We start from the raw sequence: 60,948 nt of genomic DNA, 5'->3' as shown, positions 1-60,948 counted from the left end.
CGATGCAGTCATTCCAGTAGAGATTGGGGAGCCAAGCCCGAGGTTGCTCCTCGGCGCTAAAGAAGAAGCAGTCGAGAAAAACTTGATCAATAAGACGAGGGAGATGAAACTTTTGTTGGAAATTGCACTGAAGCAGAGAATGGCACTCAGATACAATGGGAAAGTACTTAGCAGGAGTTTCGAGGAAGGCAACTTGGTCCTACGGCGTAACAATATCGGGACACCGACCCCAGGAGAAGGCAAGCTGACGACTAATTGGACGCCTACAAGTTGGAGAGGTTGGATGGAAGCGACATCCCGAGGACATGAAACATAGCGAACCTGAGGAGGTTCTACTCTTGAGAAATAACACCCCAACTTAACAGTCCTCTCTTCCCATACTTTGTTTTTTTTATTGTTCTTATTCAGAATATACTGTCCTCTTTACCTTTTCTTTTTAACTATCATCTTGTTAAAGTATCTGAGCATGTGTATACTCTTACATATTTACCGAAAGGTTTTTCTCAAGTTTTCAATTTAAAAGGTGTCATTCTACCTACCTCTGACGTGAAGACACGACAAGAGGCTTTAGTAGGCCGGCCCTACTGTTAACTTACGCCATGGCTAGTACAGTTACCACCATTCTAATGGCAACCCAGGACTGTTCACCCCGGAAGCCAAAGCAACTACGACCAACAAGTGGCCGGCGCTATGCGGCTCACGATTTAATAAGCCAATCAAGGAAACGAGTAAAATAACCATTCCATGAATGAAAACGGCTTAAAGCAAAAAGGCACCACATCGGCCCGACACACAATCATCTATACAATCAGGCATTACCAAACAAGTCGCGAAAATATGTTCAAGGTATCCAAAATACAAAACGAAATGCCACACCGGCCCGATTAAAATATATGTACAAGGTAACATTAAAAATAGGATACAAAGAAAAAGCAAAAACAAGGAAAGGACTTCATGGCTTTAGGATGTCCACGATCTTTCCATCTTGGACCATCTTGAAAGCCCCAACCTGGGAAGTATAAAGATCAGGAGCTAGGATAGCAACTTGGGCCTTAATCCCATCCTCAGTGGTTTTGACGACCTTCTGGGCATCTCTCACAAGATCTTTGTTCTTCTTCTTCAGGATGGTAGCCTCTTGCCGGGCAGCCTTGGCTGACCTCGCGGCCTCGGCAAGCTTCCCCTTCAGTTCTTTAACCTCAGACTCAGCAGAGGCAGCTTGCCCTCACGCAGTGTTCAAGTCCTTAGAAAGGGAGAGAACGCGCTCCACCAACCTGTTAATCTCCGTAGCATCCTCCTTCGCCTTCTTCTCTTTCTCATCAAGCTGGGTCTTCAGGGACTCTTCCTGAGCCTTCTAGTCGGTAATATCCTTCTGAGAGGCCCGAAGTTTCCCCTCCAAAACTTGATATTGGGCCAGGACGGGCTCCACCTTCCTGGTGATATCTGCGGCAGGAGACTGTGGTAACTCCACCTCACCTGGGCGTCAAGGTCCTCCTCTCGGAAGGACTCCTCTGTACTCGGAAGAAGCTAGGAGTTGATGAAGTTCCTGACATCGAAGTTCTTTTCCATAACAGTCAGAGTCTTACCGGCAGGTCCCTTTCGCTTTTTGTGGTTGGTCATGAAGATCAGGTCACGGTTGTCCTCGAGCCCCCCTTCCTCTTCATGAACCGTGTCATCGGCGGCATGGTCCATCGGTGGGTTCTCAGAAGGGGCGTTGGCGGAAGGCTGTGACTCTCTCTGGTCCCCGACTATGGCCTAACCATTTTCCTCTCCGACAACAGCACTAGGACCCCCTGAGTGGGTCGCCGAGGAGTCGTTATCACTGTCACCAGCAGAAAGGAAGTGGGACATCAACTCCGCCATATTAGTCCTTCCATCAGCCATGGAAATTGCAGGGGATAAAACACAAGTAAAGAAGTTAGGAAATCAGAAATTCAAAACGAAGGCAAGATTAACCAAGGAAGTGGAAGAAAAATAGCTTACCGACGTGGGCCCAACTAATATCCCGATCCCCCATCACCATATGAGGGTTAATATTTCTAGTGCTAAAAATTGCCAACAAGATGTCAGCTATTCAACGGTCATCTTCACTCAACCCTTTATAAGTCACCTTTATCATATAATCAGAGCCATCCCCAAAGCTCCAATAGGTCGGGATTCGTCTTTCCACTTCCAGGGTCAGCCAGAAAGGATGATGGCCCTGAACGGCTCGAAAAGACATATATCCCTTCTTCGTCTTTCCCTCCTGAGAGGGGTTCGTTAGTAAGAAAAGATAGAAGAACACGTTGACGGAGGCCGAGAGTTCCAAATACTCGCTCACCATCTCAAGACAGCGAATGGCGGCCCAACTGTTCGGGTGAAGCTGAGACGAAGCAACATCGCAGCGGTTTAACAAAGACATGACGAACGGAAAAAAGGGAAGTCGAACGCCCAGCGATGTGAACATAGGCTTGTACACCTACAGTCAGTCGGCCACTCGGGGGTCGCCATGTTCTTATGACTGACACGCTCCTGTTCGCTTGGGATATAAACTTGATAATTCGCTTCTTTCGGCCCCCTCCGCACAAGGACCCAGAATCACGAAGCGCCTGTAGCTCCTCTGGGGTTATCCGGGAAGCCGTGTCCTTGATATCCGAGGTGACCCAGATGTAGCGATCAATAACGTTTTGTGCCAGCGGTGGCTGAGCTATAACTACATTGGGGGCACCACTTACGTTAACTCGAGAGATCGGAAATAAGGTGGAAGATGAAAAAACAAAAACTGCATCCTACTACTCCACTATTCTACGTCATTTGCACTAATCTAAAGACTAATCCAAAAAGCAAACTCCTAATGGTACCCCCTACGAACTATCTAATCGATGCTATGTCAATCTATCTAGCATAAATCAAAACAAGGAACGTCATGCATTGATAAAAAAAACAAGAATGACAGACATAAGAAACAAGGACAAATGCTTACCAGGAGAAATGCTGCAGAATTGGCAAAAGAAAAGCAAATAGAAGGTGCAAATGGGAGGAGTGCAGCGAATCTTACACCAAATCGTGAACAGAAACGGAGATAAGGAGAGGGTACAGAGTGGCAAAAAGAAATTAGTAAGGGAGGAATGTAGGAGATAAAAGTAAAGGGATAAAGAATGATAACCGTCAGGAGGAGCACGAAAAGGCAGAGGCACAATGGCCAAACTCCTGGCTTTCAAATCCGTCATAAAGAGCATTAAATGCTCTCAGCACAGAAACCCAAGCGACATCTCAAGACACGAGGTGTCCCACTTACGCGTGTAGAAGATGCGGACCCAGCCAGTGGGCTCCCAATCTCGAAAAGATTCGACCAAGGCGAGCGCGAGTAGCTCGAATGCGCCAACCACGAGTTTTTGGTCTCATGGTCGACACGTTGGGGGCACTGTTTCAGCCCAGCCCATTTGGTGTCTGGGTCCAACCATGGATCACCGACCTGTCGGCTCAGCCTGCTCTACATGCGGGGCGACCCACATGACGCCTTTCATTCCCTAGGGAACCTAGACAGCTAGCAGAAGCTTTTAGAAGGATAGTCGTGACCACAAAGGGCCCACCCGGGTACATGGTATAAAAGGTGAGGGACCTACCCCTTCCCCTAGGTACATCACCCTTTCTGACCCTAATTAACCGCCTCCTGGAACAGACACTGACTTTTACATCGGAGTGTCCTTGCTGGTGGTCCCACCTACCGTCCAACCAACGTTGCAGCCAAGCTCCACCCTCCAGCTCGTGCTTAGGTCCCGATTCCCCTTCGCACCTGCTTAGACACCACTTCAACCCAATCCGTGAAGAACCCGAGCTAACGAACATTTTTCAAAAATTATATTTTATATTTATAAATACACATATCTCGTTTATAGTGTAAATGAAATAAATCAATGTGATATACATTGATAAATACACTACAAATTATTTATTTTGATAATTAAAATAATTAAATTATTTATTAAAAAATCCTGTTTTGATAAAAGAGTATTGTTAGGATTCAACTAATATTAGACTACTTAATTAGTTGGTTAACACATTAAAGTTTGTTAGGAATATATAAATAGGAATATTGAGTCACATTGTATTGAGTACAAGAAATTAATAAATTAATATTAAACTTGGTTCAATTTTGAATTTTTTCTTCCCAACTCAAAGAGGGGACTAACATAATAGTACAATTTATTTTATCATCTTAATTAAATATTTGAACTTTAAATAGAACATTGTGGTCACCAAACAAAATAGAACATTGTTAATTCTAACTTTACGTTGTTTAGTACTGCTAATAAAATTTAACATCTTTGAACATTCAATTTATGCACCCAAATCTTACATGGTTTAGACACCAAAAAAATGTTACATGGTTTTGAAGATTGGTGTTCGATAAAACTCTTCAATAAAATATGAATTTGCTTCTACAATCAAAATAATACAATTTATTTGTTATTTTATTTAATCAGAACATAGTTCCCATGAAGCATTTGATATGAGCAATTCAACAATTCTGATTACTTTTTCTGGTATACAAGAACACCGAAAATAAATTGAAAATGGTTCTCTTCAAATCTTCATTCTTCAACTAGTTCGCTTCTTGCTGCTTCCTCTTGATTCATCATCTTACTCCGCGCTTCAACTATATGGTCTCTTCAACTATATGGTCTATTCATCATCTTGGTCTATATATTGTTTTCAATAATAGTACACTTTAAGATATTACTATTATGCTCTTCTGCATCTTTTTCTAATAACAATTATCTATTCAACAAAATAATAGCCCTAGAGAATTGTGGAATGCAGCCCAATCTATTAGCTTGTTCCCCCTAACAAACCCGATCTCACTTCATTCTTTTTTGTTGTTGTGCAGCTCCTGGTAGAACACCGCTAAGTTGGCGAACTAGAATCCAAATTGCGATTGACGTAGCTAATGCATTGGTACATATGATTGATTAGTTTAATATCAAGCTTTAATATCTTCTTGTTTGGTATTTTTATTTGCATCGTCACATGCAGGAGTACCTTCATTTATATTGTGATCCTCCTTTGCGCCATAGAGACATTAAGTCTAGCAACACTTTGCTGGATGAAAATTTTGTTGCTAAGGTGGGATAACTATTCATCCTCTTTTTTCAGAAATGAATAGTTCAAAAACAGCACAAATTTTATGATGCAGTAATATTTAGATAGTCATAGACACCTTTTAAGCGTTAATTGATTCTTCTGAAACACTGAAATCCGAGGAACTCCAGGTATAAAATTCTTCTGACCTTTCTTCCTCATCTTTCATTTACATGCTTTAGAAGATGGCTGTATGTCCCTGAAATTCAATAGATGTCATGCATTCCAGGTTATATGGATCCAGAATATGTTGTTACTCTCGAGCTCACCGAGAAAAGCGATATCTACAGTTTTGGGGTGTTACTACTAGAAATCGTGACAGGAAGCAAGCTATTCAGGATAATAAGAACTTGGTGGAATGGGCGCAACCGAAACCAGATTATTGGAGCTAGTAGATCCCAACGTGAGGGAGTCTTTTGATGAGGAATATAGTACTTTCAAGGTTACCATAAATATATGATGCTTGTTAATTCTTTCTTTGATGACCAGTTGTGAATCTTATAATTTATGATAGAATTCAATCTACAACTTGAAAAATGCTTCAAATTCTAAGTTGATAATGAGAATGATAGGAAAAGGGAAGTACAGAAGATACTCCAAGTAGCTGGTAGGTTGCAGAGGCAAGAACTAAAGACAAGGAAACTTTAATACAGATTCAAAATACATGCGGGACAGTGACAATAAAAAATACACACATGTTCCCAGCGTATCATCTTTACTATATAGAAGGAAAATAAATAAATAAAACTAGAATAAGGATGGGATTGCTAGAAAGAACAAGAAACACAAGGCAACAATTTGCTTTAGCATTCTAACCCCCCACTGGATCAAGGAACTTCCTCTTGCTTCCTGCTTCCTCAACCAATACTACAATATCATTGACTTTCTCAAACAAATCCTCCAACTTGTTCACTCCAAGTTTCTCATATTCCAATTGTCTCTTGTACCTTTGTTGGTATATATCCTCAAAACAACCTAGGAATATTCGACACGAGTAGCTGACTAGAATCTCTTGAAGCTCGAACTTGAACTGCTCAAGAGCACGGTCATTGATAGCTGCTCTCCTTTGACTGCTCTCATCATGTTCTTCCATGACTAGTCTTTCTTCATCTGAGAACTCATCTGAAGAGCCACCACCGGCGACAGTATTCGTATTCTCCTCTGGAAGCCCCTTTCCTTTCTTGTCTTTCTTGAAGTTTCTGAGATACACAAATTTACGTTGACCTTTCCCTTCCACTGCCATTGTATCACCCATCTTCTTGAAAAGATTGACTAACTTAATTGCTCCATAATCAGATACATAAAGAGTTCTTCCATAAGCTTTCTGATACTCTGTTGGAACTCGAGCCAGAGGCAGGCACCCTCCAGAAAGTTCAAGCAACTTTACCAACTGGCCTTTGAGAACATTTAAATCGCTAGACATAGGGCCCCAAAGCTGGCCTTCATTATTGTCACTAGAAGGCATAGATATTCCTGAAACATCAATCATCCCAGGTGGAAGAAGGCTGTGTGATCTCATAGTTGTCAGTAAGCCAGCCATGTTCGATGCGGTATAATTGTATTCAGATAGAGATTGTGAAACCATAGAGAAATCCCTTGAGTTATATAATCTCTGTGACATCCCTCTATAAACTATTGCTTCTTCCTCATTTTGTCCCTCCAAGTTGTCATTAATATGGCACCCCATCAAATATCCAGCAACCTCAACTGAACCTCCACGAGGGGGAACAAATCCTTCTCCACGAGCAACGTTAGGCCAATCCCAGACAAACATTCCGGCATTGCATAAAGCAGATGAAACACCCATCCGAGAAGGGATGACAAGAATTATAGTGTATCCCCGTTGTCCAAGAATGTGAAGTGCTCGGGCAAAGTCAACGTCTCCAGATATTAGCATAATAGATGATGGGGGAGGGTTGTCAAGAGCAAATAAAAGCATGTCAACCAAGATTGCTTTATCAGCAGCATCTTTTCTCCCATTAGGAACATCAATGAGATTAACACCAGTTCTTAGACATCCCTCTCTAAGTCGCTTAGGGAAAGCGTTGAAGTCACCATAAGCAGAAAATACCATAACAGTTCCTTCAATTAGTGGATGCACTTGCAACGCCATCCTTATATTTCCTGCTACGTCTTCAGGGCGGACATCACTTGGAACAGGACAGTTTTCGATGTCCCAAAGAATAGCTACTGAACCATCAGAGGAGCTATGGGGCTGTTGACTTATAGGGGATTGAAGTATGTTACCATTTAATTCAGTGATATCCTTTCCCTTGTGTTCCAAAGATTCAGACAACATTACGGCCATTGGTTTAGTTGGAGTAGCCATCATTTTCAAAGAAAAAGCAATCAGAAGTTCCTGCACAAAATGGAGACAGTGAGATATCATTAAACAGAACAAGTCACCACAAACATCTCATAACATAGTGATATAAAAGGCGATTGCATAAGCCCCCAAAACAAACGCCCCCATTGCATAAAAGGTTAACAAGGAAATAAAACATGTTTTTTTTTTTTTGAAATGGTAAAACAAAATAGGGGAGGTAGTCCAACTGTCCAAGAAACAGTTAACAATCCGAAAATTGTAGAAACTAGTAAGCACTAATATATCATCAAAGACTACCTCCCTGTAACCAAAACCACTAAAGTGAAAAAGTAGAGTTGCGACAGTGCCAAAGCAAGCTGAGGCTGATTGATACATCATAAGTAACACAAAGCGAATCAATCGCTGTTAAGGAAGTAAGATCACTAACAAGTTTCTACAATGATTTCCCACCAACACAGCAACACTCATATCTATGCCATTAGTTCAGTTCAAGCATATATATATATAATCACGGAATATCAATTAGAACATTATGACGAAACCAACTCCACATTGAATATCCCAACCCTCACAATGAACAACATTATACATGTAAAGACAAAGATAAAAATGGATCGGACCTTCGGGCTGAGGAGGATGCAGATTATTTGACTGCAACAATGGGAGGTGGTACCTGGAAAACACTCCAACACTCAAGTTAGAATGGATCAAAGAGTTCTCTATTTATATTACTATAAAGATAAAGATAAAGATAAAAGTGTTGGGATATTCATTAATAAATATTATTTTAACATTAATTAACAATCCCAATGAGTTTGTATTATTTATAATAAATATTATTTTAATATTAATATTTTTTAATAATTAAATACATATTTTTTATTAATTAAAAAATAATTTAAATATAAAATTAATTAATAACAACCATTTTTTTACAAATATTAAGAATATTTAACGTATAAATAATATTTTTCATGCCTTAAAATATTGCATCATGAAAACATTTCTATTTCAGCTCTTGCTTGCTTTCACAATTTATTTGCTTACAGTAGTAGCAATATTTAATTATTACAAAACTTAATGTTTCTTATTCTTTTTCTAAATCATGTTTCTTATTCTTTTTCTAAATCATGTTTACTTCAAATTGTTTTACTCGAACCAATGATAGTTGGCACCGTATTCGATCGATCGTCCTAAAACGTTTGGATTATTAAATGGTCTCGTAATAAAACATGTTTTTTAAGTTTTTTAATAACTGCTAAATAGTTTTTATTTAATTTTAATTACAAATTAATTTTTTATATATTATTTAATTATAAAATTAACTTTTTTATTTTATAAATTATTATTTTATTATTCATCTATCTGTTTATTAATAATAAAAAATTAAAATAATAACAAATTAGATCTTCTATTAATCGTAATAAATATTTTACAATCTTAATCGATCATAATTTTATCATTGATCCGTTACATACGTATTGGATTGGAAAAATCGTGTTTGTTAGAAATTCAATCGATTGACTGCACAAATCAATCGATCGAAATTCAGGTTTTTCAAATTTCAATCGATTGGAATTGATACACAATGGATTAAATTTTGCAAGGTATGTGGGATTTTTCTTACTGAATCGATTGGTCATATTACCTAATCGATTTAAGTCTTCAAAGCAATATAGATTTTCATAATTCAATCGATTGGTTGTGCCAAAATTGTCACGGCCTTGGACACACTCCAACGCTACCGTGCCGGCACTCGGACTTACTCAACCTCTTGAGCTAAGACCAAGTCAGCCTAACCCTCAATACTTAGCAAGAAAGCTAAGAACACAAGAGAACACGAGAGGAATGAAGTTTTGGTGGAAAGAACACTTTATTACCCAATCGATTGAATTGTGCAATGCGTTATATGTTACGCTTCTCTAAATTTTTCTGCTCGTGATTATAAATTATTATTTTATTATTCATCTATCTTATCTTTAAAATTATATCTTCAATTTTTAAGTTTTTATTTTGATTTAGATACTCTAATCTTATCTTTTCTTTAATATTAAGATGATAAATTGGTGAATAATCTATCAACAATTACTCAATCCTACCATTAGAATCGTTTATCAATCTGATTGGTTATCAATCTTTTCATTATTTTTGTTCATTGTTTATCCATCTACTTAATATCCAATTTTTCTTTATTGTTTATCCATCTCTTCAATATCTAATATTTATTCATCATTAATTGATATTCACGGTTGGCGATAGAGATCCAATCAATTTTTTCACTGTAGTGTTTAGAAAACAATTCTTTGTTTCAATTCTTTATTCATTCAATTGATTGTGTAATAAAAAAAATTATCTTTTAGTAATGAATTTTTTTTCTGAAATAAAATAAAAAAATTATTATTTTCCAAAACTCAATTTTTTAACTTTAATTTCTCAAATACAAATTTTTTTTTTATGCAGAGCAAGGCAAATTTAACTTCAAATTTTAAAAAAAATGGCTAACTTAAATTATTAATCTTCACAATAGACAATAGCAACCATTATAGAAATACACAAGAGTACACATGAATAAGTCTTATTTTTATTGAAAAAATAATGGTTGTTTTTAATTTATAATGAAAAAATTCTTGTTAAATACAGTTTATTCCCGTGTATCTATGTATTCCTCAAATTGCTTTGAGATTTCAATTAATTGGGTAATACGAGCAATGGATTGAATAAAGAAATCCCACATGCCGTGGAAAATTCAATCGATTGTGTATCAATTCCAATCGATTGAAGTTTAGTAAACATGATAGATGAATAATAAAATAGTAATTTATAAAATAAAAAATTAATTTTATAATTAAATAATATAAGATTAATTTGTAATTAAAATTAAATAAGGACTATTTAGTATTAAAAAACTTAAAAAACATATTTTGTTATGAGACCATTTAATGGTCCAAACGTTCTAGGACCACCGAATTCGGTGCCATGATAGTTTTAACAAAGTCGTTTTCTAGCTTTTGGACAAATCTCAAACACATCCTCCTTATGGACAAATCTCAAACACATCCTCCTTATCTCTCGAAATGATAATATGTCAATGAATAATTGAAATAAAATCTTTGATGATTAATTTCTGTTGATTATTTTGGTCATAATTTTCTCTTAAAGGAAAACAAAATTAGATTTTTTTTTTTTTTGCAAATTACAATTTATATATATATATATATATATATATATATATATATAAATAAGACTACAATAATTATAGAATTTGTTTTATTCATTTAAAATATATATGCTTTTTGGAAACATTATTGGACATCCAAAGCCACACTTGCTAAGTAGTTTATGACTATTTTTTTTAGTTTGTTACTTAGATTATTTTTTATTAGTAATAATATAAGTTTAATTATAATTAATTTTATAATAAAAATACATAAGATGTAACTATCTAATAATAAAAAACTTTTTTAAAAAATGTTATGAAACTAAAACCTAAAAAATGTTTATTAGGTAGTTAGACGTTATGTACTTCTACTACAAAATTAATTACAATTGAACTTAATTGTTGCAGCTGTATATTCACTCAATATTTTCGATAGTTAGTGGCAGTTCTAAAACCAGATAGCTATAGTTGAAATAACCGTCGCTAAACATATTGCGGCGGCTAAGTAACCATTTTAAAATAAGCCATAGGCAAATAGTTAGCAACGGTTTCTGTTAACCACTACAAAATCAGCATTTAGTTTTACGGTGTTTATATCTGCCTGCTATAGTTAAAAACCATAAAGCCTTTCATTTTAGCAGCGGTTAATATCACATAATTAAAAAAGATTTCGTTCGTTTTGCGGCGACTAACATTCAGAACATTGAGAGCCCAGGATAACTATTTAGGCCTCTCGTCGGTAGTACAGAGATCAAAGAATGCCATTTTCAGTATGATCAAAGAGAAAGTTAAATAAAAATATAGGGTTAGAAACACAGACTACTAACACCAGCAGACAGGAAGATTTTAATCAAAGCAGTGGGTGAGGCTATCCCCACATACTCTTTATCTTGTTTTCGACTTACAGGCACTCTCTTAAAAGAGATCCATGGAGTTCTTCAACAATTTTGGTGGGGTCAAAAGGGGCACAGAAGAAGATGGTGTGAATAAGTTGGGAGACGATGACACGACCGAAAAGAGAAGGGGGTTTGGGCTTTAAAGTTCTTAGAGCTCAAAACCTAGCGTTACTTGCTATGCAGTGTTGGAAAGTCACAAGTCAACCAAATACTTTACTGTCTAAAATACTAAAAGGCAAGTATTTTAGGTACGGTAATATAATAAGTGCTGAGGTAGGAACGTTATCGTCATGGGGTTGGTGGGGCATCTTGGTGGAACGCACTGTGCTAGAGAAAGGCTTGGTATAGAGCATTGAAACTTGTTTAGTGGCCAGAGTTTTTCATGATCCATGGTTGCCTTCACTATACCCGTTTGGACCTCCTCCTCCCCACGAGTTGGAAACTGACCATCAGAGCCCAAAATCGTATAGGTGAAGGACCTCATCCTGCCAAATGGGACATGGAATAGTAAATTGATAAATCAGAAATTCTCAACAGATATTAGCCAAAGGATCCAAGCCATTGCAATCTCAGATGAAGCGAATAAACATAAGTGGCTCCACACTAAGAGCGGTAATTTCGAAGTGAGCTCAGGTTACATAATAGCATACCAGTTTCAACACCCCCCCAATTGATCTCTATCCAAGTCTGCTACAACATCATAAAACTTGGTGCACACTCTAGAAGTTGTCCCTGCTACCAAAAGTCAAGATATTTGTCTGGAAATGCCTCCATGAAAAGCTCCCCGTCTTGGACATTGTTCACCGCCGCATACCGAGTGTCAATCCAACCTACAAAAGATGTGGTGGAGAAATAGAATCAATCAACAAGGGCCTCTTTCTCTGTGACAAAGTGCAACAAGTTTGGAGGAAAAGTCTCTTATCGTTGATCCCCTCTGTCTTTGGACCTTCGACCTTCTGGCACCTATGGAAGGAGAAAATGAACGACTACATGAGACAGCAAAATGGCTTATGGAAGCTAGTTATGTTGGTGATCTTAAGCTGAAATATGTGAAAGGCTAGGAATTAGTTTGTCTTCGATCAAAAAAAAAAAAAACAATAATAGAGCTCACGGCGAACACCTCTCTGAAGTTGATAGAAGAATTAAAGGCTAATCCCTACTTAAGTATTACCTTTTTCTTTCAGATTTTTTTCTCTTTCTTCTATTTTCAGTATATTATTTTGTCTTTACCCATTGAGTGAGATAGTGTGGGAGATCTCTATTTATTGGTTTTTTTGTCCTAGACAAGGATAAAATTGTATTTTTTTTATTTTTGAATAAATTACCTTTATCTTTAAAAGATAAAAAAGATTGACTATTTTTAATGTATTCGTTCAACTAAAACTTCATTCCATTGTTAAGACGAGATTAACATAAACAATTATAATGTTAAAAAGGTTTAAACAGAGATTGCAAGAAATAATCAATCAAGAATGGACATTTATAAAGATGATAATAAGAAAAAAGTTGCTACTATGAAATGTTTCATATTAGATCATATGTGGTAGGATGATATCCATTGTATAATCAATTTCACAAGTCCAATATATGAGATTCTTTGAATTTATGACACAAACTCTCCGATTATTTACTTAGTATATGATATGTGTGATACTATGATTAAGAAATTGAAAAAAGTTATCAATAGACATGAAAATAAGGGCAATTTACATTTTTAAATTGTTTGAACCCCAATTTTACGTAAATACATTGTTTCAAAAACGGATACGTAAATACATTGTTTCACTATTTTATATAAATTACAATTGCACAAAAATCGCTAGTAACAGCCACGGATTATGTGTATTTTTCGTTGGTCATAAATCGCTGCTGCCAGCAGCGGTTTATGTAGGTTGGTGTGCGTGCGTAAACCGCTGGTGCCTATAGCGGTTTACGTTTAGTATGTGTCAATGGGCTCCCTATATAAATCATAGAGGGGCCAAATGTAGAGAGGTAGAGTTTTATTCACAAATGGATGGGGAGGATAGTATTAAAAAAATACAATACTCAAAGTATTAAATTATATAAATCAAGACTATTTTTTTTATTCTCATCTCTTTTACAATTTATAAATAATAAAATAATTTATTTTTAGCCAAAAGTTCACTAAATTATATATTTTTCTCTTTAACAATCACTTCATTCTCTTTTATTTATATCAACCATACAAGAGATACTAGGAGAGTTTGAAACATGGGTTGTGTTCTTTGCTACTGATTTGCATTTGAGGTTCTAGCTAAACGAATTTTTTTTATTTGTGCAACTTTATTGTTTTATGCCAAAAAATAAAAATTATTTGTATTTTATAGTTGATTGATTGGATAAATAATAGTGATAACATCATAATTTTGATGAATAAAATAAAAAATATAAATATGCATATAATAATTTTTTATTTGTATTTCTTATTAAAATGAGACTAAATAGCAAATCAAAGAGTGAGTATTGACAGAGTACTAAAATATATAAATTAAGACTAATTTTTTTTTATATTCATCCCTTCTAAAACTTATGAATGATAAAATAATTTATTTTTAGTAAAAAATAGTGAATTTTTTTTATTTGATTTGCTATTTTTAGTAAAAAAATTCACTATTTTTTACTAAAAATAAATTATTTTATCATTCATAAGTTTTAGAAGGGATGAATATAAAAAAAAATTAGTCTTAGTTTATATATTTTAGTACTCTGTCAATACTCACTCTTTGATTTGCTATTTAGTCTCATTTTAATAAGAAATACAAATAAAAAATTATTATATGCATATTTATATTTTTTATTTTATTCATCAAAATTATGATGTTATCACTATTATTTATCCAATCAATCAACTATAAAATACAAATAATTTTTATTTTTTGGCATAAAACAATAAAGTTGCACAAATAAAAAAATTTCGTTTAGCTAGAACCTCAAATGCAAATCAGCAACAAAGAACACAACCCATGTTTCAAACTCTCCTAGTATCTCTTGTATGGTTGATATAAATAAAAGAGAATGAAGTGATTGTTAAAGAGAAAAATATATAATTTAGTGAACTTTTGGCTAAAAATAAATTATTTTATTATTTATAAATTGTAAAAGAGATGAGAATAAAAAAAATAGTCTTGATTTATATAATTTAATACTTTGAGTATTGTATTTTTTTAATACTATCCTCCCCATCCATTTGTGAATAAAACTCTACCTCTTTACATTTGGCCCCTCCATGGTTTATATATGGAGCCCATTGACACATACTAAACGTAAACCGCTATAGGCACCAGCGGTTTACGCACGCACACCAACCTACATAAACCGCTGCTGGCAGCAGCGGTTTATGACCAACTAAAAATACACATAATCTGCGGCTGGTACTAGCGATTTCTGTGCAATTGTAAACCGCTACTGGCAGTAACGATTTATATAAAATAGTGAAACAATGTATTTACGTATTCATTTTTGAAACAATGTATTTACGTAAAATTGGGATTCAAACAATTTAAAAACGTAAATTGCCCTGAAAATAATGGGAAAGATAAACATTCAGGTAATTCACTTAAACAAATAGAATGGAATGTAATATTAATTGTGAATGTCCTAAAATCAAACAGTTTATATGCATATTCAATTTTTATCTTTACTCAATGTAAATCGAGGCTATTAAGCTCGATTTAAGGATACTCCATGTAAATCGAATGAAATATATTCGATTTACATAAAGCAGTAGTAAACTAAATGAAATAGATTTGATTTAGGACAACAATAATAAATTAGAGTGAATAGATTTGATTTATTGGCGGAGTAGCATTGGTGAGATTCAACCCATGATAAATTGAATGATGTTTTGATTTAGTAGATTTGATGTCCATGGTAAATCAAATGCATCAACTTCAACTTAAACAATGTGTGACCCAAAGTGAGTTTATATTGATTAAAATAGCTATTTAAATTTGATATTATCTAATTATAAATTTATAATTATTATGTTAGTATACAATATGTATGTGTTTTATTTTATTTAGGTATTATAGTCCATAGTGACCTCAAAGAGCTCCAAATAAAGTTGTCATCATCAAGATAAAGAGACTTTTATAAACAAAAACAAGTATTTAAGAATATCTACTTAATATATTAAAATTGGCTTTTTCTCCAACTAATGAAAGTGATGTGTCATTTTTTCGTGAACCCATTTTTCCTTTAAAATGAATGCATTTAATAAATAATACATAATTATACTAATTTAAGAAAATATCTTTATTTTAATTATATAAAATCAAGATTTAATACATTATTAAACTATTTATCAATTATTAATCAAAAATATTTTTAATTATTTTAATGAATAATGCATAATTATACTAATTTAGCAAAATATCTTTATTATAATTATATAAAATCAATATTTAATGCATCATTAAACTAATTATCAATCAAAAATATTTTTAAATATTTTAATTATATTATTTTAATTATATTCATATCCTTCTAGTTCTTATTTATTATCCAATGATTTTATTAGTGGCAAGTTGTTAACCCATTTATATTGATAATAATAATAATTTTGTTAGGATAAATATCGAATTCTATTCCTAATATAAAAATATAAAATTTAATTCCTTCCATTTTTATTTTACCACTATAAAAGACCATGTATGCTAGAAGAAAATATCATTCGTTTACCAATTACTCTTTCATTTGATAGCTTTTACAACAATTCTTTTTCTTCCTATGGGGCGTCGTTGCAAGAAGACAACTATCGTGGACACAAACTACCACACTCTCCAACTTTCGTGCTCATCATTCGGAGCTATATAAGATATGTTATCTATGAAGTATTTATAGACCATGTTGTTATCATGTATGCATAAATAAAAAATGTTTCGTATTTAAATTTAAGTCATTTACCTATTTGTGGTATATTGTAGTGTGAAATTACTTTCAATATGTGTTGTGTAATGATATTATGTTTTAATTTAAACTTTTACTTTAGAACTGTATTATGATTTTATATCATCATTTTTTCTTAGATATCAAGTTGAGGTATTTTATTTATTATTATTATTATTGAAACGGATGTGATATGAAATGTATCAAAAAAAAAAAAAACTCTCACATTCAATTTATTTTATTGTAGTCTTCTATCTATTCTATTTATTTTTATTTTTTTCTTATTCATTTAATTTTCTTTTTAAATGTTATATAATTATTATAATTTATACCAATCTACTTCTATTTTTTAATATACTAAAACTGGGTTTCCCCCAACTAATGAAAGTGAGGTGTCACTTTTTCGTGAACTCATTTTCCTTCCAAAATGATTGCACTATTTCTCTCTTTTAAATTTATTTTTAAAAATTATCTTTAATTGATATAATTATATTATAATTAGTATGTAATAAATGATACATAATTATACTAATTTAAGATAATCTCTTTATTATAATTGTACTAATCTCTTTTAAATTTATTTCAGAAAATTATCTTAATTATAATTATATAACAATATTATACTTAGCATTTAATGAATAATTCATAATTATACTAATTTAGAAAAATATCTCTATTATAATTATATAAAATTAATAATTAATGCATTATTAACCTAATTATCAATCAAAAATATTTTTAACTATTTTAATTATATTAATTTTAATTATATTGATATAATTCTATTTTTTATTAATTATCCTATAATTTTATTAGTGACAAGTTATTATCTTAATGGTGACCTATATAATAATAATAATAATAATAATAATAATAATAATAATAATAATAATAATAATAATAATAATAATAAGAAGCAGAAGAAGATAGAAAATTATATTTTAGAGAAATATAAATTGATTATTAATAATTGGTTATTAATAATGATAATTATATGATTAATTTTTAGTAATCATTAAATATATCTAATATAAATAACTAAGTTTAATTAGTTAACAAATAAAAGAAAATATTATTGCACGATTGTAGAAGCAACAATATATATATATATATTAATAACTAATTTAATATTAATAACGATAATTATCGTTATTATTCAATAATAATAATAATAATAATAATAATAATAATAATAATAATAATAATTTTTTTATTAAAACACTCATCTAATTACATTAATATAAATATTTAATGAAAATAAAGGATGGATTTTTTGGCTTAAAGGATAATACAATCGAATATTCTTGAAGATTTTAAAGCTGTGAGTATATATTCTTCCTATATTAATATACGCATGCATGTTACCTCATTTTTTCATAAATAGAATATAATATTTATCCGTTAAATTTGTTAGTTGCTCAACCGATTCATCTTATTTATTGTGATTGAGATTGATATATAATCATAAAGATTTTTTTTCCTCCATTAATTTTAGTAAAGAAATTCATGACGTAAAATAAAATAAAATAAAGTCAGTATCTGGGCAATTTACGCAAATAAAATGATTGAGGAAAACGTTTACGCAAATACAACATTGGCAATTTCCAGACGCAAATGCAACAAATACAACTATATATAATCCGCTACACCCTACAACGGAATTTAATTGCACGTAATCCGCTACAGGGTCTCGCGGATTACGTGGAGAGCGTGGTTACTCATAAACCGCTACACCCTGTAGCGGTTTATGACCAAATTGCGTTTATGCATAATCCGCTACACCCTGTAGCGGATTATGTGTATAATGGTGTTTTTTATGTTAGGGTTTTAAATCCATGATGCATTTAGCACGAATTGATACAAAATACAATCGTCATTTGCAGTAACTCGTACAAAAATACTACAGGTATAATTATACATAACTAATACAGATATAACTGTCAGAAGTCGTTAACCCTAACAGAAAATAAATAAGTCATAATTCATACATGGACAACTGTGAGAAATTAAGAGAGTCGGACGCTACTGCTGGTCACCGTCAACATCATGGTCGCCTCCCCGAATGGACCAAGTAGGTGCGAGCCTGTGCCACATCGAGTCGGACGCCTAACCCTAGCCGCTCGTTGATCTCCCGGCGGAGCCTCCTGTGCCGCAACTCCAAATGCAGATGGTGGCGTCCCCCCATCTCGAACCAAGTATCGTACGGGCTGCCTGCGAGCTCATTCAAGTCGACCGGGAGCTACGTCTCAGGAACTTGGGTCTCAGGCATATCCGCTGGCTGTGGCCTATACTCCGTATGGTCTGAAGGACCGCCTGGGATTGGGTTCTAGTACTGATGAACGTTGTCACCCCGTATGATCTCGGCAAAATCCGCATAGAACTGGGGTCCACCCAACTGATTGTCCAGATCCATGGTGAAAGAAGTGGTAGCAAGATCAGCTAACAGCTGTGTGCTACACCCATGTAGTACCTGAGAGCTAGAGACGTGGGTAAAAGGTGTACCACCCGTACTAGCTTCCGCGGTGCCACCAACATGAGTGTCTGTAGGGTGCTGACGGGACGATCCTGCCTCGTCATCATGGTGGACGGGAGGTGCTCCTCCACCACGAGCATCTCATCGTCTAGCAGAAGATTGACGAAGGCGATGATCTGCCTGGCCTCCGTCATCACCACCAACGTGCTCTTCCTGCATCATGTCGTCTAGCCAGCGCCAATCGCGATCAGTGGCACGTGTGCCGATGCGTCGTATCCGCTCCAATCATCTATTATCCGGCATATCGGACACTGAAACTCTAGTCGGCGCCTGGGAAGATCCTCTGAGTATAGCATCGTCCGGAACCTAGGTCGGCCTGGGGTCGGCGAAAGCAACTCCTGGTGAAAGAATCCTATGTGCAACACGGTGCCACCAGTCCAGGTACTCAGGGGATGGACCAGGATCAGGAACTCTATGGACACTCAACACAGAACGGACTCGCTCGTCCCAATGCTGATGCCATGTCCTATAGTAAGTGGGGAACCATCTATCTTCACCCCTGCCGTTCTTACTATGAAGATACTCTATGTTGAGCGCTGGTTCAGGCAAATGCTGTATGTCCCCTAGCTGTGGGAAGACCCTGTCTACCTGATGCCACTCAATAACTGCAAAGTAGATCAGGCTGGTGACAGCCCGCTATAACCGGCTGTGCTCCTCCGTCAGTATCTCCGGATGGATGACTGCTAGTACGTCCAGCGAACCGTAAGGCTCCCAGACAATCTGATAGATATGAGGCAAGTTCAGAATTATACCAATGTATACATATAAGTGTAAAAAAAATTAAAATAACAACAAAGAAAAATAGAATACTTACATCTCAATGAGTTAGTCGATCCAATGCCAGATGATACTGTATAATACGCCGTTCCTTTCCATCAGAAGAGGGTAAATATGTGGCCCATCTAAGTAGCAGAAATAACACGTAAGTATGTAAATTCAAATATAGAATGTAATGAACTTGAAAGAAAGAATGAATTAAAGTATACCTGGATACCAACGGAAAAGAGAAAGCATCAAAATCCGGCGGCCTCAGCGTGGGGAACCGCCAAAAGATCCATGACTGTAGCAACTGTAGGGGTCCAGCCAAGTTGGTGACATTTCTGTTCGCCACCCTGCACATGCATCGGTACAGCCACGTCAATACAGCGGCGCCCCAACTATAGCTGCCCATATCGTCAAGTCTCGCCACAAAAGGCAACCAGCGAAGGTGAACTCGGTTAGCACTCTTATCCATAAACAGCTGTGTCGACAAAAGCATCATAATATACGCGCGTGCATATATGCGCACAGTCTCCTCCGAAGCATCTGCTGGTAACACCCTGAACCGATCATGAAACTATGTGAAGTGGACTGTGTATAACTTTCTCTTATCAGGTGGCGGAAGCTCACCAAATAACTCCTCAAACCACTCCCATTCCGGTCTGACCCCCTCGATGTAGATGTGGAAGTCTGTCATGCACCCGAAAACAGCCTGGCCATCCACGGGCAGCCCGAGCTGGTATGCCACGTCCTGGAGCATGATAGTACACTCTCCAAATGGCATATGAAAAGTGTAGGTCTCAGGCCGCCACCTCTCAATAAATGTGCTGACCAGAGGTTCATCCAACCAGAACCAATGCGTGTTCAGCCTAGCCAGGTGGTACAACCCAACCCTCTCTAGGTAAGGTATGATCCTATCATGTAACGACATATTCTGTTGCCTACGGACGCTATACACACATCGGGTTGGCTGCATTTTCAGAAATAAAGAACACCTTAAATAATTTCTAACAATAACATCAACAACCAAACTATACCTTGTATCTCTAGTCTTAACCTACTTGGGTTTTGAAATTACCTATTTTACCTCTCTACCTTGACTATTAATTGTTACATGTCAAAGTTTATATTTCAAATTTTCATTTACATACCAAAACCTAAACTAAGTCTCTATCTATCTAATTAATGAATTACTTCCTTAAGATTGAATAAAATATACATTTATTAAAATAGTCTTTGGAAATACAGACACTTACCTCTGCATCGATGGTTCCGACTACGTGAGCAATGCCGTCGAGCCGGTACAACCGACGTTCATCCTCCATTCTTCCAAACCACTCAAATATTTTAAAATTTCTCTCCCTTCGCTCTACTTTCTCTCTCTAACTTTTTTCCAAAAAAACTCAAATGATTTCCGCTACAGCCTCACGCGGTATATATAGACACACCACTATACACATAATCCGCTACAGGATGTAGCGGATTATGCATAAACAGAATTTGGTCATAAATCGCTACAGGGTGTAGCGGTTTATGAGTAACCTCGCTCTCCACGTAATCCGTGAGACCCTGTAGCGGATTACGTGCAATTAAATTCCACTGCAGGGTGTAGCGGATTATATATAGTTGCGTTTGTTGCATTTGCGTCTGGAAATTGCCAATGTTGTATTTGCATAAACGTTTTCCTCAATCATTTTATTTGCGTAATTTGCCTCAGTATCTACTTTTTTTTCAATATTTTTTATATTTACGGTAAATATTAAATATAAAAAAATAATATTAATTATTATCACTTTTATTTATTTACATTCATAATTAAATTTAATATAATTATAGTAAGTCTCTATAATTATAATAATTTATATATGTTACATATATAACAATTATATTATATATAATTATATATCTCCTCTTTTATATATACTTAGCAAGTATTTCTATTTATATAATCTACTTAATATACTAAAATTGAGTTTTTTCTCAACTAATGAGAGAGGTGTGAATTTCTCATAAATTCATTTTTCTTCCAAAATGAATGTATTTAATGAATAATGCATAATTATACTAATTTAGGAAAATATCTTTATTATAATTATATAAAATTCATATTTAATACATTATTAAACTACTTATCAATTATTAATAAAAAATATTTTTAATAATAATAATAATAATAATAATAATAATAATAATAATAAGGGCAATTTACGTTAGTAAATTGTTTGATCCCCAATATTACGCAAATGCATTGTTTCCAAATTCAATACGCAAATGCGTTGTTTCACTAATTTATGTAAACCGCTACTGGCAGTAGCGGTTTATAGGTGTGCATAAACCGCTACAACCAGCCGCGGTTTATGTGTGGAAGTGTGTGAGTGTAAACCGCTGCTGCCAGTAGCGGTTTACGTGCGTGTGTGTGTGAGTGTAAACCGCTACTGGCAGTAGCGATTTACGTGCATGTGTGTGTGAGTGTAAACCGCTACTGGCAGTAGCGGTTTACGTGTGTGTGTGTGTGTAAACCGCTACTGCCAGTAGCGGTTTACGTGTGTTGCATTGCCTATATAAACCGTGGTTGTAGCCGCGGATTATGCATTTAGATGGTTTGTGAAGTTTTTTAGATAGAGGAAATTCTAGAGAGAGGTCAGAGCAAGTTGTGAGCGAGTCCGAGGTATCTCAGCGGCGACATCTGGCCAGTTATCATGGCAGGCAGGACTCTGTACCGACTGAACAGTGTTGCGCATATTGCCGGTTCTATTGGTGACGAGGTTAGTTAACATTTATTTTTTTTCTAGGCTTTGCGTATGTTAGTCAGAAAAATGGTAGGTTAGGTAGACGAACTAGAATTTATAGATTATTCCCTCTAGTTTGAAATTAGGCTTCGCATGCTAGGATGTTACTTCACTGGTTAGGGAAAGGGATAGCTGACGTTAGTGAATTATTTTAGTTTGGTTAGGGTATTTGTATGACATGAAGTTTTAAATTTTAAAGCTTTATAGTATTTTAACATTTCTGGCTGTTATTTATTAAAGTATGGATGTTATTTTTCCTATCGTGACTAGGGAATTTTTTTTTTTTTTATTTAGGAGAATCTGTTGATGGTTTAATATATTTGTATCCGGTTAGTTATGGCAAATTTTTTTAGGATAGGAGAATTTAATTGGACTCTGTATATCTTTCTTGTTCTGTGCAGCCCACTAGGTGTATATACAGTGTGAGACGGCAACAGAATATGCCCTTGCATGATAGGATCATCCCGTATTTAGAGAGGGCTGGATTGTACCATTTGGCCAGGCTAAACAGCGAATGGTTCTGGTTGGATGAGCCACTGGTTAGTGCGTTCGTTGAGAGGTGGCGTCCTGAGACGCATACGTTCCACCTGCCTTTCGGAGAATGCACAGTGACATTGCAGGACGTGGCATTCCAGCTAGGGCTGCCTGTGGATGGTGAGGCTGTGAGTGGTTGCCTTGGTGAGTTTGAGACATACATGGAGGGTGGCCGACCAGCTTGGGAGTGGTTTGAGGACCTATTTGGTGAGTGCCCTCCACCGAATAAGGTCAAGCAGATGACAGTACACTTTACATGGTTTCGCGATAGGTTTAGGGTGCTACCAGCAGATGCGAGCGAGGAGACTGTCCGCATCTACGCATGGGCCTACATCATGATGCTGTTATCGACTCAGTTATTTGGGGACAAGAGTGCGAACCGGGTACATATACGGTGGTTGCCATTTGTGGCAAACCTTGATGACATGGGGAGGTATAGCTGGGGGTCGGCCGCTCTGGCATGGCTGTACCGATGCATGTGTCGGTTAGCAAACAGAAATGTGACTAATCTTGCGGGCCCGCTCCAGTTGCTACAGAGTTGGATATTCTGGCGGTTTCCGTCTTTGAGGCCGGAAGGGTTTGAGGCTTTCTCTTTCCCGCTGGCATCCAGGTATGTGTTATGTTTTTTTACTGTTAACAAATTTCTTTGGCGTTTTTATGGTAGTTTGTGTCTCATATGACTTAAATTTAGGTGGTCTGCCTACTTACCTCCTAACGATGGAAAGGAGCAGAGAGTCATAAGGTATCGGCTTGCATTGGATCGATTGACCGCTCGTGATGTAAGTTTTATAGCAGTTAGAGTTTTTATTTTTGCTTCGCTATCTAAATGTGACTAGATATATACTTGTTCTTGTAATGTATGATGAGTTTTGAAATTTCAGATTGTATGGAGCCCTACTCCGCACTTGATGTACTTGCCGTTGTCCATCCAGAGATACTTACAGAGGAGCATAGTCGCCTATGGCGAGCGGTGACCAGTTTGATATACTTTGCGGTCATCGAGTGGCATTAGGTTGACAGGGTTGTTCCACAGCTGGGTGGAGTACAGCATATCCCCGAGGACGCTTTGAACGTAGACTGGCTGCATGCTAAGGACGGGAGGGGAGGGGATAGGTGGTTCCCCCGTTACTATCAGGTCTGGCATTTGCACTGGGGGAACCGAGTTGATGCAGTCATTTCTATTGATCGAGTGGCAGATCCTGGCCCATCTGCTGATTACCTAGATTGGTGGTTCCACGAGGCTCAGCGGTTCCTTAGTCCGGGGGCTGCATTCGCGGATCCCAGAGGCACCCAGATACCTCTAGAGGCGTTTCAGAGAGGATCCTCCTAGGTCCCATGCAGATCACAGCTACCTGATATGCCGGATAACCGTCGTGTGGAGAGACGCCGTCGTGTTGGTACTAGGGACACCGGGAGAGAGTGGCGATGGTTACATGATGCGATGCAGGAGGATGATGCAGGCGGAAAGGCTAGGGCTGAGGTCGATCACCGTGTTCGTAGGTCTAGTGCCAGACGCGGGAGAACACTGGATCCTACACAGTTTGGTGGTGGAGTTAGTGGGACCGCAGCGACTCAGGCTGGAGGGGGGACATTCACCAGCAGATCTTACTCTCCGATGCCAGAGCCCAGCTCTCACATGTATGCGCAGCCTGAGACGCCGACGATGACTATGGATTTAGATGATCAGCTGGTGAGTCCACGGTTTTACGCAGATTTTGCTGATTTGATTAGGGATGATGCTAGCACGTCCAACGTGCAGTTTGGTGGCCAGTCTTACCAGCCGCAGATGCCCGAGGTGCATTTGGAGACCGCAGCTTACCAGCCACACATGACGGATATGCATTCCCAGCCAGCTGATTATCAGGGTGAGTATGTGGTAGATTTGAACGTGCCTGCAGGTAGCCCGTTGGATACGTGGTTCACCATGGGGGGAACCCCCCAGTCAGCGGTTGGTCTAGACCATCCAGGTGATGACATTGGACAGCAGGCGGCCCGACCAACTCGAGTCAGGCGTCCCGCCCGATGTGGGACAGGATCTCATCTCCTTGGTGACTTTCATGATGCAGCTAGGGATGATCGCAATGATTAGCACCATGTGTTGTTGTTTTTCATTTCTCGTTATGTTGTTTATGTTCCGGTTATAGACTTTATGTGTATGCTCTTCGGATGACAGTTAGTTTGGCTAGTTATTACTTTATGTTTATGTCGATGCACTTTATGTTTATTCTCGTTGGATGACTTTTATTTTGGTTACTTTCTACTTTACTTTAACGTTGATGGACTTTATTTTGATTGTCGTTGGATGAATTTTATTTTGGTTAGTTTTTACTTTATATTTAACGAAAGTACAACTATAACGGAAATAAAATACGATATATCTAGTAAACTGATAAATAACTACTTTTAATAACATTAACATTTAGTCGAAGAATACTTAAAACTCATAACTGATACAAATAGACACACTTTTTATCACGAAGACTAATACAAACGAACTAATTCATGATAGATCTAGATGCCACTAGTAGAACCTCGCTGAGGGCAAACCCTTCGAGTATGACCGGGCTGCCTGCACAGACCACACCTCTTAGGTCGGCTGGTGTCAGCTTCATCCATGTTGTTGCGGATGCGGGTGGAACGTGGTCGTCCTTCTCTTGCCCTTCTCATGCCCGGGTCGGGGATCACTGTCGGCCCGTCATATGGTGGCCAAAGCCCCTCTGGAATACAAGGTGAAAAGGACATTTGATACACCTTAAAGACCTCAGACATGGTGTAAACCTCATCGACATAAGTGGCCCAATCTAGCCGTGACTGCGCACAGCATGCGAGGGCATGGCAACAGGGATAATGCAGCGCCTGGAAGTATCCACAATCGCAGGTGCGATCCCTAAGAGAAACCCGATAGCTACCCAAAGAGAATTTGCCGGTGGGCGTCGTCTCAGCCACTGTATAGTCAAGGTGATGTCTATCAAACACAGTCACAGTGAAGCACCTCGATTCCTTCAGGTTACGCTCAATGGCCTTAACTACTGCCTGTGAAAACCGGTGCCCGGACCCTAACTGTGCCTCTGCCGTCTGACCCCTGACAACAAACAACTCCGCCAATCGGAGATATGTCGACTTAACCAGAGACGTCACTGGTAGGTTTCTTGTGCCCTTCAAGACAGAGTTCACACACTCAGAAATGTTGGTGGTCATGTGACCATATCTTCTCCCCCCATCCTTGTGCTGTGTCCACCTCTCATACTCCATTCTGTTTGCCCAATCGCACATGACCGGGTTCTCCGTCCTCATTATATCAAACCAATAGTCGAATTCTGCTTCTGTCTTCGCATACGCGGCATTCACCAGCCACCTCCTCGCATCCTGTCCCTTGAAAGTGAGGGCAAAATTTGCAGCAACATGCCGAATGCAAAATGCCCGATAAGCATGTGGAGGTTGCCAACCACTATCGGGAGACTCTAGTGCAGCCTTGATGCCGTTGTGTCTATCAGATATCACGAGAATACCTTCTTGTGGAGTGACATGCCTTCTAAGGTTCGAAAGAAAGTACGACCAAGACTCTGCATTCTCCCCCTCCACGAGTGCAAACGCAACAGGCAAAATATTCGAGTTACCATCCTGAGCGATCGCCAACAACAATGTCCCGCCATACTTGCCATAGAGGTGTGTTCCATCGATGCTAACGAGCGGCTTACAGTGGCGGAATGCCTCAATACACGGAGGGAATGTCCAAAACATCCGATGAAAGTAGACTCTATCTTCATCAACTTGGCCACCCACCCTAACCGGGGACGTCTTGAGTAGAGCAACGGAACCTTCCATCGTGCATGAGACCCCAAGGATCCACCGAGACAGATCAGCATATGACTCCTCCCAATCGCCATATATTTGCGCTACTGCCTTCTGTTTCGCCAACCACACCTTCCGATAACTAGGCCGGAATCCATAAGTCGCCTCCGTTGCCTCTTGCAACACCTTGATCGACACCGACGCATCAGCTCGAACCAACGGATAGATTCTCGCACAAATGACATGATAATCAAGCTGCTTGTGGTCGCTTGATATCGATGTGGCCATACACGTGTGCAGACCGTTGTACCTCCTAACTTCCCATGTGCTCTTCCTTTTCCGCATGACTATCCGAATCAACCACGTGCACCCGTTACCAAACTCTTTACATCTCCCTTGGTATTTCAGATTGTCAGACTCCATAACCTTGTACTCAACTCCACGCCGAATACTGTAATCTTTTACACTCAACACGGCTTCCTCTTTACTCTGGAAAGATTGGCCAATCTGAAATTCAGTCATAGGTGTCCCATCATGCATGCCCTGCCCATCGAATGTTGCATCTACATTCTGCTATTGGCCGACGACTTCCAAGTTCAAAGAAGAGAGGTGGGGAGGGTACTCTTGTGTTGCAGAACCGGAACCTCCATGGGCTGAACGTCCACCTCTTGGAATATCATCATCACTATCCCCACCAATATCGACAGGCTCCTCATCTAAATCATCGTCAAACAGTGCATTCTCAACTCGATTCGGTCCGGCATCGCATTCAAAATCAGGAACAACATGACCAATATATGCATGAACAGCCCCAGCACGTTCGGGCTCCGCATTCGGAATGGCCACTGCTACCACAGGCATCGATGTTGATGCACCACCAGCTGGGGTCGACTGAGGATTAGGTGCCGATGCTCCAGAGCTATCCACACCATCTTCCAACTTCGCAAACAGCTCAGTTATCCTCACCTCCGGAAAACTGCGCCTGCAGTGAAACAAGACCTGCAAGTCTTCATCCGACCCGATCACGAAAGTCTCATATCTCACACCAGTTGAGACAACGTCAATGGAAATCTTGTAAAATAATTTTTTTACCCACTTCGTCCCACACGTACCAAGCTTTCGTAATATGCGTTGCTTAATCTCGGCCAACGTATTCGACGATCGGATAAAAACACTAAGCGGTTCTCTATCTGTGAATTTTACACCGTGCCTTTTGCTCTTTTGAATTTTTCCAGAGCAGTGAACCAGAGCCACAAAACTATCCTCCCCCTCCATTTGTGAATAACACTCTACCTCTCCACATTTGGCCCCTCTATGGTTTATATAGGCAGCCCCATTCAGCCCATCACACGTAAACCGCTACTGGCAGTAGCGGTTCACACACACACACACACGTAAACCGCTACTGCCAGTAGCGGTTTACACACACACACACACACGTAAACCGCTACTGCCAGTAGCGGTTTACACTCACACACACACGCACGTAAACCGCTGCTGGCAGCAGCGGTTTACACTCACACACCCACACACGTAAACCGCTACTGCCAGCAGCGGTTTACACTCACACACCCACACACGTAAACCGCTACTGCCAGTAGCGGTTTACATAAAATAGTGAAACAATGCATTTGCGTATTGAATTTGAAAATAATGTATTTGCGTAATATTGGGGGTCAAACAATTTAGATGCGTAAATTGCCCTAATAATAATAATAATAATAATAATAATAATAATAATAATAATAATAATAATAATAATAATAATATACTTCTACTTAATATACTAAAATTATATTTTTTCTTAATTAATTGAAGTGAAGTGTCAATTTTTCATAAATTCTTTTTTCTTCTAAAATGAAAGTACTATTCTCTCTTCTAAATTTATTTTAGAAAAATATTTTTATTATATTTATATTACAATTAACATTTAATGAATAATGTGTGATTATACTAATTTAGGAAAATATATTTATTATAATTATATAAAATTAATATTTAATGCATTATCAACTCATGAAAGTGAGATGTCAATTCTTCATGAATTTATTTTTTCTCCAAAATAAAAGTACTATTCTCTCTTCTAAATTTATTTTAGAAAAATTAAAATTTCATGCTGAATATAGGTGGCAAGTTAAAAAAAATAAGCAAGTTCATGGAATCAAATCATATTTCTATAACATATATAAGAATGTATTTTTTTATTATATAAAAATTGAATTTCTCCACTTTATGATGGGCGTAACATACTTCTTAACGTATTTCTTAATTTATTTTTTATAACTCATTGAATACAATTTATTACAGTAAATTAATTATATCAACTAATTGGTTTGATTAGGTATTTAAATATCACATGATTTATTATAATTTATATCAATCAAATAATTATAATTTATTATATCAATTATTTTAATTCATTAATTTATAAGATACATAATAACATAGATGATTTGTTACTTATACTGATTAAATACAATAAATACATATTAATTTAGTTAAAAAAAATCATTGTCTCCTATGTTTTTCTATTTATTTTTTTAATTCATTAAATCTAATCAATTATAATAAATTAATTATATCAACTAATTAATTCAATCAATTATTTTTTAATTTATTTTTTGAATTCAATAAATCAAATAAAATTAATTATAGTAATTATTTGTATTGATTAATTGATTTGATTAATTCTTAAAAATATTTTTATTTAATTTATTTTATTTATTTAAATATAACTAATTAGTGATTTAATTTTATTAAGATAAATATCAAATTCTATTTCTAATATAAAAATACAAAATTTTATTCATTTCATTTTTACTTTACCACTATAAAAGACCATATATGCTAGAAAAAAATATCATTCATTTACCAATTACTCTTTCATTGAGTATTTACAACAATTTTTTTTCTTCTTATGAGGCATCGTCACAAGAAGGCAACTATTATGGACACAAATCAGCACACACTCTTCAACTCTCGTGCTCATCATTCAGAGCAATATATGATATGTTATCCATTAAGCATTTATAGACCATGGTGTTATCATGTTTGCATAAATAAAAAAAATTTCGTAATTAAGCTTAAGTCATTTACCTATTTGTGTGGTATATTGTAGTGTGAAATTACTTTTAATTTGTGTTGTGCAATGATATTATGGTTTAATTTAAACTTTTATTTTAGAATTGTGTTATGATTTTATCTCATTATTTTCTCTTAGATATTAAGTTGATGTATTTTTATTTATTATTATTAAAGCAGATGTGATATAAAATTTGTAAAAAGAAAAAAAAAACTTACATTCAATTTATTTTATTGTAGTCTTCTATTCTTCTATTTCTTTTTATTTTTTTATTCATTTTATTTTTTTTAAATATCATATAATTTATTATAATTAATACCAATTAATTAATTATAATTCATTACATCAGTTAGTTTAATTCATTAATTTATAATATACATGATAAAATAGATCATTTGTTACTTATACGTTTATTTTTCTAAAATCTAAATCTGAATAATTATATTTTCAGTTTTTGTTATGAACAAAATATTATTAATAATGAATAATAATTAACCACTCATACTTTTAATCAAAGTGTTTGGATAATTTTTATATTTATTAATATTAATTATTGATTATTTTTCATAAATAAATTATATTATAATTTTATGTTAGTTCATAATTGATTAATGATTAATGTTTATGAAGCTATGTTACTCTAAATTTTATATTTTATAAATATTTTATTTAAATATAATTTTTTTAACATAAAAATATATTTTTTTAATAATATCAAAATTTTATATTTTTTAATTATTCTAAATGAATATTTTATCAAATATTAATTAAAGCCATTCTTCCATTTGCTTTTACTAATCTATTTTCTAACTATTATATAAAATTAAAATCGTATTAATGAATTTAATATTAAAGTTAATTTGAATTTTTTATTATTTAGAGTATTTTTTAATCAATAATTTTATACTCTTTACTCAATAATTTGGATTTTAAACCCAGAAACAAAGAAAAGAAAACAGTGGATATATAATTAGAGAAAAATGTATAATAATGACAAAATATACTAAAACTGAATTCTTTCTCCAACTAATAAAAGTGAGGTGTTAATTCCTCATGAATTCATTTTTTCTCTAAAATAAAATCACTATTTTCTTTTCTAAATTTATTTTAGAAAAATATATTTATTATAATTATATAAAATCAATATTTAATACATTATCAACTAATAAAAGTGAGGTGTCAATTCCTCATAAATTTATTTTCCCTCCAAAATGAAAGTACTATTCTCTCTTCTAAATTTATTTTAGAAAAATATCTTTATTATAATTATATTACAATATTACAATTAGCATTTAATGAATAATGCATAATTATAATAATTTAGAAAAATAAAATAAAGTCCAGTAATTTATCTTCCGACTGCACACGTGTATAGAATAACTTTTAAGAAGGAGTCATGTATAGTAAATATGGTCGATGATTGTAAAACTGTATACTAACATTGATATAATATTATTTCATGTATATGTTTTGCAGGCATCAAAGAAAAGTGTTGAGTTGTTTTTTAGTAGATTTAAATTATTATTGTTTATTAGAGAATTTTGTGCATTAGAATTCTCTAATAATTTATTATTTATTTTGAGTTAATTTTGATATGTTCTTACTTGATAGTAAAACAACATATAAAAATTTGTTGATGAGTCTAAGTATTATTAAGTTATTTATGATCACATTGAGTATATATGTTTAATTTATTGAAAAAAAATAGATTACTAAAACCAATTAATAACTATTTTAGAGTTAATATATTTAACACTAGTTTAAGAAAAAACAAATAATACATAACATGTTATATTTTTATTAATCAAATTATTATAATTTAAATTAATCTTAACAAAATAATTTAAAATTACAATTTCAATCTTATCACGTGCATGACACGAGTTAATACACTTGTATTTTCCTAATTCTCGGTATAGGAAGAAGGTTTTTTCAGTACTCTTAAGTTTTTTATGTTTAGAAAAATATTTTTTAATTTTGACTCAATTGCAGTTAAATGTGAATTGGACTCCCAATTTTAGTGGTTGAATCATGAATCTTTTATCCTATTTTTTCAAATGGTCACATTTAAACTTTTATTCAACTTGGCTTTTCATTATACTCCTAAAGAAATTGGAGCGTATATTCGTTTATCTATTTCAAAAGGTGAAACAAATTGAATCATTCAAGAATTGAAGATTTAGTATATTTATCTATTATAATTATAAGAGTAAACTATTATTTCTACCAATGAAAGTTGAAAACGCTGATATATCTACCCATAGAAAAAGGAAATTACCATTTGTATCAATGAAATATAGATTTCGCACAACAAAATTATCCAAACACTAAAAAATTACCTAAAATTCCTAAATTATCCTTATCTTCACCACCACACCACCCCCTTCACCCAACCACCACTCCTCTTTTTCTTTTTAATCTCAAATCCCATCACCACCCCTACAAGTAGATTTGGTTCGATTCAGATTCGAACTGATAATAAATACCCGCTATCCGTAATCACTCCTACAAGTAGAGGAAACAACTCACCCCTCCAAGCAGAGGAAACAGTTCACATGTAAAACATTAAGATTATGGTCAAATTGGTAAAAAACATAAATGATAAATTAGAATAAAGAATTTTATAAGTATAATCGATGATAAACACATAAAATTTGATGATTGAAATTATCTTAAAAAATAAAAGCATGATAACAAAATTTAGATTGGATATATATTTTATTTAATTAATTGAATTTGTTAGTTCTGTTACCATTTATACATAAATAGATATCAATTTGAATAAAAGAATTTTGATTTGATCATATAAAAAATTGGATAGACAGAAAATCAGAAAAATTTTGATGAAAATGAAAAATAATTAATGAAAATGAGTTGTAATTTACTTCTTTGATTATTTTTAATTAATTTTTCTATCTTTTGGAAAAATGAATAAAAGAGAACATGTCATCTCACTCAATAAAATATGAATTTGCTTCTACAATCAAAATATGTTACTATCCAACTAATATTGAAATACTTAATTAGTTGTTAGTACATTAAAATTTGTTAGAAATATAAATAAGAGTACTGAGTGTCTGAGTCATTATATTAAGTACAAAAAATTAATAAATTGATATTAAACTTAGCTCAATTTAAAGTTTCTCTTCCTAATTCAAAGAGGAGGGCTAACATTGGTGCTTTCATGGCAGAAGGAACTCATAATAAATTGATATTAAACTTAGTTCAATTTAAAGTTTCTCTCCCTAACTCAGAGGGGGCTAACATTGGTGCTTTCATGGTAGAAGGAACTCAAGCCAGGTATACCCTCCCTATGTTCAACGGAATTAACGGCTATAGATGGTCCATCCTAGCCGGATAATTTTGGGGCGCTAGAGGCACTCCGGAGCACAAAGATTATTATAAGTTTCCAGTGCTTTCTCCGGTCATTCTTTGACATGGTTTCGACTATGGAGTTACCGAAATCTACATGCAGAAGACTGGGAGATTAAGTGGGAAGTGATTAAAGCTACACCTAGACTCCTACTACAGCAACAGCCACAAATGGATCAAGAAGCAACCAAATCTCAGCCATCAACGGAACAAGAAATTGCAGCAGCATCAATAGAAATTCAAGAAAAAAAGAGGCCGAAATCGATGCAAATTCAGATTCAACAAGCAATTGAGGGACAACTCCAACAGCAGATCACAAATTCAATTTCACAAGATCAGTTCACAACTCAAGTCCATAATATGAAATTTTTTTTTTTTTACCAAAGATAGGAGACTCGAACCCGCAACCTCTTAATTGAGTATGGGTAAACTATGCCATTTGAGCTATAACTCATTGGAGTCCATAATATGAAATTGATGAAGAAAAAAATCAGATTTCATTTTTGAATTTCAACTATAATAGCAACAAGAAGAATCAACAGAAATTGCACATAAGAAAATTCAAATACGTTCTGAAACAATTGCAAAGAAAGTGGCAGATCGCAACAATAGTGGGGAAATCAGAACAACGTTCAAAGATTCAAGCAGAACCGCTTTTATCATGGGGTCCTCAGCAGTGGCGTTCGGTGGTGGTGACATTGATGACGATGACAGGAATGACAGGGCGGTGAGGAACGGTGCACGTGAGTGCCAGGGGACAAGGTTGCGTGAGCAAGGAAGGGGTGTTAACGACTACGAATACGGGGTGGCGGCAAGATGTTGCAAGAGCTTCTTGTTGGTTTTCTTGGATTTGGCACTATGGAAACAACAATGAAGAAGGAGAGAAGGGTTGCACTTCAATTAAGATGTTCATTTTTTTGGTCAAGAATTAAGATGTTCATTCAAGACCCCTATTGACCTTAATGGGCCAATGGCAATCCCAAATTTTACCTGCCTGACGGGTGAAGTCAACAAAATATTTTTTGTTAACGGACTAAAACTCACCGACAAATTTTGCTAAAGGTATATTGAGGCCAATTAAGAGTTATTTGTTTGAGTTTTGAGGGCAGAATCAACAAGTTTATTATACTTTAGTTGGATATTATCTTAAATTTTGAGATCCTGGAGATAATTTTGTATTATATGTAGTAGGTTAAAAATAATGCTTTAGAATTATTTATTTTATAATTTTTTAAATAATTATAATTAACAGTAATTAGAATTTAAAGAGTGTTTTTCTTTTTTATCAATCTTGTAGACAAGGTTGTTTTGATGGGGAAGTATTGTTACGATTCAACTAATATTGGGCTACTTAATTAGTTGGTTAGCACATTAGAATTTGTTAGAAATATAAATAGGAATACTTAGTCATTGTATTGAGTAGAAAAAATTAATAAATTAATGTTAAACTTGGTTCAATTTGAAATTTCTCTTCCTAATTCAAAGAGGGAGCTAACATAATAGTACAATTTATTTTATCATCTTAATTAAATATTTGAACTTTAAATAGAACATTGTTAATTCTAACTTTACATTGTTTAGTTACTGCTAATAAAACTTGACATCTTTGAACATTCAATTTATTCACCCAAATCTTACATGGTTTAGACACCAAAAAAATCTTACATGGTTTTGAAGATTGGTGTTCGATAAAACTCCTCAATAAAATATGAATTTGCTTCTACAATCATAATAGTACAATTTATTTGTTATTTTAATCAGAACATAGTTCCCATGAAGCATTTGATATGAGCAATTCAACAATTCTGATTAGTTTTTCTGGTATACAAGAACACCCAAAATAAATTGAAAATGGTTCTCTTCAAATCTTCATTCTTCAACTACTTCGCTTCTTGCTGCTTCCTCTTGATTCATCATCTTACTCCGCGCTTCAACTATATGGTCTCTTCAACTTTCTTTCTTGGATCGACTTATTTGTGGAGCTATTCATAATTTCTATCCTTCTTGCTATCAATGAAATGGTTTTGGCAAAGATAACATTGTCCATTTGTCTTCCATCCTCTGAATATGCCTCCAATTTTTGGAATATAAAGTTTACTTTCCATGTTCTATTACCTGTTGAATCATTTCAACTAGAGACAAATATCCAGCTTTCCAATTTCTTCATTGAATGAAACAACATTCAAGTCCTACATCAAAAGCACGAGGCATGAGATGAGGCAAGATGCCTGGCATTGAAGTCCTACATCGGAGAATGGGTGTGGAAGACGCCTGCAATAAGCTTATAAAAGGGAAGGCACTACAACGATTCCAAATTACTTACCTGGATGGGGTCAATGGGTGATCATAAAGGCCCATGGCCTAGGTTGGTGACTTCCATTGCACCAAGGAAGGGTGCCAGTCTAAGGTCTACCCAAGTGGTGGAGCCTACATCATAATTTGTGGTAGTGGGGGCCTGCGTACGCGCGGCCCCTGTCCAATTTTAGTCTAAACTTTATCCTACTGAAAGTGGTTAGGGTTAAATATATGAATGTAGTTAGTTACCAAAAAAAAAAATATATGAATGTAGTTGAATAGGTTGTACCATATGTTGTTGTCATAGGCCCACCCAAAAAAAGGGTGGTAATTAATTATAATATATGTGTCTGTTATTTTATGTTAGATTTATTTAAATGGTAATGTTAGAAATACAATATTTAATTTTTTCTAATTAAAAAAATTTTTAATTTTTTCTAATCGCATAAACTACAAAAAATTTTTTTCTAATCTCACAGAAATCGCTAAATTAATTAAGTTACAAAAAAATTGAGAGAAAGAAAACGGAGTATATATTTTTTGCAATCATATGATTTATATGGATAAAAAATGAAGTCATTTTTAAAGAAAAAGTGTATGTTTTAGTAAATTTTTTACTAAAAATAAATTAGTTTATCATTCATGAGTTTTAGAAGGGATGAAGATAAAAAAAAATTTAGTCTTAGTTTATATATTTTAGTACTCTGTAAGTACTCACTCTTTGATTTGCTATTTAATCTCATTTTAATAATAAATACAAATAAAAAATTTATTACATGCATATTTATATTTTTTAAATTATATTGTGAAATGATAAATTAAATTTTTTATTTATAATATTATTTAAATAGTATACACACATACACGTAAACCGCTACTGGCAGTAGCGGTTTACACTCACACACACGTAAATCGCTGCTGGCAGCAGCGGTTTACACTCACACTCACACATAAACTGCGGCTGGTTGTAGCGGTTTATGCACACCTGTAAACCGCTACTGCCAGTAGCGGTTTACATAAAATAGTAAAACAATGCATTTACGTATTAAATTTGGAAACAATGTATTTACGTAATATTGAGGGTCAAACAATTTAGATGCGTAAATTGCCCTCAGAATTAATTAAACTTATTTGTTAAAAATAATTTGATATTTGTGTTAGTTCAATAACTTATTTATTGAAGACATAAAAGACAATTTAATTTGTGTTAGTTCAATAATGAATAAAAATATCAGAAATTATTGAACTTAAAGAGTTTCTATCTGCGTAATTATATATTTATTATATCAAATTATATTATTTTAATAATAATTAATAAATATTAAATAAAATAATTTTAGATTATTTAAAATATTTTTTAAATATTATTATTTAAATGATATTGTGTAAAAATGATTTTTTTTTTTCGGAATACACTTAAAATAATTCCATATATATTAATATAAATGCTATATCTCTTAGGTCAATTATAGCGTATAGAACCAAGTTGGTGCAGAGATAGAGATTCTATCTGCGTAACTTTTTTGCTGATACTTGGCAATATTCCAGTAAGAAAGGGAGCATTTTACAGGGGCGTGTGCCAGGATTTAGGGTGTATTATAGGTAAGGATGGCAAATGGGTCGAAAGTCATGGGACTGGATCTGCCAAAAAAGGATCATGGGACTGGATCTGCCAAAAAAGGATTATGTTATTGATTTATAAGATGATGAAAATGATGATTGAAGATGTTTTAAATTATATTTGATTGATTATAAATTTAAAGATGTTTAATTATATATTTTGTTTTTGTTTTGGATTATGTTGATTTTATTATTTTATTTCAAAAAATTTGGTTTATAATTATGTTTATTATATATTTATAATTATAAAGATTTTAATATTTGTGAATTTAAAAATTAGGAAAAAAGACAAATAGGTTCCTGATTTTTCAAACTTTTGACAAATACATCCCTGACAAAATTTAAATACAAAAAAGTCCCTGACTTTAACAAACGGAGGACAATTTAGTCCTTCCGCCTATTTGTCTCTCATACACCAAACGGAACTGGCTGACGTGGTTGAAACGGTGTCCAGGTGTCCGTTACGGTGCCACGCTGGAAGGGGAATAAAGTTCGACAAATAGGTCCTTGAGAATTTTTTTTTTCAAAATTAATAAACTCCTTTCCTAAATTCTCTCATCTACCTCTCTCTATTTTTATATTTCTCTCTACTATTTTTACTCTATATATAATTATATTTTATATTAGTAATTTGACAAATCAAAATATGTCATTCGATATTTTTTTACAATTAAAATATTTTAAATGTAAAAGTATACACATTAAATTATTTTAAATTTTAGATAACGAATATTAAAATTAATTATTAATAAAAAATTAGACTTTTTCATATAAAAATAATAACTAAAAATCTTATTATTTAATTGTTTATCTGCAGATATTTTGGTCTTCTTAGTCAGAAACTTTTGTCAACTTATGACTTTTTTGTAAAAGTAGTTTGATTTTATAAATCTTTTGTGTCATGTATAATTTATACTGTTAGAACAAAGTGAACTATAATTTTAAAAAAAATTTATTCTCGTAATGTTATTATGGATAAAAATACTAGTTCTAATATAATACACAAATGCACTAATGCTAACTTAATACATGAATGATGCACAAATGAACTAATGCTAACTTGATGTATAAATGAACTGATGCTAACTAATGCCACTGGTATGATGAAAACTGAACTAATGCAATTTAACAAATTCTAATATAATACACAAATGCACTAAAACTGAATTAATGCAATTTAAGAAAAAAAGTAAAAACAGAATAAGTCCAATTTCTGCAATTTTAATACAAATAATTTAAATTGCAGAATACAACAAGTTAACTAGATTTCAAAATACAAGCAGTTCATTCAATCTATAACATAAATATTTTTTTTTACATTATAATATAGATCTAATTTGAATATTATTTGATTAGAGTCTATTAATGTGTAAATGTAAATATTATAGAAACTTTGGGCAGAGTTCCATTACCATTAATGGGTGGCTCCGCGATTTCTTATGGGCGCAAGCCTCCCAGGTAATTCAGTCTTATAGATTTTTTTCAGTTAAGATAGTGAATGGAATTATAACTATTTCAACTATTTAATCAATTATTTCTTAGAAATGCTAAAAGTATTATTCAATTTTTTTATATGATACCGGGATTGATATTAAGAATATCAGCCCAGGTGTTAATTACACGACCTTGACTATCAACTACAGATTGGTTGAAATTGAAACCATTTAAATTAAAAGTCATAGTGCTAATCCATTTTTGGATAGGCGCCCATATAAAATAAATAATCAATTCGACCTATATGAATTAATTTTTTTTTTATAAAAAAAAAAACAACTTTTAGCCTACATAAACTAAATTCTCATAATAGAAGCATAATAAAAGTATAATGAAAAAAAAAATCTCAAAGACCTATTTGTCCTTCAAACTTTATTTGCAAAATGACGTCAAGGACTTATTTGTCCTTTGAACTTTATTCCCCTTCCAACGTGACACCGTAACGGACACCTGGACACCGTTTCAACCACGTCAGCCAGTTCCGTTTGGTGTATGAGAGGCAAATAGATGGAAAGACTAAATTGTCCTCCGTTAAAGTCAGGGACTTTTTTGTATTTAAATTTTGTCAGGGATGTATTTGTCAAAAATTTAAAAAGTCAGGGACCTATATGTCTTTTTTCCTAAAAATTATAATATTTTTATATCTTTAGAAATTATAAATTTATTGAAATAGTTGTGAAATTATATATATTGTTTAATATTTAATGGTTTATAAAAAAAAGATTTGGCTGGCTTGGCCCGCTAACTCGCAGCTCGCCGTTAGGTGGGGTGACGGAGGAATTCAGAACCGCCTCACTAGGCGGCAGCGGAGCGGGATGGCGGGTTTTTGGCGAGGCGGGACGGCTTTTCTGTTTGCCACCCCTAATTATAAGAGTGACAACATGCACCCTATTCGCAGGTATTCAATTCGACCCAAGCCGATTTGCAGCGGGTAAGGTTCTCGTGCGGGTCGGGTAAGGTGTGAGCTGAGCCTCAACCCTACCCGATTAACCCGTACCTTATATATGTATATGTTATATACTTATATAAAAATATGTTTCAAGTGGATGTTAAACCAAAGATCTCTCACTAAATACAAAAAACTCTTAGTCACTAAGAGAAGATCATTAATTGATATATATATATATATATATATATATATATATATATATATATATATATATATATATATATATATATATATATATATATATTCTATTTTAAATTATCATCAAGTTATATAATAATATTGTATCTTTTCGGTAACTTATGGATAGGGTCCGATACCCGCATATTAGGAACGGATAGAGTTAGAATTGGAATATTTTCAATCTGCAAATATGATAGGATTGAGTTTATATAAAAATTTTAACCTATGAATTAGATTTGAGTTAAATCCAAATCCTACTCTATCCTATTTATTATTACTCTTGGTGTATTAGTGATGGAGTTGCGGCCCTGGTTTTTTTTTTTTTTGTTTTTTGGTCTAGAGTTGCGGCCCTGGTTTAAAATGGAGTTATTGTAGCTGGGTTCCATATTACGCAGGAACACTGAGGCAATGGGCTTGTGATGTTTGAAGCGGTTTTCGTCGTCTCCCATAAAAAAAAAGAATTGATTTGGATAATTGATTAAAGTTGATCTGAAGATTTTTTGGTCAAGAGAGTTATCTGTTCCTAAAAAAATAATTCAATAGGTGCAAGGGAAAAATTCTTTTTCCCAAATATATGTTTAAGCCGTTAACTGTAAATTGAATAATTCCTTAATTAAGTTGGTCTATAATGACACTAGTGGTAAGTACTACGTTAAGTATTCAATATTTATCACTTAATAATAATATATGAAAAGGGGTAAAAAAGAAGAAAATTTGTTGCACACGTGACAATTATCTTTTACAAAAAGATGAATAATGCAGACAAAGATAAAGTATACATTACAATAGTTGTAGGAGTATGAGTGTTATTTGATAGAAAAATATTTAGAAATATTCAGAATTTATTGTTTTTAGTTATTTTTTTAATTATTAACTCAATTTTTTTAGTTTTGTAATTTAACAATTTTTTTTGGTAACAACTAAGAGAAAAAAACAAAAAAGCAGAAAAGAAAAAGAAAAGAAATCAGGTTCTTAACAGTAAGAAAGGACAAACCACCTCTAGTGGCTGGTGCCAAAGGTGAACCTCATCAGTTTCGCTACCTCCAGATCCCATCTTTGCCAACCGATCTGCCACAACATTAGCTTCTCTCGGGATAAGCTCAAAACGAATATCCCAATCCCTTCTTAACTTCAAGTCAAAGATTAGTTGTATCACTTCTTTTTCAAGATGCCAGAGTGGAACTTGCCAACCAGTCACTAGCTCAAAAGTTGCTGCGCAATCTGTCTCACAAACAACAAGCTTAAGACCCGCCTCCCAAGCCCAAGTCAAACCTTTCCATATACTCCACAACTCCATCTTGATGACACTAGGTCCAAAGGAATTTTCTGAGCATCCCATTACCCATTGACTGGAGCTATCGCGAATTACCCACCCAAAACCAGCACAATCATCCCCCAAGTTCACACTCCCATCACAATTTAACTTCCAAGCACCAGGTTCTGGCGGAGACCAAGACAGAGGTTTTAATCCCTGAATGCAACACTCGATTCTGAGTTGTATATTCAAAATCCACCATGCACCTGCGAGCCTTGTATGCAATTGACCCATCAGATGATCAGATCCAAAAACTCCCTGAAAATTACCCATATTTTTGTCTTGCCAAATTGACCATATTATAGCTATAAATTTGGAACAACCTTCATTGAGGAGGCCATGCTTGAACCAATCATGTACCTCGTGAGAGCCAAAGAAACACACATCAGAAAAACCTAGAGAAACCCAAACTGATCGCACCACTTCACAATCCTGAAAACAATGAAGAATTGTCTCCGGAAGTTGATTGCATCGTGTACATAAGGATGAGGAGGAGAGATGTCGCCGAAAACGCAGATATTGAGTTGGTACAGCATCATGAAGGCAAAGCCACACTAGGAGCCTCAACTTTTCAGGGACCCGCGCCTTCCAAAGCCAAAGCCAATTGATATTCCTATCCCAATTCAACTTATTCTAAATTAACCATAAATATCTTTGTTTAGCAGAGTAAAGAGTGTGCTCCCAACTCCAACCCAAATCACGACCAGAAGCCGAAATATGTACTAAACTAAGAATGTCTTCCCTTAAGTCCCTAGGAATAAAAGAGTAAATCCTCTCCAAATGCCAAACTCCATCACGGTAAACATCTTCAATGGTCAAAGCAGCCTCACAGATATCAAGAAATTCAACCCTCGCTCCTACTGGCCCAGAGTGCAACCAAGAGTCAAACTAGAAATTCTTAGAAAGAGCTCCCACTTCCCAAACAAACCCTTCCTTTAATACGGAAGCTGTGTGCACAATAGACTTCCATATATACGATGAAGAACCCATTGCTTTAACTGCAAATAGGTTTCTATTCTGGAGGTATTTCTGAAGCATAATCTTGACCCACAGTTTCTCTTGATTCATCAAAATTTGCCAAACTAGCTTTCCTAATAAAGAAAAATTGACCAACCGCGACTCCTGCAAAGCAAGACCTCCAAACTTTTTCGGAGTCGTCAAAACTCTCCAAGATGCTAAATGAAGACCACGGTGATTATGACTACCACACCAAATAAAACTTCTAGTAAACTTATCAATCTTAGAGCACACACCTGATGGAAAAAGGCTTACTTGCATCCTATAAATAGGTATAGAAGATAAAACTGATTTAGTAAGGCAAATCCGACCAGCTTTATTAAGGAAGCGACATTTCCAAGATGCTAGCCTATTAGTAAGCTTATCAAACACATCATTAAAATCAGCTTTAGTAACTATGCCATGCTTGAGGGGGACACCAAGGTATTTTCCCAGAGAATTAGCAAATCGGATAGAAGAAATACCAGTGAAGAGATCCTTGTGTTGTCTAGAAACATTCATAGAACATATAGCACGAGATTTGTCAAAATTCACCTTTATACCAAATGCTCTGCAAAAGGTGGCTATAGTGTCCAAAACATGAAGCACTTGAGATTTCTTCGCTTTGCAAAAAAAGATAAGGTCGTCTGCAAAAAGGAGATGGGAGATTACAGAACCTCCCCTAGACATAGTCACTGGTTTCCATCTACCAACCTCCACTTGCCTAGCAATGAGGCAACTCAACCTCTCCATACAAATAACAAATAAATAAGGAGACATTGGGTCTCCTTGCCTCAAACCCCTCTTTGGCTAAAAATCATCCAATCGGTTACCATTTCACATTAGAGAAAGGGAGGAAGACTTTACACATTTCATAATAAGAGAAACAATAGTACCTGGAAAGCCAAACATTAGGAGAGATTGCTCCAAAAACTCCCAGCTCACCCTGTCATAAGCCTTTTCTAGGTCAATTTTAAAAGCAAGAACACCTTTCTTTGATTTGGTTTTTTTCATAAAATGGAGAACTTCCTGGGCTATAATGATATTGTCTGGGGCACCCCTTTCAGGAATAAACCCTCCCTGTAGAGGGCCAATGATATCTTGTAGAAAAGGTCATAATCTCTCCACAACCACCTTAGTTATAATCTTGTAGATGACATTACAAAGGCTGATAGGACGAAACTCTTTCATGCGAGACGGGTTATCAACTTTAGAAATCAGCACCACTAAAGTGTCAAACAGAGCACTATCCAGATCAAACCCAGCGAAAGCCTTCTTAACAAGTTCCTATACCGTTGTACCAACCACTTCCCAATATTCCTTGAAGAAAAAAGCCTGAAAACCATCGGCACGTGGGGCCTTAAAAGAGTTCATGCCCATAACCACCTTCCTAACCTCTTTTTTAGAAACATTTCTTGTGATACTTTCAATAGCCTCACAAGATAAAGAAGGTAATTCCTGATCCCCCATCACATCAAGTTCTATCTGTTCCACATTACAAAAAAGATCTCTATAAAATCCAATTGCACATTCTTCGAGTTCTTGCGGATCAGTACTCCATCTTCCATCCTCCAAAAATAACCCCTGAACCTTGTTACGCTTCCTCCGCATAATGGTTTGCATATGAAAGAACTTAGTATTCCTATCTCTAAATCTGACCCAGTGCTCTCGGGATTTTTGATACCAAAACAACTCCTCTTGCATAAGCAGATTACTATATTCAGACTGTAACTCCCTTTCTTCCTGTATAAGGGATAAAGCATCAACTCTCTCCATTCTCTGTTGGATACTGGTCACACGCCTCTCCAATTCCCTCTTTCTTTTAAAAGTATTCCCAAAGACATCTCGGTTAAAGGCCAAAGCATCATCTCTGACCTGAGAAAGGCAACGAATAGGATTGGGTCTACCCTTGTCCCAAGCACCGCTGACCACCGACGAAAAATTTGGGTGATAAGACCAAGCTACTTGAAAACGAAAAGGTTTTACCCCGACTCTTCTATCATTACCTTGACATCGCACCATAATGGGACAGTGGTCAGAATGCATCCTCGCCAAATTCTCCACATAGCTTTCCGAAAAACGAAAACACCAAGCATCAGTAGCCACAGCCCTATCCAGCCTCTTCGAGATGAACCGATTACCCTGCATATGTCTGAACCAAGTGTACAAAGATCCATGAGCTCCCACATCAATCAAACCACACTCATCTAGGAGAGCTCCAAACCGCTCTACCCTTCGAGAGACAAAGTTCCCACCTTTAACCTCAGATGAAAGAAGGATCTCATTAAAATTTCCAATAGCTAATAAAGGACCTGAATAAATTTTGGAAAAATCTGTAAAAACACTCCAAGCTTCTTCCCTCATGCTAGGAACGGGACTTGCATAAATTGCTGCACAGACCCAAGAGAAACCGCCATTCGAAAACTCAACACACACCACTTGCAAACTCGCTGCCACGATATTGCAAGATACTCCGGGCCATGCAGAGAGCACCCAAATACCTCCACTATTCCCCTGAGCTTCTTCAATATGAATAGGAGTATAACCTAATCTGTTCCAAAAGACAGCCACCTTTTGGAAAGCACAATGAGTCTCTAAAATGATAAAAACGTACGGATAAAAATTCTTTACCAATTGTTTCAGATGCACCCGAGCCAGCTTATTTCTAGCTCCTCTCACATTCCAAGCTATAATGTTTGCACAATCCATATTAATATTACTTGGAGTGAGACCCACACCTCAGATTATTTGAGGGTAGTGAGTGGGGTCTCCACTGTAACCACACTGTGCCCATTCTCAACCGGAGAATTCTGAAGAGAATTCGGCCTTAATCTCTTTAAATTGCTTCTGAATGGCGTTTTAGAAGTCCCCGCACCTTGCGAATAAGCCCCTGCCCGTTCTGAACCAGGTCCTTGCTTGCCACTCGTCACACCTTGAGCAGAAGTAAAACCTGATGAAGCTAATTTAAAGTTCCTCTCTTGTTTTAGCACTTGATTGCCCTTACTTATGTGTAAAGATGATTCAACCCCATTGATGCCTTTCATAGCAGGTTCTCCTTTAGCAACATAATTAGAAGATTTATCCACATAAACTTTTTTGGACTTATCCTGGTCATGCCTACCCAAAAAGACCTTCTTGCCCTTTGCCTTTCTTTCCACCTTGGTCCACGTTGTATCCCCTGCATGTGCCCCTTCCATTACATGCACTTCCTTATCCTTATTCTTCTCTATCCCAATTGTAGCACTACCGAAAATAAAAGGCTTCTCAATATTAGAAGAAAATGGCACCTGATCCATCTTATCATGATCTTGTTCCTTGTCTTCATTCACCCATGTTTCATCAATGTTCACCGAAATTGAACTAATCAATCTACAGTCCACACCAACATGCCCATAACAACCACACGTATTGCAGACCAACTCAAGGTTTTCATATTCAACATCCAAAACCCTCCCATCCACCTCAATACTACGAGTAATGGGAACGCCTAAATCAATCTCCACACAAGCCATCGCATACTTCCCTCTTTTTGCCATCTTAGTTGCTACATCGACTTTCACTGGCTTTCCCACCGCAGCGGCAATCCTCAACATAGCCTTCTCATGGTAGTAACGAATCCCTAAGAGGTAAAAGCGTACCCATACCATGGTGGATCCAAAAACCTCCTCCTCTGAATAGAACTCAGGTGACCATGGTTTTACAGCAAGATAGAACCCAGATATCATCCAAGGACCACCAAGTAATACCCTCTCCCGATCTTTGAAAGCATCAAACTTCACCAGAAAATAACCATTTCCTACGTCCAGAACTTGAAACCCACCCTTCAATCTCCACACCATACCCAGCTTATGCACCATCGCCCTGTAACTCATATGCTTGCCCAAGACTTTGACGACGATCGCTTCCTTATATGGTACAGATAACGCCGCCAGCCCTTCTTTTGAGATGACCCAAGGAGGATGCGAATCCCCGTGGTTCCCTTTGATCACCTTGGCTAGCCTCTCTCCATCTAAAGCCTCATTCCAAATCATAGGAGATGGAGACTTCTGTCCAGTCACCATGTCGCGGAAGAAAACCTTTTGAAAGCCATGTTCTTCCTTAGAAACCCTAGTACCCTCCTCCTTTTCATCAGATACAAACCCCCGACGCTCTCCCCCTTAGTTCTACCACCGGTATTACCGGTTACCTCACTATGTGTCACCCTCTTCGTGAACCCCCCTCACTCCGTCACTCATACTTAAACCCTAGCAGAAAGAGTACAGAAAGAGTACAAAAAAAGTGTACTTATAATTTAACAATTTTAATTTATACTTCTAAATATTGATGATTAATTAATAAAAAAATAATAAATATTTATGACCTTCTAGTATTTCTTTATTTAAACTCTTGTAAAGCTAAGTGAAAAAAAATCGCTTGTAGAGCAATGGAATCACTAGTTGTAAATATTGTCTTATATCATCTTGTTTTATCCATATATATTATTTGTCGCATATATATATAATGGTTAATATTGTTAATAATAATAATAATAACATTCTATTAATTTAATTATTAAATATATCTGAAAATTGACATATTTTTAATTGTTTATTTACTTATTTAATTATTTTTTTATTGATCTTTAAATATTTCTAATAGTATTTTTGATATTTTGGTTTTCATACTGGTAGATACATTAAAATAAGGGCAATTTTCTTAATTAAATCGTTTCAACCTCAATATTACGTAAATACATTGTTTCCAAATTCAATACGCAATTGCATTGTTTCACATTTCTATATAAACCGCTACTGGCAGTAGCGGTTTACAGGTCTACAGAAACCGCTACAACCAGCCGCGATTTACGTGCATTATGGCTAAGTCATAAACCGTTGGTACCAGCCGCGGTTTACGTGGAACATGCATTGGTCATAAATCGCTGCTGCCAGCAGCGGTTTACGTGTGTTGGTGTGCGTGCGTGTAAACCGCTAGAGCCTATAGCGGTTTACATGTAATTGGATGCCTATATAAACCGTGGTGGTAGCCGCGGATTATTCATTTGGAGGGGTTGTGAGGTTTTCTAGAGAGAGAAAATTCTAGAGAGAGGTCAGAGCAAGTTGAGAGCGGGTCCGAGGTATCTCAGCGGCGACTTCCGGCGAGTTATCATGGCAGACAGGACCTTGTACCGACTGAACGGTGTTGCGCATATTGCCGGTTCTATTGGTGACGAGGTTAGTTAATAATTATTTTTTTTAAGGCTTAGTATTTGTTAGTTAGGAAAATGGTATGTAAGGTAGACGAACTAGAATTTATAGATTACTCCTTCTAGTTTGAAATTAGGCTTCGCATGCTAGGATGTTAGTTTAATCGGTTTGGGTTAGTGTTTTGAATTTTTCTTGTTAATTTATAAATATGACTAGTTAGCTGAATTTCAAATCCCTTTAATGAATGTTATTGTACATGTTGTTGGTTTAGTTTAGGGAAAGGGACAGTTGGCGTTAGTGATTTATTTTAGTTCGGTTAGTGTATTTGTATGATATGAAGTTTTTTATTTTAAAGCTTTATAATATTTTTATAATTCTGGCTGTTATTTATTCAAGTATGTGTGTTGTTATTTTTACTATCGTAATTAGTTTTCATAATTTGAAGGTTACATGTTTTTCGATGGGTTAGTTATATAGGGTTCATAGATTAATTTGTTTACCGGTTCATCATTTGTTGATGATTTAAGATATTTGTTATTGTTAGATAGGGGAATTTTTTTGTGGATAGGAGAATTTAATTGGACCCTGTATTTCTTTCATGTTCTGTGCAGCCCACTAGGTATATATACAGTGTGAGACAGCAACAGAATATGCCCATGCATGAAAGGATCATCCCGCATTTAGAGAGGGTTGGATTGTACCATTTGGCCAGGCTAAACAGCCAATGGTTCTGGTTGGATGAGCCATTGGTTAGCGCGTTCGTTGAGAGGTGGCGTCTTGAGACGCACACGTTTCATATGCCTTTCGGAGAGTGCACAATGACATTGCAAGACGTGGCATTTCAGCTAGGGCTGCCTGTGGATGGGGAGACTGTGAGTGGTTGCCTTGGTGAGTTTGAGAAATACATGGAGGGTGGCCGACCAGCTTGGGAGTGGTTTGAGGACCTATTCGGTGAGCGGCCTCCACCGAATAAGGTCAAGCAGATGACAGTACACTTTACATGGTTCCACGAGAGGTTTAGGGTGCTACCACCAAATGCGACCGAGGAGACTGTCCGCATCTATGCACGTGCCTACATCATGATGCTGTTATCGACTCAGTTATTTGGGGACAAGAGTGCGAACAAGGTACATATACGGTGGTTGCCATTTGTGGCAAACTTTGATGACATGGGGAGGTAGAGCTGGGGGTCGGCCGCTTTGGCTTGGTTGTACCGATGCATGTGTCGGGTAGCGAACAGAAATGTGACTAACCTTGCGGGTCCCCTCCAGTTGCTGCAGAGTTGGATATTCTGGCAGTTTCCGACTTTGAGGCCGTCCGGCTTTGAGGTTTTCTCTTTCCCGCTGGCATCCAGGTATGGGTTATATTTTTTTAATGCTTAAAAATTTTTAGCGCGGTTTTTCAAGTTTGTGTCTCATATGATTTACAATTAGGTGGTCTGCATACTTACCTCTGAACGATGGCAAGGAACAGAGGGTCATAAGCTATCGGCTTGCATTGGATCGCTTGACCGCTCGTGATGTAAGTATTATACTAGTTAGGGTGGAGCGTGGTCGTCCTTCTCTTACCATTCTCATGCCAGGGTCAGGAATCACAGTCGGACCGTCATACGGGGGCCAAAGCCCCTCTGGAATACAAGGTGCAAAGGACATATGATACACCTTAAAGACCTCAGACATGGTGTACACTTCATCGACATAAGTGGCCTAATCTAGCCGTGACTGCGCACAGCATGCGAGGGCATGGCAACAGGGGTAGTGCAGCGCCTGGAAGTATCCACAATCGCAGGTGCGATCCTTTAGAGAAACCGATAGCTACCCAACGAGAATTTGCCAGTGGGAGTAGTCTCAGCTACCGTATAGTCAAGGTGATGCCTATCGAACACAGTCACGGTGAAGCACCTTGAATCCTTCAGGTTACGCTCAATGGCCTTAACTAGTGCCTGCGAAAACCGGTGCCCGGACCCTAACTGTGCCTCTGCCGTCTGCCCCCAGACAACAAACAACTCCGCCAGCCGGAGATATGTCGACTTAACCAGGGACGTCACTGGTAGATTTCTTGTGCCCTTCAAAACAGAGTTCACACACTCAGATATATTGGTCGTCATGTGACTATATCGTCTTCCCCCATCCTTGTGCTGTGTCCACCTCTCATACTCCATTCTGTTTGCCCAATCGCACATGGCCTGGTTCTCTGTCCTCATTATATCAAACCAATAGTCAAATTCTGCTTCCGTCTTTGCATAAGCGGCATTTACCAACCACCTCCTTGCATCCTGTCCCTTGAAAGTAAGGGCAAAATTTGCAGTAACATGTCGAATACAAAATGCCCGATAAGCATGGGGAGGTCGCCAACCACTATCGGGGGACTCTAGTGCAGCCTTGATCCCGTTGTGTCTATCAGAGATCACGATAATACCTTGCTGTGGAGTAACATGTCTTCTAAGGTTAGATAGAAAGTATGACCAAGACTCTGCATTTTCCCCCTCCACGAGTGCAAACGTAACAGGCAAGATATTCGAGTTACCATCCTGAGCGATCGCCAACAACAATGTCCCGCCATACTTGCCATAGAGGTGTGTTCCGTCGATGCTTACGAGCGGCTTACAGTGGCGAAATGCCTCAATACATGGAGGGAATGTCCAAAACATGCGATGAAAGTAGACTCTATCTTCATCAACTTGGTCACCCAGTCTAACCGGGGAGGTCTTCAGCAGAGCAACGGAACCTTCCATGGTGCATGTGACCCCAAGGATCCATCGAGGCAGATTCGCATACGACTCCTCCTAATCGCCATATATCTGCGATACTGCCTTCTGCTTCGCCAACCACACCTTCCGATAACTAGGCCTGAATCCATATGTCGCCTCAGTTGCCTATTGCAACACCTTAATCGATACCGACGCATCATCTCTAACCAATGGAAAGATTCTCGCACAGATGACATGATAATCAAGCTACTTGTGATCGCTCGATATCGATGTGGCCATACACGTGTGTGGTCCGTTGTACCTCCTAACTTCCCATGTGCTCTTCCTTTTCTGCATGACTATTCGAATCAACCATGTGCACCCATTACCAAACTCCTTGCATCTCCCTTGGTATTTCAGATTGTCTGACTCCATAACCTTGTACTCAACTCCACGCCGGATACTGTAATCTTTTACGCTCAGAACGACTTCCTCCTTACTCTGGAACGATTGGCCAATCTGAAATTCAGTCATAGGTGCCCCATCATGCATCCCCTGCCCATCGAATGTTGCATCTACATTCTGGTGTTGGCCGATGGCTTCCAAGTTCAACGAAGAGAGGTGGGGAGGATACTCTTGTGTTCCAGAACCGGAACCTCCATGGATAGTACGTGTACCTCTTGGAATATCATCATCACTGTCCCCACCAATATCTACCGGCTCCTCATCCGAATCATCGTCACACAGCGCATTCTCAACTCGATCCGGACCGGCATCAAATTCAAAATCAGGCACAACATGAGCCACATATGCATGAACAGCCCCAGCATGTTCGGGCTCAGGAATCAGAACTGCCGCTGCTACCACAGACATCGATGTCGAGGCACCACCGGCTGTGGTCGACTGAGGATTCGGTGCCGATGCCCCAGAGCTATCCACACCATCTTCCAACTTCGCAAGCAGCTCAGGTACCCTCACCTCCAGAAAACTACGCCTGCAGTGAAACAAGACCTGCAGGTCTTCATCCGACCCTATGACGAAGGTCTCATATCTCACACTAGTTGAATCAACGGCTATTGGAATCTTGTAAAATAACTTTTTTACCCACTTCGTCCCATAGGTACCGAGCTTCCGTAATATGCTTAGCTTAATCTCTGCCAATGTACTCGACGATCTGATAAAAATACTAAGCGGTTCTCTATCTGTGAATTTCACACCATGCCTTTTGCTCTTTTGAATTTTTCCAGAGCAGTGAACCAGAGCCACAAAACTCTCCTCCCCCTCCATTTGTGAATAATACTCTACCTCTCCACATTTGGCCCCTCCATAGTTTATATAGGTAGCCCCATTCAGCATCCTCAACGTAAACCGCTATAGGCTCTAGCGGTTTACTATCTCACACGCACACACATAAACCGCTGCTGGCAGCAGCGGTTTATGACTTAGCCCTAATGCACGTAAACCGCGGCTGGTTGTAGCAGTTTCTGTAGACCTGTAAACCGCTACTGCCAGTAGCGATTTATTTAGAAATGTGAAACAATGCAATTGCGTATTAGATTTGAAAACAATGTATTTGCGTAATATTGAAGTTGAAACAGTTTAATTAAGAAAATTGCCCTTAAAATAACTAAAAAAGACGAACAAAGAATAATTCTATGACGAGAGGTGCTAGGGGCAGTAACTTTTGTGATTTGTAACCATCAAATAACCATCAATAATGATTTTAATGGTGTGAGATTACTCACTTTTCTTTTGTTGGTTACATGTTGGCCAGAATTTAATAAAGTTACTCTCCCTATACTTTTTCTTCTATGACTATAAGGAGAGTCTCATTATGTAAAGTTTATGTAGTGTGAATGACTCTTGGGTTGAAATTAAGTTAAAATTTTTCTTCTTAATTTTTTTGTAATTAAGTGAAAGAAAAAATTATTTAAATTTGATTTTTGTATAAATTTCATGAAATTAATTTATTTAATTGATAATTTATTTCTTATCCATTGTTATTGTGGAAAATCAAAATTTAACATTTAGTATCATTTAAAGAATTATAAAAAATAAATAAATTTTCATGATAAACAAATAGAAGTAAATATTATTAGCAAAAAGGAAAAGAAAAGAAGCAAAATTTATTTAGATGTCTTTTAGGCCATATTTAGAAGGAAAATTGAGCCTAAGAAACAGAAATTAAGAAATTAAGACTAAATTAAGTCTCTGTATTATATTTGGTGTAAAGTGTAAATGATTGAGTTATGCCTTAATATCCTATTTGGTTTAAGATAAATATGGAGATAAAATAAAAATATTTATTAAAAAACTATTAGTTATAAGAAAAAAATATTGTTAAAGTTTTAGTATCTATCCCCATAAATTTTAGTCCTTTGTGTTTCTACTTTTTAGAGGTACTGAAAGGATTGAAATTGTATTCCAAGATTGAAATTTTAGTTATAGTATTTGGCCACTAAACACAATACTGAGTCCTAATATTCCAGTTTTAGTTGCGCTTTACGCATACAACAATTCATTCGCCAACAACAAACTCTTAAATCCAATTTGCGAAGAAATAGTCATTGTCCTGCTGAGTTAAAGATACCATGGAAAATCAAATAATAAAGTTGATGAAGATGAAACTTACCTCCTTTCCCTTTTGTAATTTTAACATAGATTTCATTATAATTTTATTGCTTTAATTTTAATATGAACTTTATTTTGTATTTTTTATTTGATTAAAAAAAATTTATTATAGATAAAGTTAGATAAAGAAATTTAGGGTGCAAGTACGATTAGAGTTTGCAGATAGGATAAAGTTAAATTTTAGAAATAATTTAAACACATGAATAGAACTAAAATTTAAAATAATCCAAATCCTTTCTTACCCAATACATTGCTAGTCCTAAAATTATTATTTAGAGCTTAATTTAGAATTGTAATTATTGTTAGTTATTTTTAGAAATTTATAGTACTGTTAACTAATTATATATATATTTATTTATGAAAATGTATTTAAAAAAGCCTAAAAAAAACTTTTAGTCTCTGTTAAAAATATTTTTTGGTAAACCTCCATTAGAATTTTATATTACTATGAAATTGTTATTAAACAAAAAAAGTGTTGAACAAAACTTTCAAAACTCTAGAATAAAAAATAAATAAAGTATTCAATTTTTTTGTTTGGTAATTTAGTATTCAAATTTTTACATAAGATTACTCAAATGTGTGTTTTTGTTTGTTTTTCACTGGCCGAAGACTAAAATCCTAATAAAAACATACGGACACAAATAGATTACACATGCCTAACAAAACAATAGTAAGCCCAATAGACTAAACAAAGTAACTGGGCATCCCAAAAATTTTCACCGTGCCTCCGTTACCGTCACCGTCACGGCGTCACCATCAGGCACTTCTTCGTGCTTTTTCTCGTCGCCTGACATCTTTATTTGTTCTATCTTGTCTGTTAGCTGGAAACATAGTTATCAGGTCCGGCTCGACCTAGTCAGTTCGACAAAAAATTTATTATTTAACCGGACCGAATCACTCATTAAACCGTTCATGTAACAAACCCGACAAAATCTGGTTTGATCCGACAGATTTTATGTGAACCTATGACCCGGCCGGTTAATCCAATCCGGTCCGGGTCAGGTTTATTATTTATTTTTAATTTTTTTTTTTCTGAAACGGCCCCTTACTATTTGAATGAACCCTAAGCCACTAATCGAGACTGTGAGTGCAACCACCCCCCTCCCGGTAACCCCAGCCAGCCTCGTCTCTCTGCTCTCTCGAGCTCGGCGTCGGCAGCCCCTCAACCTCACCTCGTCACTCTCTCGTCTCTCCCCTCACCTCATCAGTCGTCAGTTCGTCACTCTCAGTCTCTGGGTCTTTCACCTCGTCGCTCTCTCGGTCTCTCACCGTGCCCCTGCGTTCGCTTCGTCGGAACCAGTGAAGCAGCATCTGCTCCCTCGGGTGGTGGTGGTGGTCGTCTTCTCAACCAGGTGAGCTCCAGTTTTCGACCCTCTTCTTTCGCTAGTTCAATGTTGATTTCAGTGAATCTGGTGGTTGTTGAATGTGATTGTTGCTGTTTTATTTAGTTTTTAGAGTTTTTATTGCTGTTCTTTCTCTGGTTCAATGTTAATTTCGGTGAACCTGAGCAAATTTTAGAGTTGTTGCTGTTAACCTGAGCAAGTTTATGTGATGTGTTGGTGACTATATGGACTAGTCACCTGAGCCTTGTTACCATGTTCCACCTCAGCATCAGTGTAATGGGAACCCCAAAGAACATTTTGCTACTTCTTTCCCACATATGTTTGAATGCAAGGATTATTACGGTGGAGTGAAGCTGGTTGATGGTGTAGTTCATTAATTCTTAATTTCTTATCTAGGTTGTAGTTTCATTTTCTTTTCTTCTTTTGTAATATTGTAGGTGTATATTCATTTACCTTTTTTTTGGGTATTTCAATTGAGAATTGTACATTTTATATATTTTAATTTTTATGTTTGGTTTAAGAATTATAAACCAATAATGTCTCTTAAGGTTAAAGTTAAGCTATGATATCTAGTTAATTTTGTGATTATTATTTAATCTAAATTTTAAGACATTATTTTAATTTTTTATTAATCGGGTGAATCAGTGACCCACCGGTTGAACTAGTGATCCGGTGACCCGGTCAAATGACTAGATTGATTACCGGTTCGGTTCTGATGGAACCTTCTCTCTTAGTCGGTCATTACCTTTCGTTGTTGCTTCGTGGCAGATAGGTCTTCTCCTTTTCTCCATTTTATAGTATTTATTTATTTGTGTATTCTAGCCTGAGTTTTGCACTATTCACTCTTGTAATTACTGGTTCTGAAATTTCTGATTTCATATTCTAGTTACTTTTGGTGTCTTAGTTACTATGTTCATCACCTTTGTGATGTTATATTATATCTTATCTTCTGTTAATGGTTTCAGGTGCAAGTTTTCAGGCCCAATTTGAATTCCTATAACTATGAATATTGATTTTTTCAAGCGTGACATTGATGAACTAATTGGTGAATTCACTCAGGTATTGTTAAAATATTTGACCTGTGTTTACTTCCTGTGTTGGTTTTGTTTGTAAGTTCAAGGTGCTTGCAAATTGCAATCTTTAGGGTTTTTTTTTTAATTATATATTGTTAGCCATAAATTTTTACTCTGGAATTCGCAGAATGAGTCAACTACTTTGGCTGATATGAAGAGAGTATGGCTTTCTAAGAAGTTCTCCTACATTTATGAATCTAGTCCTGCTAGCAACCTTGCCTTCTTCATGCAATCTCTGTATGCTCAATGTATAGGTAAGTGTTTAGATTCCATGGTAACTGTTTTAAACAGAAATACAAGCTTGTTTGTTAAATTTGGAATTTTCAATCAATGTTGTTGGTGATTTGTGTTTTAATGGTTTTATTTTGTGCCAAGACCTGAAAGAAATTCCACAAGTAGAAGTCACAAATGTAAAATGTAAGAGATGCAAACTTAAACTAAAGTTTATATATCTATGAAAATCCCAATACTGTGTGATGATGATCACATTTTCAAGCGTAGAAAATTTCACGTTATTAGCTTTATGTCTTTATTTTAGTATACAAACTCTCTTTATGTTCCTATGCAGGTTACATGTGTGGTACTGCTTCTTTATCACATAGATTGGGCGGCCTTTATTGCCTCTACTGTCTTTATGAGACTCAACCATTTAAACCTCCTTTCAAAGTCTATCTATCCCTTGGTATGTTAATTTCTAAGCTTAAATGATTATGATTAATGGATCTAATGTTATTTGATGCATTTTGAATCGTCAAAGACTTAGTATTTGTAGAACACGTTAAATATTTTCAATGATCTATTTGTGAATTGTACAATTCAAATTCCAGCCTTGTAGCTTCTTCTATACTTATCAAATTCTATTTTTTTATTAATGTAGTGAATTAGTGATTGAGAAAAGTTGATTTATCCAGAACTGCTTGATTGTGATTTTGTATTTATGCAATTGAGCTTAATGAGCTAAACTCGTTTCTATCTGTTTGCAATTGTGTGTGTGTGTGATTTCGTAGGATTACAATTTGTCATTTAGTACTCATAATCATAATGTCATATAATACAGAATATTACACATGCTTTTGCTCTGGCATCTTGTGTACTTCCTCAAAAGGGAAAAATTTTGCATAATGCAGAACTTAGCTATTCAATATAGGGCATTCATGCTTTTGTGGAGTTATGGTTTAAAGATAGATCAAAACTTTTTTTCATTTTTTATCATCATCACCTATATAATGGCCAATAACATGTTTGATTTGTGCTGATGAATTTTAGTGAGGTGTTATATGTTGTCAACCTCGCCACTGTCTTTTTATTCTTTGGCACCATACTTGCATCATATAATCCATGTAAGTGACCCCCTCTTGTGGGAACAGGCTCTACTGTTGTTTTATGTTGTTAACAGAATAGGCTCATGCATATATGTCTTTTCTTATATGTTTTTTATCAGTGTTTCTCTAATAAAGCACGAGCGTCATCAAATTGATCTATTACTGAAACAGCCCCATTTAATTTTTATGTGTTGTGTATTGTGCAACTTGATGCTTCACAACTTTCTTAACCCCTCATTTTTTCTATTAATAATTGTTGACATTTAAAAAAAAAAAACATGCTTAAGTGTGTCCATGTACACAGGAGAGGTAAAGAAACTCAGAACCCTTGTGGTGGATGCAAAAGCAAATGATATTAAAGTGGTACCTCCTTTGGTAAAAAGAATGCTGGGTAGAAACATGTTCCTTTTTGGTGCTGTTGACTTAACGGAGGATTCCGTCAGAGAGACGGTTAACGAACTACAACAATTGCAGAATGCTCGTATCAAAATTGCATATGAAAAGTAAACAACCATATTACACTGATACTAAATTCATGATAGTGTGGTTATATAACAACTCACTGTGTTGATGTTTTCCCATTCCTGACAGATTATTTCATAGCACACCAATTGACAACTATGTTCACATGGACCTTGTAAGTATCTGGGTGCTTTGTGACTCGCAAAAATTATCCAATATCCTTCCTGTTTTACAATTAGATCAAATAGATCAAATAATTATCTGTAAATTGTATAACATGCTTTTTGTACTAACTAATTCCTCCAGCTTGAGTTGAGGCTTTGAGCGCAAGTAAAAGCATTCGAAAGTATTTAAAAGTTAACTTTCTTTCGACTTTTGACTTGCCAGGGTATGGAAGTTGACCTTGGAAAGCTGCAGAAAATGTCATCCGAATATGCCCAGGCCAAGAATGTAGCCATTGCAGGTATTTCTCCCTTTTCTTTCTGCATCATTGTATAGGTTGAAGGTTTCGAAAGTCCAGTGTTCATTTCTTAACATCCTATCAGAGGAAAAGGCCTACAACCCAGGCCAGTGTATAATATAACTTGTATTAAGAAGAAAACATGGCTATTTCATTCTTAACCATTTTTTCCTTCTGTTTCTACATTCTCTTTGGCATGGTGATTTTTGTAACTTTATGTGATTTTGAATTTTTTTTTTTCCTTCTGGTTTCTTCCCCTGATGAAGAAGCAAGTAATGTTTTAGATGTTACAAACATAAAGCACCTATCAGAAGATAAGGAACTGATAGGAGATGTTGTGAAAAAGATCACTGACGACTGGAACGAGCAGAAAGAAAATTTTTATAAACAAACTGGATGCGGAGAGGATGAAATGGATGACCAGGAGCTGCAACAACTACTTCTGGACGACAACGAGGATAATGAAGATTGAACTATTGAAGGCAAACATTTGAGCTGGAGTTCCTGAATAATATGTGGAATTCATGCTTTACAGGGTAATTATGGCCTTATAGGCCCTTTTGTTTTTTCTTCCCATCTAATCCACTTTGGTATCAATGATATGTTCTGTTCTTCCCTTGTTGCCTTGTTAGCTATTTATTGGAGGTAGAAGCTAAGCTGCAAAGGGCATAGGGTTATAATTTACAGGAAAAGTTCACCATAATATACATATATGTGTAAATATTAGCATGAGGATATGTCAAAATTTCTGAAATTTGAGAGCCAAAAAGGAAAACATGAAGTGTGTTTACCTTTAAATATTTCAGTTAAAAAATTAGAGATAAATATTTCAGTAAATTCAGATCACAAGTTCTTTTTACCCACTGGATCTAATGGTTAATATTTAATAAAAACATTGTAGTTTTGTCGCTTAAACTTGATCATCATTATTCACCATAGGGCTTGGTGTTGCAGGTAAAATTATTTTTAAAAAATTAAAATTGTAAAAACTTATAAAATGACAAGGGGTTTTGATCGAGTTTGTTGTCAAAGCCAAATTAGAAATTACGTATTAGAATGCATGTTTTTGTTTTTTAACATTTGGCAGAATTTAACAAATAATGATTATATAATAATGACTAATAAATTTTAAAATAATGTTGCTATGTTTATGTATCAAGAATATTTTCTTTATATATATATATGAATTATAAGAAATATATTGTAAAATCGGTTTTTTTTTTTTTTTTTTTTTGTCAATTCTAATGTGCTATTGTTGTGAATGTCACTTCTTTGATGGAATTTAATTATAAACATGTATTGATGTAAAGCACTTCCTTTTTCCATATATAGGCAAAGGTGAGTCCAGGATTTGCAAGGTTAACTTCTAAATTAGCAAGAAACTGGATTGTCACTAAAGTAGATAAACATGTTTGTATGAAAAATATGTCCTAAGATAAGAACAGACAAAATAAATAGATTAATTTATTCTGATGCAAAATGTTTAGGGCAAGTTACCAAAATAAATTGTTTGAAAATCAATATTACCGAAATACAACTTTTAAACATTACATACGCAAATGCAACTTTCAAAGATCTATAGAAATCGCGAGAGGGTATAGCGGTTTATGTTATAACATACCAAAAAAGAAACTGCAGCACCCTTCCAACAGTTTCTGCACGAATTCCTAAATTACATAAACCACGGTAGGGGTATAGCGGTTTATGCAATTGTCATCATTCTCTTTCTACCACTCTACTACTTTACATGAAAAAATATTCTAGGAGATACGTGCATCTGCCAATTTTATATAGCAGCAACAATCATTCATCAGAGTTGTTTTTGTCAGTCTTCCTTGTATATCTGATACTCTTCATCAATTCCTATCTCCTGTGCTTTGTTATTGTCATTTTCATTAGAGGAAAAGCTAACAAAAAGCTCCTGTAAATGTTCTTGAAAGATTCTCCATGCTGAGATCTAATCATTATAAAGGAACTCAAAAGTGCCCACAACATCTCCACACATATATATTAAACATGACATTAGAAGAAAATGGTAGTGCACTATGATTTATCTTTCATATTAAACCGGTGTCAGGTAATAACCAATAATGAGAGTTGAGTATTAAACATGAAAAATTAGAGTTCACATATAAAAAGATACTAGAATGAGACGGCTGAGGTATTTCACAATCTCCAACCTACAACAAGAGTCAACAACACAAATTAAAAGTCAAAAGCCATTGATAATATAATCTATTGAGAAAAACTTAAAAATCACAGAGAGTATAAATAACAATTACCAGATCAAATTCTGCATAAGCATCCCATTCTTCATCACTATTATTAGTCTCAGCTGCTGCCATTTCTTCATCATCAACATTGTCAGCCTCACCTTTCTTTTCCAAACCTATATGTTCCACACAAAAAATTATAATAACTTCTCTTAAAAAAATATCAAAAATTTCTCAATCAAACTGAAGACTTTGTGGCAATTTATTGTAGTCCCTTTTTATTTTTTCAAACTTTGCGGTGGCAGATTTGAGTAAATTCTCTGCACCAGGCTTTGGGAATACTAATAAAAACCTCACCATGATACGTTGTCTAATACAATTGAGCATGTTTTGTGTAAACCATCCCGTTGCAAACTGTGAAATTAGCATGTTAGATGCAACTCAAATAATTAATTTGAATGAGTTTCATTGTCGTCACATCAAACGTTTGTGTCTATAAAAACTTTTAAGATAATGAGTTCTTACCGCGGTTTATGCAGCTTAGGAATTCGTGAAGAATCCGCTGAAGGGGTGCTGCAGTTTCTTCTTTTGGTGTGTTATAATATAAACCGCTATACTCCTCTCGTGGTTTACGTATATTACCTAATATAGCTCTCGCGGTTTCTATAGATTTATGAAAGTTGCATTTGCGTCTTCAATTTATAAAAATTTTATTTCGATAATATTGGTTTCCAAACAATTTATTTTGGTAACTTACCCAATTAATTATGTGAGTGTACAATGAAAAGTGTTAATTTATAGGTTAAGGATACAATTTAATCATCATTTTGAAATTAACCTAATATAACTAACTTTGAAGGTATTTGTTAATCAGGAAGAACAATATGTACTTGAATTGGATTGTCACTAAAGTATATAAAAATGTCCGTTAATGAACTTTGTGGAACTATGAAAATATGACGTAAGATAAGAATAGATAAATAAATAAATTAATGTATCCTAATGGGAAAAAAAATTGTAATCTGAGATATGCTTTTTAAGTATTTGTGCAAGACTCCAAATATTCTAATTCTTTTTTCTCCTGGTACAAATTAAAGATGAACATCTAAAATAATAAGTATGGTATCATTTGATAAGTTTTGATAAAAATGGTTCTCTTCATTTTTCAGATACTTCGTTTTTGTAATTTTGTTTTTCTTGTCTTCCGACTTTTGAATATGTTGTCATTCTTGGAAGTTGGAATGTGAAAGTTTTCTTTTTCACATTTCATTACTGAGAATCACTTCAACTAGAGACTAATAACCAGCTATTTATTGGGTTCATTGAATGAAATATTCAAGTCCCACGTCGAGAGCATGAGGCAAGAGGCAATGTGTCTGGCATTAAAGTCCCACATCGAGTGAAGAGGAGGGTGAGAAGTCTATAAGACGCTATAAAAAGTGAGACACTATAACAAT

At 35.4% G+C, this 60,948-nt stretch overlaps 7 protein-coding genes, 1 non-coding gene and 2 pseudogenes across 11 annotated transcripts; 3 read left to right on the top strand and 7 right to left on the bottom strand.

The window, feature by feature from the left end:
- Positions 1-5,746: 5,746 nt before the first annotated feature.
- Positions 5,747-8,123, bottom strand: LOC107624939 (uncharacterized). The gene is made up of 2 exons (XM_021115484.2): positions 8,065-8,123; positions 5,747-7,477 (listed from the first exon to the last, which is right to left on the bottom strand). The coding sequence occupies exon 2, from the start codon at positions 7,448-7,450 to the stop codon at positions 5,930-5,932; it is 1,521 nt and encodes a 506-aa protein (XP_020971143.2). The 5' UTR covers positions 7,451-7,477; positions 8,065-8,123; the 3' UTR covers positions 5,747-5,929.
- A 10,394-nt stretch (positions 8,124-18,517) lies between these two features.
- On the bottom strand, positions 18,518-19,181 carry LOC148573070 (uncharacterized; annotated as a pseudogene).
- Positions 19,182-19,244: 63 nt separating this feature from the next.
- LOC148573069 (serine/threonine-protein phosphatase 7 long form homolog) lies at positions 19,245-20,394 on the bottom strand (annotated as a pseudogene).
- Positions 20,395-22,396: 2,002 nt separating this feature from the next.
- Positions 22,397-24,350, top strand: LOC148573068 (serine/threonine-protein phosphatase 7 long form homolog). Its single transcript, XM_088505656.1, has 4 exons — positions 22,397-22,462; positions 22,888-23,630; positions 23,712-23,799; positions 24,033-24,350. The coding sequence occupies exons 1-4, from the start codon at positions 22,397-22,399 to the stop codon at positions 24,348-24,350; spliced, it is 1,215 nt and encodes a 404-aa protein (XP_088361782.1).
- A 1,181-nt stretch (positions 24,351-25,531) lies between these two features.
- On the bottom strand, positions 25,532-27,334 carry LOC107626850 (uncharacterized). Its single transcript, XM_088505654.1, has one exon. It carries the CDS (start codon positions 27,332-27,334, stop codon positions 25,532-25,534), a length of 1,803 nt encoding a protein of 600 aa, XP_088361780.1.
- An 8,247-nt stretch (positions 27,335-35,581) lies between these two features.
- LOC148573067 (U1 spliceosomal RNA) lies at positions 35,582-35,742 on the top strand. The gene has a single exon (XR_015906746.1). It is a non-coding gene; the product is annotated as a U1 spliceosomal RNA (small nuclear RNA).
- A 5,026-nt stretch (positions 35,743-40,768) lies between these two features.
- On the bottom strand, positions 40,769-44,824 carry LOC107626852 (uncharacterized). Its single transcript, XM_088505653.1, has 5 exons — positions 43,409-44,824; positions 43,061-43,195; positions 42,062-42,925; positions 41,480-41,551; positions 40,769-41,377 (listed from the first exon to the last, which is right to left on the bottom strand). Exons 1-5 carry the CDS (start codon positions 44,822-44,824, stop codon positions 40,769-40,771), a joined length of 3,096 nt encoding a protein of 1,031 aa, XP_088361779.1.
- Positions 44,825-49,096: 4,272 nt separating this feature from the next.
- Positions 49,097-50,032, bottom strand: LOC107626853 (uncharacterized). Its single transcript, XM_016329743.1, has one exon. The coding sequence runs from the start codon at positions 50,030-50,032 to the stop codon at positions 49,097-49,099; it is 936 nt and encodes a 311-aa protein (XP_016185229.1).
- A 222-nt stretch (positions 50,033-50,254) lies between these two features.
- LOC107626854 (uncharacterized) lies at positions 50,255-51,274 on the bottom strand. Its single transcript, XM_016329744.1, has one exon. It carries the CDS (start codon positions 51,272-51,274, stop codon positions 50,255-50,257), a length of 1,020 nt encoding a protein of 339 aa, XP_016185230.1.
- Positions 51,275-53,447: 2,173 nt separating this feature from the next.
- Positions 53,448-58,047, top strand: LOC107624941 (Small nuclear RNA activating complex (SNAPc), subunit SNAP43 protein). Of its 4 annotated transcripts, none has more exons than XM_016327428.3 (9): positions 53,658-53,970; positions 54,927-55,020; positions 55,162-55,288; positions 55,410-55,451; positions 55,603-55,716; positions 56,661-56,859; positions 56,948-56,993; positions 57,206-57,281; positions 57,545-58,047. In XM_016327428.3, the coding sequence occupies exons 2-9, from the start codon at positions 54,964-54,966 to the stop codon at positions 57,748-57,750; spliced, it is 867 nt and encodes a 288-aa protein (XP_016182914.1). In that variant the 5' UTR covers positions 53,658-53,970; positions 54,927-54,963; the 3' UTR covers positions 57,751-58,047. The 4 variants fall into 4 exon arrangements, with proteins under 4 accessions (XP_016182915.1, XP_016182914.1, XP_088361572.1 ...); XM_088505446.1 differs by lacking the exon at positions 53,658-53,970 and adding an exon at positions 54,774-54,808; XM_016327429.3 differs by lacking the exon at positions 55,410-55,451 and having other exon boundaries at positions 53,448-53,970.
- The last annotated feature ends 2,901 nt before the right edge of the window (positions 58,048-60,948 follow it).

Source organism: Arachis ipaensis, chromosome B2, assembly GCF_059453495.1.
Source record: "Arachis ipaensis isolate K30076 ecotype BB chromosome B2, ASM5945349v1, whole genome shotgun sequence".
Classification (NCBI taxonomy): Eukaryota; Viridiplantae; Streptophyta; class Magnoliopsida; order Fabales; family Fabaceae; genus Arachis; species Arachis ipaensis.
The sequence above is the reverse complement of the archived record's forward strand: the minus strand, read 5'-3'. Positions and strand labels throughout refer to the sequence as shown.

Bases quoted from the DNA above. Each gene is read 5' to 3' on its own strand.
- LOC107624939 (XM_021115484.2), bottom strand. From the start codon at position 7,450: ATGATGGCTACTCCAACTAAACCAATGGCCGTAATGTTGTCTGAATCT.
- LOC148573068 (XM_088505656.1), top strand. From the start codon at position 22,397: ATGGCAGGCAGGACTCTGTACCGACTGAACAGTGTTGCGCATATTGCC. The intron at 23,631-23,711 runs GTATGTGTTATG...ACTTAAATTTAG, and splicing joins TCTTTCCCGCTGGCATCCAG to GTGGTCTGCCTACTTACCTC. The intron at 23,800-24,032 runs GTAAGTTTTATA...GAGTGGCATTAG, and splicing joins ATCGATTGACCGCTCGTGAT to GTTGACAGGGTTGTTCCACA.
- LOC107626850 (XM_088505654.1), bottom strand. From the start codon at position 27,334: ATGACTGAATTTCAGATTGGCCAATCTTTCCAGAGTAAAGAGGAAGCC.
- LOC107626852 (XM_088505653.1), bottom strand. From the start codon at position 44,824: ATGGATTGTGCAAACATTATAGCTTGGAATGTGAGAGGAGCTAGAAAT. The intron at 41,552-42,061 runs GTATTAAAGGAA...CATTGTTTTCAG, and splicing joins CTATTGTGCACACAGCTTCC to GATTGTGAAGTGGTGCGATC. The intron at 41,378-41,479 runs GTACATGATTGG...GGTAATTTTCAG, and splicing joins GTTTCTTTGGCTCTCACGAG to GGAGTTTTTGGATCTGATCA.
- LOC107626853 (XM_016329743.1), bottom strand. From the start codon at position 50,032: ATGGAAGGTTCCGTTGCTCTGCTGAAGACCTCCCCGGTTAGACTGGGT.
- LOC107626854 (XM_016329744.1), bottom strand. From the start codon at position 51,274: ATGGAGGGGGAGGAGAGTTTTGTGGCTCTGGTTCACTGCTCTGGAAAA.
- LOC107624941 (XM_016327428.3), top strand. From the start codon at position 54,964: ATGAATATTGATTTTTTCAAGCGTGACATTGATGAACTAATTGGTGAA. The intron at 55,021-55,161 runs GTATTGTTAAAA...TGGAATTCGCAG, and splicing joins TAATTGGTGAATTCACTCAG to AATGAGTCAACTACTTTGGC. The intron at 56,860-56,947 runs GTAAACAACCAT...CATTCCTGACAG, and splicing joins ATCAAAATTGCATATGAAAA to ATTATTTCATAGCACACCAA.